The sequence below is a fragment of the Pogonomyrmex barbatus genome, unplaced genomic scaffold (assembly GCF_055798465.1).
Source record: "Pogonomyrmex barbatus isolate J1 unplaced genomic scaffold, ASM5579846v1 scaffold5, whole genome shotgun sequence".
NCBI classification, from domain to species: domain Eukaryota; kingdom Metazoa; phylum Arthropoda; class Insecta; order Hymenoptera; family Formicidae; genus Pogonomyrmex; species Pogonomyrmex barbatus.
Genome location: NW_028297149.1, coordinates 2,522,856 through 2,586,776, shown reverse-complemented (window position 1 = coordinate 2,586,776; position 63,921 = coordinate 2,522,856). Strand labels below are relative to the sequence as shown.

General features: G+C 39.2%; 2 protein-coding genes, 1 non-coding gene and 4 pseudogenes across 3 annotated transcripts; 5 read left to right on the top strand and 2 right to left on the bottom strand.

Moving 5' to 3' along the window:
• Nucleotides 1-11,090: 11,090 nt before the first annotated feature.
• TRNAM-CAU (transfer RNA methionine (anticodon CAU)) lies at nt 11,091-11,164 on the bottom strand. The gene has a single exon. It is a non-coding gene; the product is annotated as a tRNA-Met (tRNA).
• Nucleotides 11,165-17,074: 5,910 nt separating this feature from the next.
• On the top strand, nt 17,075-24,743 carry LOC148935302 (uncharacterized; annotated as a pseudogene).
• A 2,707-nt stretch (nt 24,744-27,450) lies between these two features.
• Nucleotides 27,451-28,989, top strand: LOC148935301 (uncharacterized; annotated as a pseudogene).
• Nucleotides 28,990-29,259: 270 nt separating this feature from the next.
• On the top strand, nt 29,260-30,921 carry LOC105427362 (uncharacterized). The gene has a single exon (XM_089081542.1). The coding sequence runs from the start codon at nt 29,260-29,262 to the stop codon at nt 30,919-30,921; it is 1,662 nt and encodes a 553-aa protein (XP_088937668.1).
• A 171-nt stretch (nt 30,922-31,092) lies between these two features.
• Nucleotides 31,093-38,071, top strand: LOC148935300 (uncharacterized; annotated as a pseudogene).
• A 116-nt stretch (nt 38,072-38,187) lies between these two features.
• Nucleotides 38,188-46,127, bottom strand: LOC148935299 (uncharacterized; annotated as a pseudogene).
• Nucleotides 46,128-61,212: 15,085 nt separating this feature from the next.
• LOC148935298 (uncharacterized) lies at nt 61,213-61,962 on the top strand. The gene has a single exon (XM_089081541.1). The coding sequence runs from the start codon at nt 61,213-61,215 to the stop codon at nt 61,960-61,962; it is 750 nt and encodes a 249-aa protein (XP_088937667.1).
• Nucleotides 61,963-63,921: the final 1,959 nt, after the last annotated feature.

Sequence of the window (63,921 nt, the reverse complement as noted above, 5' to 3'; positions counted from 1 at the left end):
TCATTAATTAGTTTGAGCTATTCAAGGCTCCCGATTGTTTTTCCTTTTTTTCTCTCTCTCATTAATTGGTTTGAACTATTCCCGGTTGCTTTCTTTATTCTCTCTCTCTCTCTCTCTCTCTCTCTCTCTCTCTCTCTATTTAACCGATCTAAACTATACAAGGCTGGTCCTGGTTGATCTTTGCTTCCTCTCTCTCATTCGCATTCACACCTCTCTTCATTTATCAATCCTTTTCTTCCTAGTGAATCAAATGGAAGTGCCAGCTCTTAAAATTCGACAACGCGATACTAAAAAACGTCGTCCTATCGTCGTCATTGTTACGGTTGGAATCGATGGAAATATCAGAGCCAAGAAATTAAAGCAAATATTGAAAGAGCCGATCGAACCGTCAATATCAACTGTTCCTGCTCCTGAATTCTCCCTCAATCAACCTTCACTATCACTTCCTCACCTGTCCATTGAACCATTACCAATTTCATCTAACTCTGTTTCTCCTTTTGCTCCGATACAACGCCAATATCAACTAATCGCATCCAGTTATTCTCTCGTGCATCCATCCGATACAGAATCACTTCTCGACTTCTATGTCCTACCCTTAGGTTCTCTATTTCGAGATGGCGAATCTCTCTTTGAAGATTTAGAAGACGAAGAATCCCATCCTATTGATCTAATAATTCCATCTAAGGAACATCAAGAATATTCTTCTCCTTATTCTTCTCTCATGTATTAATCTTTTGTCATTATACACATATTATATATAATTTCATATTATATATTTTTTTTACATACGAGGGTAGTCTGAAAAGTTTTGAGCCTAACATAGAAACAAGTATTTTTTCGGTCAAATATAGTTTTATTTTTCAACATAATCTCCTTTTAAGTCGATACACTTTTTTCATCGATACTCTAACCTCTTTAACTCCTCCAAATAGTAGTTGGCGTCTTGCTCTGCAAAATCCGTTTACGTACGCGATGACCTCCTCGTTCGATGAAAATCTCTGTCCTCCGAGCGAAACGTTAAGCTTAGGAAACAGGAAAAAGTCGCTGGGGGCCAGATCTGGTGAATACGGTGGGTGGTCAACCAATTCGAAATGCAGTTCGTGAATTTTGGCCATGGCGACCGCCGAAGTGTAAACAGATGCATTGTCTTGATGGAACAGCACTTTCTTCTTCTTCAAATGCGACCGTTTTTTTGCAATTTCTGCTTTCAGCTTATCAAGTAATGATGCATAATACGCTCCCGTTATTGTTTTATCTTTTTCAAGATAGTCGATACACACAATTCCGTAACTATCCCAAAAAACAGTCGCCATTACCTTCCCAACTGATAGAACTGTCTTCACCTTTTTCAGAACAGGTTCACCCTTTGCAGTCCACTGTTTTGACTGTTCTTTTGTCTCTGAAGTGTAGTGGTAAATTCAAGTTTCATCTACAGTTATGAATCGACGCAAAAAAATCTGATTCGTTTCGCTTGAACCGCTCCAACAGGGTCTTGGAAATGTTCATTCGAATTCGTTTTTGGTTCAAAGTGAGCAAGCACGGCACCCAACGCGCGGATAGCTTGCGCATATCCAATTCTTCAGTCAATATATGACAAACGCGTTCTTTTGATATGCCTATAACCTCTGCTATCTCTCTAACCTTGATTCGACGATCGTTCAGTACCATTTGGTGAACATTTTCGATGTTATCAGCAGTGATCGCAATTTTTGGCCGTCCTGAACGCTCATCATCAGCCAAGCTGATACGATCACGTTTAAATTCAACTGCCCATCTTTTTACAGTGGCAAATGATGGGGCAGAGTTCCCGTAAACAGCGTCCAACTCGATTTTAATTTGCGCAGGCGTATTGCCTTTCAAATGTAAGAATTTAATCACGGATATTCAATTTTTTCCATTTTTACAAAAACACTGACATCGACTGACACAAACGACTGTCAAACAACAACTGAGCGTCAAAAATGACTGAAATTTTTACAAAAGTCTTTCAAAGCATATACTATTATAGTATTATAGTATTAGAATGATTTTGACGAGTAACGTCATTTTCATGTTAAGACTCAAAACTTTTTAGACTACCCTTGTATACACACACACACACACACACACACAGACATACACACACACACACACACACACACACACACACACACACACACACACACCAGGATAGCTTAATTATTGCGAAAAGAATCATATTATATCCAACACACTGTTGTGGATAGCATTGACGGAGGAGCAAGCGTGGCTCTACTCCACGGCATATAAACAGGAAATTAGCATTAAATGCGAAAACTAAATAAAAGAAAAAGTTATATTAGAAAAAAACCGGAAAAATAAAACTAAAAGATAATTCTCAGTTAACCACAATCAAATGTAATATTGAAAGCGCGAAAAATTGAAGAATTGAATAAAATATATCCAAAACTACTTTCCCGATTACAATATAACACTAGAAATAAAAAATAGAGACACCGATAAGAATAAGATAGCGAAAACCGATACATTACGACAAAAAATCCTGTAGATTTAACCAATTAAGCGTAAGCCTAGAAGAAATAAGAGAACTCTAGAGAAACTCTAAGAGATAGCGATAATGACTTATAAAATAAATACGGTGTATACCCTATGGGAAACAGGCACCTGCGTAATAATAATAACTATAATAGGATTAATAGCATGGCGCACAAACAAAAACAAAAATAAAAAGCAAAAGGAAAGCGAAATAACCGCACAGAGACGCTGCGACGATGTTATGTTATATTAGTCATAAGCACACGATTATATTACAATTACGCGACAGCATACGTAAACTAGCAGATAAGACTATCTTCCATCGAAGAGGGAGGAATGTCGCGAGCGCCAAGTAGGAACACACGGAATGTGTTCGAAATCCTTTGTGATTTCCTTCCATCAAAGGGAGAGGGATGTCGCGAACGCCAAGAACGCAATCGCACCGCTGACGAAGCGGACTGCGGCAAGCGATACTTTATCCGACTATTATTATTTTGTCAAGCGATAGTGATTGTTAAACTGCATTGCTAATCGTGCACTTATTTTGTAACCGCTCCACGTGAAGTAATTGCTAACCGGGTTGCGCGGCCCTTACGCGGAAAGTTGCCGGTCGACCCAGAAATATATCGCGGACGCTGACGAACATTTCGATTATGCTGCAAGGACCGGCCGCCTGGAATAGGATAAAAACGGGAGACCGGTACTAGGAGGGGAACTCGTTGAGATTTGGTCTTGCCGTCACGTCTATCACAGTCCGAATTAATAAGGACAACCTGTATTATTTTTAATAAAATTTATTAATTTATATACACAAGTGAAACGTGTGTGCTTCTGTAAAGCCGACTCCCTGGCCGACCCCCCCCCCCCCCGAAACGACCCGCACAATAATATCCAAATAAATTTCAAATAAAAACGAAGGTATGTGAATGTTGAAAAATAAAGAAATATTCCTTTCTTCATAAAACCAGTTTTTTTCTTCAGAAGAAGAATTATTGAACAGAATTTTATGGTAAACCGTTTTATTTTTTAATATTATAAAAAATAACACTTTCCCTAATAAAATTTAAAAAATAATTGTCTAAATCGAACTACTTTTTATTAATGGAATTACTTTTTATTAATGGATTATAATTATGTTGCACTAATAGTAATAATAATTCTAAATTGTTATTATATTCCGACATAATTTTAATTCGTTTAAGAATATAGTCAGATAAGAATCATAATTTCTTTTCGACAATTATCTTTTAAGAATTTGATGTAAGAAAATGTTTTTTATCTTTTATTAAAAGTATCTTTTTGAAAAATTAAAACAACTTACTATTCAAAATTCTGTTCAATATTATGAAACAAATATAAACTTTTTTTATAAGGAAAGGAAAGTTTCTCTGCTTTTTAATGCTTTACATATGCATTTTTCTTTAACTCGAACATGGACTTATTTGGATACTAATTTGGGTAATTTTTATAATAAATTCTTTTAAAAAATTATTATTTTATGGAGTGTAATATTTGGAAAAGACCACTCGCAAAAAGATTCTTAATATCCATTTAATATCACCTAGAGATGACGCTAGAGAGTCTCAATCCGCAATCTCCTATTCGCGGGGAGTGGCGTGGAGGGGGACATGGTCTCCCACGAGATCGTATAAATAAGATGAGATGATCGATACTTCGCTCCTTCGATTATTTCCTTCGATTATTAGAAGAATATCCTTATCAAGATGACATGGGAATTTACGAATGAAAAATGTTACGATATGCTGATGGTATTTGGTGAGTGACATGGGCAATATCACGCTGCTACAAGACGATACGCCGAATTGTACACAAAGCAGTTGTACTCAAGCAAGATATCCATCGGCTATTATACTTCGAGCTGCTCAAAGGCTATACGAAACTGGCAGTGTCCTCTCAAACAAACACGACACTGAGAGATATCAGGCAAGAAATTTGCGGAATATGGAGACAGTTGTACGTGAAAATCCGAAAACGAGTATTCGGATCGTTGCTCGAGAACACGATTTATCATATGCAACAAAGGATATTGCAAGAAGAAAAATTGCATTTTACTACACATGCATGCAACATTTCCCTGAGGATTATTATCTAAGAAGAACATTCTGCGAAAATTTTCTGAGAAACGTCAAACGAAATCCCAGATTCGCTTTTCGTGTGATATTCAATGATGAATCGCTATTCACACGAGAAGGAATTTTACATACAACATAACTTGCTACAATCTATGGACTGCTTATTGTTTTCAAACAAAACTTCTCATCGAGTAACATGTGTCGCATCGCATATGTAACGCATCTTTATCAAATGATTTCAAAACCAGCCGATTAATCGGAAATAATTAAATATAATTTATTACTTTGAAATTTATTATTCGTGAATTTTTCGATTTATTGATCACGTGCGTAAATCCGTAAAAGTGTTGATATATGTTTATAAATATTGATTATGCATTATGTGTTTTTTTTCATCAAGTATTCTCATTAGCCGAATGATTAACTGATAGTGATTATTACTATGATTAGAGAAAGTGTTATTTTTTATAATATTAAAAAATAAAACGGTTTACCATAAAATTCTGTTCAATAGTCTTCTTCTGAAGAAGACATAACTGGTTTTATGAAGAAAGGAATATTTCTTTATTTTTCAACATTCACATACCTTCGTTTTTATTTGAAATTTATTTGAATATTGTTGTGCGGGTCGTTTCGGGGGGTCGGCCAGGGAATCGGCTTTACGGAAGCACACACGTTTCACTTGTCAATTAACTTTATTAAAAATGATACAGGTTGTCCTTATTAATTCGGACTGTGATAGACGTGACGGCAAGACCAAATCTCAACGAGTTCTCCTCCTAGTACCGATCTTCCGTTTTTATCCTATTCCAGGCGGCCGGTCCTTGCAGTGTAATCGAAATGTTCGTCAGCGTTCGTCAGCGTTCGCGATATATTTCTGGGTCGCGCGGCGACTTTCCGCGTAAGGGCCGCGCAACCCGGTTAGCAATTACTTCACGTGGAGCGGTTACAAAATAAGTGCACGATTAGCAATGCAGTTTAACAATCACTATCGCTTGACAAAATAATAATAGTCGGATAAAGTATCGCTTGCCGCAATCCGCTTCGTCAGCGGTGGGCGCGATTGCGTTCTTGGCGCTCGCGATATCCCTCCCCCTTTGATGGAAGGAAACCACAAAGGATTTCGAACATATTCCGTGTGTTCCTACTTAGCGCTCGCGACATTCCTCCCTCTTCGATGGAAGGTAGTCTTATCTGTTAGTTTACATGTGCTGTCGCGTAATTGTAATATAATCGTGTGCTTATGACTAATATAACATAACATCGTCGCAGCGTCTCTGTGCGGTTATTTCGCTTTCCTTTTGCTTTTTATTTTTGTTTTTGTTTGTGCGCCATGCTATTAATCCTATTATAGTTATTATCATTACGCAGGTGCCTGTTTCCCATAGGGTATACAACGTATTTATTTTATAAGTCATTATCGCTATCTCTTAGAGTTTCTTTAGAGTTCTCTTATTTCTTCTAGGCTTACGCTTAATTTGGTTAAATCTACGGGATTTTTTGTCGTAATGTATCGATTTTCGCTATCTTATTCTTATCGGTGTCTCTATTTTTTTATTTCTAGTGTTATATTGTAATCGGGAAAGTAGTTTTGGATATATTTTATTCAATCCTTCAATTTTTCGCGCTTTCAATATTACATTTGATTGTGGTTAACTTACAATTATCTTTTAGTTTTATTTTTCCGGTTTTTTTCTAATATAACTTTTTCTTCTATTTGGTTTTCGCACTTAATGCTAATTTCCTGTTTATATGCCGTGGAGTAGAGCCATACTTGCTCCTCCGTCAATGCTATCCACAACGGTGTGTTGAATATAATATGATTCTTTTCGCAATAAGCTATCCTGGTGTGTGTGTGTGTGTGTGTGTGTGTATATATATACGAGGGTAGTCTAAAAAGTTTTGACCCTTAACATGAAAATGACATTACTCGTCAAAATCTTTCTAGTATTAAAATAGTATATGCTTTGAAAGACTTTTGTACAAATTTCAGCCATTTTTCACGCTCAGTTGTTGTTTGACAGTCGTTTGTGTCAGTCGATGTCAGTGTTTTTGTAAAAATGGAAAAAATTGAATATCCGTGATTAAATTCTTACATTTGAAAGGCAATACGCCTGCGCAAATTAAAATCGAGTTGGACGCTGTTTACGGGAACTCTGCCCCATCATTTGCCACTGTAAAAAGATGGGCAGTTGAATTTAAACGTGATCATACCAGCTTGGCTGATGATGAGCGTTCGAGACGGCCAAAAATTGCGATCACTACTGATAACATCGAAAATGTTCACCAGATGATACTGGACGATCGTCGAATCAAGGTTAGAGAGATAGCAGAGGCTATAGGCATATCGAAAGAACGCGTTTGTCATATATTGACTGAAGAATTGGATATGCGCAAGCTATCTGCGCGTTGGGTGCCGTGCTTGCTCACTTTGAACCAAAAACGAATTCGAATGAACATTTCCAAGGCCCTATTGGAGCGGTTCAAGCGAAACGAGTCAGATTTTTTGCGTCAATTCATAACTGTAGATGAAACTTGAATTTACTACTACATTCCAGAGACAAAAGAACAGTCAAAACAGTGGACTGCAAAGGATGAACCTGCTCCGAAAGAGATGAAGACGGTTCCATCAGTTGGGAAGGTAATGGCAACTGTTTTTTGGGATAGTTATGGAATTGTGTATATCGACTATCTTGAGAAAACAATAACGGGAGCATATTATGCATTATTACTTGATAAGCTGAAGGCAGGAATTGCAAAAAAACGGCCGCATTTAAAGAAGAAGAAAGTGCTGTTCCATCAAGACAACGCACCTGTTCACACTTCGGCGGTCGCCATGGCCAAAATTCATGAACTACATTTCGAATTGATTGACCACCCACCGTATTCACCAGATCTGGCCCCCAGCGACTTTTTTCTGTTTCCTAAGCTTAACGTTTCGCTCGGAGGACAGAGATTTTCATCGAACGAGGAGGTCATCGCATACGTAAACGGATTTTGCGAAGCAAGACTCCAACTACTATTTGGAGGAGTTAAAGAGGTTAGAGTATCGATGAAAAAAGTGTATCGACTTAAAAGGAGATTATGTTGAAAAATAAAACTATATTTGACCGAAAAAATACTTGTTTCTATGTTAGGCTCAAAACTTTTCAGATTATCCTCGTATTTGCACCTCGCATGGTGCTGTTGTTTCCGCATAATATGTCGCGAAGTTCTGTTCGCATGTGTATGTGTTTGTTTCTCATATGCAGCGTTCTAACTCTACTTCCTCTAGTAATTTGTAGTGGTGATTCTCTTTATCTATAGCTACACAAAGATTTATTTTTATATAGGCGAATACATTCGCATGATCATGTACCGGTAACGGTGTTGCCTTAATTAATTTAAATGTAGGGTATGCTAGCTATCGGAAATCGCAAGATCGTGTGTGTGTGTGTGTGTGTGTGTGTGTGTGTGTGTGTGTGTGTGTGTGTGTGTGTGTGTGTGTGTGTGTGTGTGTGTGTGTGTGTGTGTGTGTGTGTGTGTGTGTGTGTGTGTATATATATATGATCCATCCGAATACGCGCTAAAAGTAATGTATGTATGTATTGTCTGCCAGTCAGTTTGGATTTAAAGGAAAAGTGTAGTTCCGTGGTTAATTGTGTAGCCGCTTCTCTGAGAGCTGTTATTATGTGTTCGATAGGTAATAATCGTGTCGATATTATTCCGTTTTTCCCGTTTAGGTCAGATAATCTATTACATTTTCCGTGTCTTTCGTTAAATCATTTATTATTATTGTCAGGATTAATAAATGTCTACGTCTGCCTGTAGTGTGGACCTGGCCATCTGTTGCTCTAGTCGTTTTGTCGCATTCATTATCAGATTTTCGTTATAGTTTAGCGTATTTTCTAATTCGTCCAAGTGCGCTATTATGGCGTTGATTACTCTTATTTGATTTGTTACTGCGTGCTGCAGTATCTTGCCGTTTGTTCATAAGGTTTGTAGTTGCTCGTCTACTAGTTTCCGATCGGCGTCCATCATTCCGAATAATATTTTGCTGATCAATCTGACCGCATCCAACAGTCCTTATCGTCTATCAATCGTTTTGTATAGTGTTTCTATTTGCGTCAACAGCGTGATCAATTTGGTATTGTCTTTTTCTATTAACCTCATAATATTTCTGCAAACTAACTGGGCATTGCCTATTATTTTTCCGCTGCAGTATGGTTTCCTCAATATAGTCTTGTAATTGCTGATGTTTGATCTCTAATTCTTTTGCGCCCAGTTTTATCACTAGTTTCCATGCCGATTCAGCTTGTCTCAGCTGGTCAATTTTTTTGTAGTAGATTCCCAACTGGTGCGAAAACAATTCCCAGTCAAAAGTATGCCAAAAATCAGGTGTCGCTTGTACTACTTCTCTCCACACAAGGAGCATCCTGCAAGATTAGGACTCAGGTTATTTTTCTGCGAATCCTAATCGTGCATTCTTTGTGTGGTACGTTTAATAAATTTTATTCAGTCTACCGTCGACCGTGGCCTATTGCGCGTCGTTTTAGTGCGAAAGAAAAAGAAAAGTTTTTTTGAATTATGCGGTGCACTAGTTGTGATAGGGAGTATATCCCTCTGATGTGTGGTGAATGTATGCGGCGGTCGTACCGCCTGGCGGTACAACGTCTGGCGGTCAGGATGTCGTCCATGGCCGTCCACGGTCGTGTGGACCGAGGAATACCGTCCCCGTGCTCTTTCACGGCCATTGTCCAGGAGATGTATTCAGGAGAGGTCTCCGGCGCTCCTCCGTCCATCTGCGAGGAGCGCTATCCCCGCGACCCTCTGCCGGTGCAAATCTGCGTCGCTACCGGGCAACGTTTCGTCGTCGTGACTGATAAATCCTGTACTTTTTTTTTATTAACTCTAATTTATATTGTCTTTATTATTAATGCTTCCGCTTTTTGCTTTTCGCGGGTAAATATTCGTATGCGGTTGTTTCCTAATTTTCGACGAATAGTTTGAGTTGGTTCGCATGCACCGTCGTAATTTTTTGTTTCTGTTTAATTTTGTAATTAACATCGGAGGTTTTCTCGATTATGGATCTATCCATGGTGCTTCTAATTTCCTCTGCGCACTGCTTCGTCATGCAGAAGGACTTTATCTTCTACTTTGAAGGTCTTCGTGTTCGTATTTTTATCCACATAGTTTTTTACCTTTTGTTTTGCTTCGCGGATATGTTCTTTTGTTACTTTCTGTGTGGCTCTGAGTTGTTCTCTTAATTCTTGCACGTAGTTATCATATGTGTATGATTTCGGCGGCGCTGTCAGGGCCGTAGGTAGTGTTGCTCAGTGCCCGTACATCAATCCGAATGGTGTATGGTGTAATGGTGTAATGGTGTACAGCCCGTTGCTGCGGTGTCGTATTGTATGTGAACATCACGTATAGGATCCATTCATCCCAGTTAATTTTGGTTTGTATAATCCCTTAAATATTCGGTCAGAGTCCTGTATGATCTCTTCAGGGCTCCGCTTTCAGGATGATACGCAATTGTTTGGATTTTTGTTATTTTTAGGAGGGTGCATACATCTTTGAACATTTCAGGCGAAGTTCCTTGATCTATCAGTATTTTCTCCAGTATTCCGAATTCGCATATTATTTTTGTAGTGAACTGCTTGGCAATCGTGCTTGCTTCCTGGTCTGATATCGGTATTGCTTTACTAAATTTTGTTAAGTCGTTTTGGAATGTTAGTAGGTATTTATTTCCTTTCATGACCGTGAGTGGTCTTACGATGTCTAGGGCACTTTTGAAACGGTCTTTCCGCCGTATCGGTCAATATTAGAGGCATTTTGGTTTTCCTGCTCAGTTTGTTTTTCTTAATATTCGCATTTGGTGATGTATTCTTCTACATCTCGTATTAGTCCGTGCCAGTTGTGCGTTAGTCGTATTCGATCTACAGTATGTGTTACGCCTTGATGTCCTCCGAGGGGGGCATTATGATATTCATACATTATTTGCTCCTTTTCTTCTTATATTCGCGCTCTTCCTTGTCGTGTTCGATGCTGTTTATCTGTGTGTCGAGCGTGATCGAATTTCTGCTGAGCGCGTCAGCATTTGTATTGCCTTTGCCGGCCTTGTGTACCACCTCATAGTCGTACTCTTTTAATTTGAGCCTCTATCTGATTAATCATGAATCAGAGTCTGTTATACTAAATAGCCAGATCAATGGCTTGTGATCTGTAACTATTTGGAATTTTGTTCCATACAGGTACGATCGAAAGTGTTTGACGGCCCATACTATGGCTAGTAATTCTTTCTCTGTTGTATTATAGTTCTGTTCCGCTTTATTCAGAATTCTGCTCGCATATGCAATTGGTCGATCTTGGCCTACTGGCCCTTGCGACAATATCGCTCCGATGGCGTAACCGGATGCATCTGTCGTTACTATTTTGGTGGCGGTTGGTGATGGAGGAGCGTTGTCCACGATATGATGAATTTTGATGACGGAAAAAAGATGTTGGCCGCGGTGGGATTCGAACCTAGGTCCTCAAGTGTATGAGACTTGGCGCGCTACCACTGCGCCATGCGGGCCATGCTTTTCGTGGATGTTTTGCTAGGTATTAGTTGTGTGAGACCGCCACACTATAAATTGTTTAGTGAAGTCAGGATAGGCTAGAACTGATGTGGTCGTTAGCTTTTCCTTTAATGTTTCGTGTTTCGAATGTGTCTTGTTGTTCCACTATCCAAACGAATTTTTCGTCCTTTTTTGTTAATTTTGTCAGTGGCTTCGCTATCTTTGAAAAATTCTCGATGAATCTTCTAATATCTTTCTAATAATAACAGGCTAATCCTATTAGAAGGATTGCACGTCTTTTACCTTTTTTGATATTGGAAAATTTGTTACGGCCATTATTTTCGCTGGATTCGGGATTTGCCGTTTACCGTTTATACCGGAGATAATGTGACCTAGGTATGTCACCTCCTTTCTTAAAAAACTCTCATTTATTCGGTTGTAGTAGGTCTGTAGTTTTAGATTGTAGTCTCTTAGTTTTTTGAATACTTCAATTAGTCTTTTGTTATGTTCTTTTAAATTTGGTCCGTATATTACGATGTCATCTATTATAGATAGACTAGGCATTTGAGTCCGGTTAGCACGGAATTTCATAAGTATCTGGAATGTTGTAGACGCATTTTTTCCAAAGGGCATTCTATTAAATTCGTAATGTCCGTAGGGTGAGGAAACGCTGTTTTGTATATTCCTCATGCATGAGGATTTGATGGTATCCTGATGCTAAATCCAACTTTGTAAAATATTTTGCGTTTCCTAGTTAGTCTAATATGTCAGTGATATTCGGGAGCGGGAAAGAATCGCCAATTGTTAAGTCGTTTCAATTTCCGAAAATCCACAACTATTCGTAGTTTTTGTTCTCCAGATACGTCTAATTTCTTCGGTACTACTAGTAAGGGCGCGTTCCACTGACTCGTGCTGGGCTGGATTATCTCGTCATCCAGCATTTTTGCTATCTGTTTATTTACTTCTGCCTTGTGCTTCTCCGGTAATCTATACGGTCGGACATTCACCGACGCGCTATCTGTTCGTGTATTAATTTCATGTGCTACGGCATTAGTGTGCGATAAGCAGTCGTTTTCTAGGTGGAAGATATCATGGAAATCTTTACAATCTGTAAGGTCTTCTTTTCCTCCTCATTTAAATGCTCGGTTCGTATTTGTCTGTGCAATTTTTCTTTACGAGCCCGAATGGGCTCGTCGCTCGTGTTGTTACTTGACACCTCCACGGTGCATGTGTGCGGCGTCTCTTGTCTTTATCTCGTCCACCGTGACGAGAGACGTTGTTATCTCTATGGATTCTCCCGTGATATTTATCACACTTACTGGGCACATGTTTTCTTCTGGTACGACCAATTTCCTATGAAAACTTCGGGTTTAGTTTCGACTGCGTTTACTATTCCAATGCTATTTCGATCGGTTACTGTTTGGATTATGATTTCGCTACAAGGCATTAACACGATTTTCTTGTACGGATAGAGTTTGAAAGTTGCATTGCCAATACGGACTTGTTTTTTCCTGTAGTCGCATTTTGCTTGCTGCTTATTTTAAAAATCTAGTCCCAGTTCCCTCATAATTTATTGGAAAGTCATCTCTCACCACATACATAGTATGTCTCGGTCTCCTAGCGTTATCGTTGCTCTTATCTTTCCGAGTGTGTGTAACTCCAGTTAGAGTTAAACGCTCTTCGCGCATTAGTGTATTTCCTTTTAGATTTCCTACTTTTATTAATGTCAGGGTGGCGCCTGTATCTAGGAGGAAGCTTGTTTTTCTCTTTTTTGTCTCTCGCATCGGCAGGGTAATCAAGTCTAACGTGGCGTTTTTGTATGGCGTATTCACCTTGATGCTCGTCACTTGATGCTCGTATACCGCTCGCGTTATCTTTGTTCTCGGTTTCTTTTCTTCTTCGTCGTCGCTATTGCTTGTGAACGATAGGTCATCGCTCCCCCTTTACTGTTTATTCTTTTTCATTATTACAGCGGTATTTATTTGTCGCCTTTTTCCGTTATCCTGTCTCGTGCATTTCGGCTCAGTTCTTTTCTCGGGCGGCCGTTCAGTGACCAGCACTCATCGCGCTTATGGCCTGTCTTTTTGCAATACGAGCAGTATTTTTCGATGTTGTTTACGTTCGCTGGTCTTTCGCTGGGCTTTTGCTCGCGGTAGCGAATATCTGTTCGTGTATCGGCTTGAACGACAATCACGCGCCAGATCCTAGTCTACTGCATTTGTGGCACTCCAATTTTTGGTTGCGGTTTCTATTCTGTTCTTAATTGCCTCTTGCTTTCTCGTTATTGTAAATTTTGGTAGGTTGGCTACCTTTTAATTTTTCTTCGGCTGTCGCGCCTAGCATCGCGGCTGTTAAATTCGTATAATTCCTGGAACGTATTATTGTTTGTATTTCGTCACGTAATCCTGGTTGGAAATTTTCTAGGGCTAATTCCTAAATCGTATCTAGGATTGTCTTTCGTTGCTCAGCGGTGTGCTCGCGCCCTTCTTCGCACCATAAATTGATAGAGTTCCATTGCTAGTTTGTCAACGCGGAGTCCGTATTCTCGCGCGCTTTCTCCGGGTTTTTGGCGGGTTATGTTAAACTCTCGCTGAATGTGCGTGGTGCTACGCTTTGCCAAATAACACATCTCGATCTCTCGCTTCAATTGTGCGAACGTCTATATGTCCCTCGTTTGGAAATTGTGCATGGCTTTTTCCGTTAGCTTCGAGCATAGGATCGCTTTTAATAATGATTTTTCGTCGGCAGGATTTATTTCGCTCATCGCGTAACTACTTGCGTTTAAAAATTGTTGGACTTGGTTCCGCGATGATCCATCTATCTCCGGGATCATATCGCGCGCTTCTTTTAGCTTCATAAACATATTCGCGGAGTCTCGCGAATTTCGGACGTCCATTGTATGCCCGTATGTCATTTCTATCCGTTCGTCATTTTCTGCACTCCGATCGTAATTAACGACTTCTAGTTGGCTTATGCGGCCCTGTAGTGCTTAGCATGCCTTCTAGTAACTCGGCCAACATTGCATCTCGCGCATTGTGCGAAGCTTCTGCCGGATCGGATTTCCAGTGTGCTTGGCTTAGTGGTTCTCATTCTTTTTACTTCGTTTTCCAATTCTCTGCTTATTGCTTGTTGTTCTTTCGCGATCGGTTTTAACGGTGTGCCTGAGAGCAGATTTACCATTTCCGCTGGATTTATGTTTCGTGAGGCGGTGTAAAATTCGATTAGATCGAACACGCTACTATTGTAAGACGTCAACGAAAATTCTTCGCGACTAGGGTTACTTGTGTTCGTGCCGTTCACTATTGTCAGATCTCGCGTCTGTTGGTTGTAGTAGAGCGTCGTCACGTCTCTCACTACTCGGTAGTGGGCTATTGTCTACGTCGCTGAGCGAAAACACGCAAACTACAATGTTCGGATTCCAGGATTCGTAATTCCAGTTGACTCGCCAGATTATCGTCGGAATAATAATTACTTAAATCGCGGCATACATTATCGCGCGGATCACGTAAAGTTTCCGTCTGCTCGAGGTTCGGGGAGCTCGGGCTGAGCGCTCGGCTGGCTGACTCGCTGTGTAGCCACGATGTGTTTCTTTGGGCGGAAGTTCAGTTAATTCCCTCATTCGACCTAGTTTTTTCTCTCGATATCTAAAGCGCTTTAATTTTCTATAACTTACATTACGATCGCAATTCGCATGGTGACGTAGCGCTGATTGTTGCGGTAGGTCGCTGCTTCTCCGGTATCACTGATATGCTCGGCGTTGTCGCTCTACCGGCTCTCTCTCTCACCGCAGTGACGTCAGCTCCCTTTTCGGCCTTCTCCTTGAATTTTGGTCATTGGTCTTTTCCAGATGACTGGATGCTGCTGCTGCAAAACGATTTCACCGCTGTCCCAGGTTGTGCGGGTCGTTTCGGGGGGTCGGCCAGGGAGTCGGCATTACGGAAGCACACGTTTGTTCAATAAACTTTATTAAAAATGATACAGGTTGTCCTTATTAATTCGGACCGCGACAGACGTGACGGCAAGATCCAAATCTCAACGGGTCCCCCTCCTAGTACCGGTCTCCCGTTTTTATCCTGTTCCAGGCGACCGGTCCTTGCAGCATAATCGAAATGTTCGTCAGTGTTCGCGGTATATTTCTGGGTCGCGCGGCGGCTTCTCGCGTAAGAGCCGCGCAACCCGGTTAGCAATAACCGCTCTACTTCACGTGAATGAATTTTGTAACTGCTCTACTTCACGTGGAGCGGTTGCAAAATAAGTGCATGATTAGCAATGCAGTTTAGCAATCACTATCGCTTGACAAAATAATAGTCGGATAAAGTATCGCTTGCCGCAATCCGCTTCGTCAGCGATAGGCGCGATTGCGTTCTTTGCGCTCGCGACAATATATAATTGAGGCAAAAAATATAGTTTTCGATGCAAAATAAAATTTTTAGCATTATTACAATGCGTAGAATATTGCACGCTAGCAGCAATACGAAGTTGCGAAGGCACAGCGACGTAGCGGCGAATACTCATGTCAGGCGCGTAGCTCATTGATGTATGCTTGTCTAAAGAACGGCTGGATTGGATCAGTTTCACTTACTAATAACTGTTTCATTAAGCAAAATAGAAAAAAATGATTCGGGACATTTCAACTCAGATTTTACAAGGAATAACATTATATAATTCACAGGCGCTTTTTATGTTACACCTGTATACATATATATAAATATTAATATAAAATAAAATAATATATAATTATTAAATATTAGGTGTACAAAAAAGTTCTGAGCTTTAGATTTCATACAACCGAAATAACAATTTAAATTTTATATCTTCCCGCCCTTTTGCGGTTTTAAAGCGTTGACATTTGGCCTTCTAAAATGTCATACAATTTAGCATTTGATGCACATAATCTCAAAAATCAGTAGTGTTCACAATGACAACAACAAAAGAGCATATTCGATTTTCCATCCACTTCGCGTTTCATCTGAAGAAAAATGCTGCTGAAGCCACTGCAATAATTTGTGCTGCATATGAAGAGAACGCTGTAAGTCATACTACATGTAAAAGATGGTATCAAAAATTTCGTCAAGGAGATTTCAGTCTTGAAGATGAACCGCGTGCTGGATATCTTCAAAAGATTGAAACGGACGAATTGCAAGCACTGCTGGATATAAACTCTGCGCAAACTGAAAAGGATCTTGCAGAACAGCTTGCCGTTACGCAGCAAACCATTTCCGTGCGTTTACATACGATGGGAAAGGTTCAGAAGGAAGGCAGATGGGTTCCGCATGAATTGTCCGAAGACAACAAAAATCGTCGGCGTGACACTGCACTCACTTTGCTTTCAAAATTCCGGAAAAAAGATTTTCTGCACAAAATCATTACAGGCGATGAAAAGTGGATTCTTTATGATAACCCTAAACGTAGAAAATCATGGGTTGACTTTGGTCAACCTTCGATATCGACGCCAAAGCCCAATATCCACGCCAAGAAGGTTTTGCTTTGTATCTGGTGGGATTGGAAAGGTTGTATTACGAGTTGTTACAACCGGGTGAAACAATCACAGCAAACCGCTACCAACAACAATTGACCAATTTGAGCGATGCATTAGAAGAAAAGAGGCCATTTACTGGCCAAGGACGTTGTAAAGTGATCTTCATGACAATGCTCGACCACATGTTGCGAAAGCGACTCAGGACCATATCTTTGCGTTAGGCTGGGAACTTCTCCCGCACGCGGCGTATAGCCCAGATATGGCGCCTTTCGATTACTACTTATTCCGATTGCTGCAGCATCATTTGGCTGATACACATTTCGTGAGATTTGAAGAGATACGAAAATGCATTGATGACTTTATCGCTTCGAAGTCGGTGAGCTTTTATCGTCAAGGAATTCGCAAGCTATCCGAAAGATGGCAAAAGGTTGTTGATGCAAACGGGGAATATTTCGCTGATTAATATTTTTTTGTTTGTTTTTGAATAAAGATTGAATTTTATAAAAAAAAGTTCAGAACTTTTTTGTACACCTAATATAATATAAAATATTATAATATAATTATTATAAAATAAATAATATTAACAAAATATTTTCTTTCATTTGCTCTTTCCCTCTTTCGCTATCTCGCTCGGTCTTTCACTCTTTTTTTCATCCTTTCGTTCGCTCTTCCATTTTGTCACTCACTTTTTTGTTGTCTCGCTCGTTCCTTCATTCTCTCGTTCATTCCTTGATTCTTTCGCTCGCTCCTTCATTCTCTCATTTACTCACTCTCAATGTGCATACTTCAAAGGCTTGACCATCAGAGCCGCTGTCTTGTAGTGGCGAAAAATGCAATCGTACTCTACTCGGAGGGCGACGATGACGTTTCTTAAAAGTAAATTTTGAAATTTAAACTGTGTATCATAATATCTCTTTTCATAGGGCACGTAGAGAAAACATAAGAATACTATTATTATATATAATCCAAACTATCGATTGCACCTATTCAGAAGTTGATCGATTCAGCTGTTATTGTGATAATTTCGGTTGTTAGCAACTCGCCGACTCGTGTAAAATAGACACGATCAATCTCGCGCTCATGAAACGCTAGTGCGTACACTTGGCGACGAGTCACGACCGTGTTTCTTGATTATACCTATTTACATTCATTTAAAACTGGTCGGTTTCCGCGTCCATTTTTGTGTGTTAATCTTAAAAAACAATTTATTAAATTATCGTTTAGCTTACAAAATGTTGATAGCACAAATGTTCAATGTTGATAATACAGTGTACTCGATGTTCGACTCGATAATGCGTTTTATGTACAGTTCTTTAATTGATTTGACTACGTACGTAATTAGCGCGAAATTTGCGAGTCGCTTGTTGTGGATAGGTTGATTGCAGTCGAGAACGATAGGTTGCGGTAGTTATTGGGTTTCGGAGAGAAAATTATGGCCACGGCGTGTTTTGGATTTCTCGTGCTTAACGACGCACGATGTTATTTTTTCTATAATGATAACGTGAATCTAATTCGCGACGAGGTGAAAAAGTACTTCGTTTGCCTCTTCTGAATTAATTGCGGTTCTCGCGGCTCGTAGCGTATTAATGGCCGATAGAATCAAATTGTTGGATTTGGGATTTTGCACAAAGGCGCAGCCGGTTGGTAATTTCCAGACGAAGGCGAGTTGCCAACACCTCAACTGTATTTCTACAATGGATGGTCTTGGTAACAGAACTTGATGGTGGATTCTGTAAGGCTAGATGCGTAAAATGTGCCGGACATCACGCTACAAGTAATTGCCAGAGAAAGGACAGATCTGAAAATGTCAAGTGTGTAGTTTGCGGTTGTAATCATCCAGTCAATTACAAAGGCTATTCTGTCTATAAAGATCTTCAAAAAGCAAAGTACTGTCACGTCCGCAGTCAGTACGAAAGAAATTTTTCCTTCGATCCCTACTTATGTCAATCAGCACGCTCTATAATGCCACCAGGCGTCGAGGATCAGGCACTTCGGAACTCCCCCCCTCTTCGTACGAGGACATCATCCCTCCCAGTGTTAGTCGCGTCGAACCGAACGGACCTAAAACTCGATCCCTAGTCATAGTTCAAATTCTTTTTTCTTAAATGTCTCAATCTAGTTTCGATCTCAAATTAGTAATTCGAATTCCTCCAAGTGTCTTTATCTAGCTTTAAATTCAACCTCAGATAGAATAAATTAGAAAATCACTAGTGTTAGTTTTCATTAAGCTTTGTGTAACGACTATTAAATTTTGAACATTAAAGATTATTAGAGTGTAATAAACTGTTGATTCTTTGACCTTCCCTAAACATTCGAAAATTCCGCGTTCGCGTGTGCGCGCTAAGATTTAAACTGCGTTCCACGCCGCGCTTCGTAGCAACGGAGTCACAACCGCGGGCCAATCACAGAATCATGTCTTCTCACGCCGAGCTCGACCAATCCGGGAGGAGGATCTCAACAAAAAGCTGAAGAAAAATCAAGGTAGGAAATTCTCTTAAACTCTAAAATCACGTTCTGATGTCGCCGCGATCCGCGATGTGTACCCTCCACTCAGGTTCAAAACTACATCATTTAACAATGCAACTATCAAATCGCTTTTGTCTCATGTTGAAGCAAAAGGCCCAGGTCTTGCAAAGAAATTCAAATTGCGACTCTTACTCTCATTCCGACCGAAACTCTAACGCCCATCCCCAGAACAAATCCAAGAGAGTCAGAGAGCTATTGATATAATGAGATAAACGAAAGCCATCACCGACATGGCGAATTTAATGACTAAAATAGTTAAAAATTCGCTAAAATAGTTAAAAATTGCTATATGAAATGCCAATGAGTTGTCACACCATGTCGAGGAACTCAAAGTTTTCTTCAACATTCATAACATTGACATAATATTATTATCTGAAACACACTTCACTAGAAGTTATATCAAGATTCTAAATATGTTTATCTCATGACACACTCTGAACACAATACCCTGAATGGAACAGCACACGGTGGCACAACTAAACTAATCAAAAGCAATATAATGCACTATCAGACCTCTCTCTACCGCAAGGAGTATATATATATAATCCACCAACATAGCTGCGGAAGATTGGCCGTATCACTGTGACGGTTGTTTATTGTCCTCCGAAGCATAAGATCAAGGAGAAACACTTTAATTATTTTCTAAAGACCCTAGGGAACTGATTCATAGCTGGAGATGACTTTAACGCAAAGCATATCCATTGGGGATTCCGCCTTACCCTTCGCAGAGGATGGGAATTACTTAAGGCTGTCGAGACTTCACGTTTGAAAATTATATCCTCGGGAAGTCTTACATATTGGCCAACGGATAAGAGCAAAATCCTTGACCTAATTGACTTCTGCGTAGTAAAAGGCCTCTCGGAAAACTAATGCTCTGAAGCTGTCTTGAGCTATCCTCGGACCACATCCCGATTTTGGTAACACTGGTTACCAAAAGTGAGATTCTCATCAAATCCGATAATGCACCCTCCACAATGTCAGGACTAGTCTTATTTCCTCTCTTCTTCTCTCAATACTAAGATTCCACTGAAGTCCGAGGAGGACATAGGTAAAGCGGTACAGCATTTTAATGCCTCTGTACAGGAAACTGCTTGGGATTCATCACCGCTGCTTGGACTTAGGGACAGTAGGTTATCTACTCGAATATAATTCGGTTAAAAATAGCCGAAAAAAGATATCTGAGGAAATCTTGGCAATTGAATACCTTAAAAGCAAATTGAACCGATCGATAAAAGAACTTAAGAAACTTCTTGATACTGAATGAAACTGCGGCATTCAAAAATATCTCCAACATTTAGATGTCACCAAAACCAGTGGACTACTCTCTGTGGAAAGCCACCAAAAAATTAAAACAATCAAAAGTTGCATCCTCTCCACTGTGCCCTGGGCTCAAAACAATATAGAAAAGGCTGTTGCTTTTGCTGAATATCTACAAAAGGTATTTAAGCCTCATCTTTACAAGGGATTTGCTGAACACTTAACGTATATCACCCATAAATTACTAGCATTCATCCAACCCATGGAACCAATTGCAGATTTTACCATCAGAGATCTTAAATACTATTAGAGACCTGGACTGTAGGCAGGTTTCTGGATATGACTTCATCACCGAACGGATACTAAAGGAACTGTCGAAATCTGGAATCGTCCATCTTGTGCAGCTTTATAACGTTATAATTAGACTAAACATTGTCCCCTCAATAGAAGATTGCTCAGGTCATGATGATTCTCAAGCCGGATAAAACTAATCCTAATGAATTAAAATCTTACAGACCAATTAGTTTGCTACCTGTCAAGATTTCGAAATCTTGTTATTGTCTAGACTGTCATTCGTAATCATTGAAAAAAACTAATCTCTTACCATCAATTTGAGTTTAGAAGACACTATAGCATCATCGAACAAATATTTCGACATGTCAGCAAAAGCCACAGCTCAATGGAAAAGGGGGAATTCTGTTCTATTGCCTTTTTGGACGTCTCGCAGGCGTTTGATAAGGTGTGGCATGATGGGCTCCTCTATAAAATCAAAGAAGGTTTTCTGAACAGTTACCTGATCCTAAGTTCTTACGTCAAAGATAGATTTTTCCAAATAAGTCCCGGTGAGGCAGTAACTAAACTCTATCCAGTTGAGGCTGCAGTTCGTAGGGCAGTGTAATGGGTCTCTTGTTATATCTCCTCTTCACGGCTGATCTTCCTGAAACACTTACGTAACGGTGAGGACATTTGATGTTTACAACTATTTCCGCAATGTTGCAAGATAGATCAAATGAAATATCCTCCTAGATACGGTACTAGAGGATCAAGGCTAACGAATATAAGTCATCAGTTCATGTCACCTTCATAACAAAACATGGGAATTATTCTCCCATCAAAATAAACAAGGTGAAGGTTCCTCAAGTGACGCACATTAGATATCTTGGAATGTAGCTAGATTCATCTGAAAAAAACACATATTCACCAAAAGAAAACAGCTAGGTCTCCAGCCACGCAAAATGTATTGGATGGGACAAAACTCGCAACTACATCTTGAAAATAAATTACTGTTCTATAAAATTATACTAAAACTATACTAAAAAACTCATATGGACCTATGGTGTACAATTACGGGGCACATCTCAATCCAACATTGAAATTTTGCAAAGATTTTAGTCAAAGACATTGAGAATCGTAACCAACGCACCATGGTTTGTCACCAACGAAATCTTCGCGATCTGCACTTCACCTACGGTGAAGGAAGAGATAGCAACTAAGGTCAGAGCACACAAGGACAGAATATTGAAATACCCTAACACATTGGCAAAACAGTTCATGCCTTCCAGACCCACAGTGCGCAGACTAAGAAAGAAACTTCTATTCGACTTATTACCTGTCACATAATGTAGTGAACATTTAGAAGTGCGACAATGGTCTCACTTCGTTCAGGACACCATGATATGTCAAACATAATATTGAATGTCCCCCCTGAGATAGATTGCTGATAGGGATTAAAAAAAAACAAAGACCAGTGTCTGTAACGACTATGCGACGTCGCTTTTGCAAATACGAGTTAAAAGGATGCATAATCATCAAAAAATCACTGCTACGGAAATAAAATAAAATAAAAAGGTTGCAATGAGCTAATGAACATATAAATTGAACAGTAAATTAATGGGATAAAGTATTGTTTTCTGATGAATCGAAGTTTGAAATTTTCGGAGGAAAATTTCAAACTGTAGTACATTCGTCATCAGGTTGGTAAGCGTATGACAGATCAATGTATAGTATCAATAGTAAAGCATAATGGCGAATCTGTCATGATTTAGACTGTTTTGCCGGAAATAAAGTCAGAGATCTCTAAGAATTGAGGGAATTCTGGATAAAACGTGATACCATTATATTTTAGAACATCATGCCTTTCTATGTGGAAGGAGAATAATGAGTCGTGGTTTTGTTTTCCAGTAGGAAAATGATCCTAAACATATGTCAAAATTGTGTAATAAGTACACAAAGAAAAACAAAAAGAATTAAAGTATATAAATTCGGCTCCCTTAGTCTAACTTAAACCCAATCGAAATTACTATGAGATGAGTTGGACAGGAATGTACGAAAAATGCGACAAACCAAAATCAATTGTAAGAGTTTTTTGCAAATGTGTTGGATTCAAATTTTAGCTATCACTTTAAACAAATTATGAAAAGAATGCTCAACGTATGTGTTGCTGTTCTGAAATCTAAATGAGAATACTTTGAAAAATCAAAAATCAACAAAAAAATATAAAATTTGATTTCGATTTTTACTTTATGTAGTATGACATTAATTTTCTCCATGAAATTGTTGAGCTAGAATTGATTATGAAAAACTTGTATTATTTATATATTATACCTCACCGTTCTCGATAAAAAATTAACAATTGTAATAGTACTGCTCGACAAATAATTAAAAAATTCCACGGGATTATGTCAAGCTCCAAGAAAAGGAAGAGATCAAAGTCCCGTTCTCAGGATGAACGAAAAAAGGATCATATAACTCGACAAACAAATGCAAGAAATGTAGAACTAGGTAACTAACCTAACAAACATAGTTAGGCAATAAATTAAGAGCGGGAAAAATATCTATCTCGACAATAAGTCACTTAGATATCGAATCACAGTTTAAGACTGCTAATATAAACTTAATGATAAGTTATAAATGAGAAAAATAAAACTCATCAATTCCACATAAACGATGAGTTGTCAAAGTCCATACGACTTTGACTTTGAGTATACGTGAATTAGTTCAACAAAAACAAAAAGTTCACAGGTTACACAATAAGTGTTACTTAAGTCGTAATGCTCTTTTTTACCCTCTGGGTTAATTTTGAAAAATTAATAAACGAAAGAAAAGCAAAAATCATCTGTTCCACGAACATTGAGTTGTCAAAGTCCATACGACTTCAACTTTGAGTGTATGTGAGATAAGTTTAATAAGAACAAGAAATTTACGAGATTACGTAATAAATGTTACTCAGTTTATTGTGCCCTCTTTAAAGTATTTTTCTCTTATCCCCATTTTTGTTATTTAACTTTCAGAGACAAATGTGTGGAAAAGAAGAACGATTCGTCTAAGTGGCTCTGCTTCGATTGATGAGTAGTCCACAGATTGGATATATCGAGAGAATCCAGTTGCGATTGAAATTAACACCAGAGAAGAAATTCAAAAATTATTGGAAATGGATCCTAACAAAACCAAACAATTGGAGGTTAACTTCCATGAGGAGTTAGTTGGTGATATAATTATTGAATTTATTTCAAATAACAATTTAGCAACCAAGATCCTGCTTGCCATGAATCGCTTTATTCCTATTGTTAATATGAAACCGGCTGGTATCAATTTATTGTTTATTCTTACATATCGAAAATTCTTACACACCGTTCGACGTATTATTTATCTAAGTATTGCGATAAATATTACCATATGCCTCGGTAATCTAATGGATAAGATGCCTGCCCGGAGAACAGGCGATCCAGGTTCGATCCCTGGCTGAGATAATATTTTTCGCAACATAATTCGCGTGGGAGGGACTTTAATCGATATAAAAAATTATTTGATATCGAATTATTATAGAATTACTACGTTAAAAGTTTATTAAACTAAGTGGCACGTAGTTGGTGATATAATTATTGAATTTATTTCAAATAAAAATTTAGCAATCAAGATCCTGCTTGCCAAGATTAGGAAAAGTTTTCTGTTTACTTAAGTTATGTAGGTCAACTTTTGACAGAGATTTTTTACCGACATTCAATCACAAGGAAGTTTATTACTCCTCTGTTAAACAAGTCCCTCAAACTGATGTTAGAAACAACAATCTCAGATGAATACTGAACTATTCAGAAAAATTCAAAGATCTTATGCAGGAAGTACAGACTATTGAAAAAGCTGTAGTTGTCTTAAGCATCAGGAAAAAACTAATTAGACTTAAATAACCCCTAGGAGCCAAGGAAACAGGAAAGGCCCACTTGAGTCTGATCAAGTTCAGGCCCGGAAGCCGGGGAATCAAACAACTTCAACGGAAGTTCTTAGCGAGGATAACGAGCCATTTATCATCAAAGAAGTAAAAGAAGTAAACATCATTTCTGGTCGGCTTCAATTTTTTACTAACGCTTGGATAGAAATTACAAATGATAATTTCATTTTAAATTGTATTAGAGGATATTTAATCCCATTTATGAGGCACAACACATATCGTTAAGTGAGCCCACTTGATCACTTCAAAGCAGAGCGCAGAAGTTAGATCTGCATTAGCACAGTTATTAGTCAAAAATTAATCAAAAATAGAAGAATGTGCAGAATGTGATGATCAGTTTATCTCTCCTTTTTTTCTCGTTCCAAAATCAGATGGCTCTACTAGATTTTTAATCTAAAAGAGTTAAATAGATCCTAAAAGAGTTAAATAGAAATTTATAGATCCAATACATTTTAAAATAAAGGACATTCGATTGGTTAAAAATCTAATGAATAAAGAGAATTACATGTGCACTTTAGATTTGAAAGATATCTATTAATTAGTTCCTGTAAAGGAAGAGCATAAAAAATTTTTAAGATTTTGTTTCGAGAAAAAATTATATTAATTCAAATGTTTACTATTCGGCTTATGTATAAATCCATATATTTTTATAAAAATCATGAAACCTCTTATTAATCATTTGAGAGTCGCGGGTATCTTGTATTATTTACCTTGATTTATTCGTAGAAAACTCGATAGAAAAATGTAGAACTAATGTTATAAAAATAATTAAGTTTTTGGAAAAGTTAGGATTTATTATAAATTACGAAAAGAGTTTTTTGATACTTAGTCGGAAATGCAAATTTTTGGGATTTGTGATTAACTGAATGAAGTTTTGTCTGGAATTAGATAATTCCAAGATGCAGAATTTTCTCCTTATTAGAGAAATTTCAAGAAGGAAAATGGTATAAAATACGTGATTTTGCTCAATTAGTAAGCACCTTAAATGCCACCTGTCCTGCCGTGTTATACGGTTTTATGTATTGTAAAAGACTAGAGAGAAAAAAATTTCTAGCTTTGAAATTTACTGGTAACAACTTTGAAGGGAAAATTCATGTTGACAGATTTACAATGGTAGAAAAGAAACATTTTATGTGGTGCTAATCCCATTAGAACTCAAAGTTACTCTCGTAAGATTTTTCTGCATTCTGAACCGGTTGGAGTGGATTTCGTGACGATAAATGCACTTATGCGACATACAAGGAACAAGGAGAAAAGAAAACATTACATGAATTTTTTGAAATTATTGGCGGTGTTTTTCGCTTAGGAGTTTCGCTTCAGATCTTACGAATACAGAAATTTTGCTACGACTGGACAATACTACAGATATTTGCTACATTAACAAAGCAGGTGGTGTTCCCGCATTTGTCTGAGCTTTCGCGAGAAATTTTGCAAAAACAGAAAATTCGTAGATTCGTGCTACTTATAATACATTGCTTCCAGGGAGAATGTTAAAGCAGACGCAGCTTCTAGAATTACAAATTTTTATATAGAATGGGAATTATCTGATAAATATTTCAATCAAATTATTGAAAAATTTGAAATGCCTTCAGTGGATCTTTTTGCGTCAAGAATAAAAATGTAAAAAAATGTAAAATTTTTTATTTTAGATTCCCAGATGCAATAGCAATAGACGCTTTTACAATCTCCTGGAAGAACAAAAATGTCTATGCTTTTCCCTCGTTTGCGCTGATTTTACTTGATTTTGCACTTTAAGAAAAATTATTCGAGAATATCGAAATAAAAGGAAGGGGATAATTCTAGTGCCTTTTTGGTCAACACAACCTTGGTTCCCCTATTCAAAATTCTTTTTATTTCAGAAACACTGATTTTTAAACCAAATAAACGTCTTCTAATATTCCTTTGCAAGATAAGATACAACCTTTGGCGTCCTATGTTTCCCTGATAGCAGGGAAGTTATTATTTGGCGATGTTAAGAGAAGGTGTGAAAGAAAATGTTGTAAACATGATCAGCTCAATTGCTGATTCAACGTTGAAACAATACCAAATTGCGCTGAAGAACTGGTGGGAGTTCATACATGATAGAGGATTGGATGTTTATAATGCTCTAATTCCAGATATTCTAAGTTTTTTATCAAAAAGGTTTGAAGATGGAGCGAGCTACAGCGTATTAAATACAAATTTGGTGCTCTTCTTCTTAAGGGCTATAGATAGGGCAAAATTTTGAAAAAAATCGATTTTTAAATTTTATAATATTTTGAAAAATATACGTATCGAGAATGCATATACAAAGTTCTAAAGAGATATTCCGAAAATTGGCGGAGATATAGCAATTTTCGTGGAGCAATATTTATACGATGGAGCGCGGTGGAGGGTATAATGCGACGCGCCAACCCGATTTTCTTCAAATTGCACGAGAAGCCCTTTGTCGGTTGCCAGGTCATTTTACTTTACTAGAATATAGTTTAGAATAAGCACAGTTTTTTGTCAGAGTGTAGAAAGGGAGGAAAGTATACTTAATTACATCTCGCCAGCTGTGCACAACTTGATCTCAGATGCGCTTGAATAAAATGTTATACGTAGTCGGTCATGATTTGTGTTATATTAGACATTTTGTAAAGTTCTATTTTTATAAAGTATTATCAGTATTAGTGTCATAGATAAGAAAGGAAAAAGGCACGAAGTTGGGAAACCGACAAAGAGAACTGATAGGAACAGAAAAAGATTTAGTCCTGCAAATCGTTACAAAACAGAGAAGCCAGACTTGAATGTCAGCACTTCGTCGAAAAAATTAAGTAGTTTTGGTAAAACTAATGTGACTGTTAATCCAAGTATCAATTACAGGATTATCAATCTTATTACTGCTTTTTACCATGATAAGTGAACATATGAACATTTAATGTCACTACAATATTATTCAATGATAATCATGTCACACTCCTGGATGTGTAAAAGCTTCTACAAATTCAAATTGGTCAAATGCTATATGATTATTACATCGTACAGATGAAGAACGCGTGCATATCGTTGAGCGACAGGCCTACGTTAAGACATGAAGGTCATTTATGCGCTGCTTCTGACGTCGACAAAGAAGCATTTTTAATGCAGAAGAGAGGACTTCCGGCGGACTAGGCGAAGTGTGAAGACGTGAAGCCTTGCCCGTGGAAGAATATAATTAAGGACATAGAGAGCAGAGAGCAAACAGAGAGAGGAGTGATCAGTGAATGAGGAGAGACGAGAGGAAAAACGGAGAGAATAAGGGAGAAGTAAAAAGACAAGAGCAAAGGAAAACAAAAGGAGAAACAGAAAGTGGACAAAGGAGGTTAGAGTTGCTCAACACTGAATAAACAAGCCTCGCGCGGCGAGCGCTGGACTGAAGCGCGCAAGCGCGAAAGCAGCCAACTCAGCAGCGCGAGCGAGAAAGACTTCAACACTAGGGAATTCCAATAAGAAACGAAAGCGGTGAGAGAAGAGGTGGCAGATGGCACCAGTAGCAGGAACCAGGAGTAAGAATAAGGAAGAAGGGACAATTGACAAGTTTACTATGCCTACGGGAAATGAAGAGGCGCGAAGAAAAGGTTTCGAAGAGAGAATGATCGCAATGATGGAGGAGGTAAAGATGGAGATGAAGGAGATCAAAGAAGGAATGAAGGAAAGATTTAAAAAGCAGATAAGAGAACAAATTATAGAAGAAAGAAAAATAAGAGAAGAGAAAAGAAGAAAAGAAAAAGAAGAATGGACACAGGAAAGAGAGCTGCTAGAGAAGAGAATAGCAGAGTTAGAGGCGAGCAACGAGAGAAGAGAGAGAGAGAGGACAGAAAGAACAATATCATGATCAAGGGAGTCAACTGGAAAGAGGAGAAGTTGGAGAAGGAGGTAGAGAACTTTCTAAAAGATAGCATAAAGGCAGAGATAAAAATAAGAAAGGCGTACAAGATAAAAGGGAGCGAAAATAGAAATATGGTGATAGCGGAGATAGACAACTGGGAACAGAAGAAAGAGGTCATGAGAAAGAGGTCATGAAGAAAAAGAAGGAACTGGAGAGAGGTGTAATCATAGAGAACGATTTAACAAAGAAAGAAAGAAAGATGCAATGGAAACTCAGGGAGATAGCGAGAGAGGAAAGAGAGAAAGGCGAAAGAGCAAGAGTAGGATACAAGAAAATAACAATGAGAGGTAAGGAATATAGATGGAATGAGAGGGAAGAAAAATTAGAAGAAGAAAGAGAAGGAAGAAGAGATTGAGGACAGAAGAAACAGAAAGGAGAAGAAGAGGAGAACAGGGCTCGGAGACCCCGAAAAATTATATAATAAATATTTGTAATAATATAAATAATATAATAAAATAATATAATAAAAATTTGTTTCTGGAACATAGTTGGAATAATGAACAAAGGAGAGGACACATGGGAGTATCTCGAAAAATTCGACGTGATAGGACTAATAGAGACATGGATAGAAGAACAAGCATGGAAGAAAATCACAAAGAAATTACCTAATGAATGATTCCAGTGGTACAGCGTTCCAGCAACAAGGGAAAATAAAAAAAGGAAGAGCTAAGGGAGGAATCATGATGACAACAAGAAAGGATATAAAGTTAATCAACACGAGAAAAATAAGCAAAGGAATGGCGGAAATGGAAATCGTGCATAGCGGCAGCAGATGGAGGATAGTCACAGTATGCAGTCATTGCATCGAGGAAACCATGGAAGTCCTACTGGAAGGAATCCAAGAGGAAAAGGAAAGCCACTTAATAATAGGAGGTAATTTCAACGCAAGGATAGGAAACAGGGGAGGACCGATAGAAACGGGAGAGGGGAAGGGGGAAGAAATAAGAAAATCAAAGGATAAGGTGATAAACAGAGAGGGAATTATAATGCTAAACGGACTGAGAGAGAGAGGATGGACGATATTAAATGGAAGCAGCGAGGAGGTAGGAGGTTGGACCTACATAGAAGAAAGCGGAGCGTCAGTAATAGATTACGTCATAACGAGCGTAAAAGCATTGGAGGAGATAAAGAACATGAAAGAAGGTGACAGAATAGAATCAGACCACGTTCCGCTGGAGGTGGAGCTGGAAGGCGCCGACAGAAAGAAGGAGAGAAGAAGCAACACTATTGAAAAGGTAACAAGTGTATGGACAGAAGAAGGGATACAGCAATACCATGAGAAGTGTATAGGATGGAAATGTGAGCAGACGGAAAGTGGGAGAATCTGGAAGGAACTAGAAGAAAAAGTAAAGAAATCAATCACAAAAGTCAAGAAGAAGATCGCACTATGGAAGATAGGAAGGAGGACGTGGCATAGCAAAGAATGGAATAAGAAAAAAAGGGAACTGAGGAAAGAACTTGGAAGGCTAAAAAGAGGGAAAATAAGCAGAGAAGAATTCGTACAAAAGAGGAAAGAATACAGAGATTGGTGCAAGAAAGAAAAGCACAAACATGAAAGAGAAGAAGAGGAAAGGATAGAAGCAATAAGGACAGAAGAAGAGGCATGGAGATACATAAACAAATACAGAAAGAAGAAAGAAGGGATAAGCGAAAGTATAGAGATAGAAAGGTGGACCACGCACTTCATGGAATTGTTGGATGGATCAAAAGATAAAATAATAATGAAAGAAGAAGAGGAAGAGAAGAAGACGGAAAAGGCGGAACAGGAGAGAGAGAAGGAAGAGAATGAATTAACAAGGGAAGAAATAATAAAACAACTAATAGAACTGAAGAAGAGAAAAGCCCCGGGAGAGAATGAAATTGAAAACGAAGCATGGAGGCTGATGTCAAAAGAAATAGGAGAAACCTTTGTGATGCTGCTAAACAAGATATGGAAAGGAGGAGGCATACCGCAAGAATGGAACAACGGCCTAATAAGCCCAATATATAAGAGAAGAGAGAAGAATGAGGTAACTAATTATAGAGGAATGACGCTGATGGACACGGCATACAAAATATATGCAAAGGTGCTAAATGAAAGACTGAAAAAGGAAATAGAGAAAAATCTTGAAGAAGGACAATTTGGGTTCAGAGAAGGAAGAGGAACCATTGATGCGGTGTATACACTAAACTATGTGGCGAATAGGGAGTTAGCGAGGAAGAAAGGAAATGCATTCTTTGCGGATCTAAAGGCGGCTTTTGATAAGGTGGATAGAAAAAAGCTAGGAGAAATGATTGAAAAACAAGGTGTTGGAGAGAGATTAAGAAAAAGAATAATGGAAACGTACAGAGAGACGAAGAATATAATGAGGGTAGGAAACAAAAAAAATCAAAGATATTCTGGACAAAGAGAGGATTAAGAGGGATGCCCATTGAGCTCTACGCGGTTTAATATATACTTGGCGGACCTGGAGGTGGAATTGAAAAAGAAACAAACAGGAGGAATAGTAGTGGGAAAGGAAAAATTCTGGTCAATAACTTATGCAGACGACATCGTGCTACTGGCAACAAGTGAACAGGAATTAAAAGGCATGATGAAGAGATTTAGAAAATACATCCAAAAGAAAGATTTACTACTAAGTCCAGGAAAATCTAAAGTACTAGTTTTCGAAAGAGGAAGAGGACGAAGAGGAAAGAGAGAGTGGAGATGGGGAGAGGAGGATATCGAAGAGGTGAAAGAGATGAAATACCTGGGGTACATCATACAAAAAAACGGTAGAGCAGAAAGGCACCTAGAGGAAAGAATGAAAAGAGCGATGATCGCGATGAAGCAAACATGGAGTATTGGAGAGAAACTGTTTAAGAATGATTTCGAGAGAAAAATGAAGATGTTCAATGCGCTATTGGAAAGTATTGCGTTATACGGAGCAGAAGTATGGGGATGGAAAAATGAGGAAAGGCTAGACAGGATCAAAAAGAAATATACAAAATAGATCTTGGAACTAGATAGAAGGACACCAAACCACATATTGCTGGAGGAGACGAAGATTAGGGAAATAAGAATAGAGGTTATAAGAAGAGCAAGCAAGTACGAAGAGACTAACAGGAAAACGAACAAAAAGTTAGTAACAGAATGCATAAGGGAGATAGAAAAAGGAAAAAGAGAAAGCGAAGAAAGCAAGTGGGAAAAGAAGAGAAGGATAATGATGGAGAAGTCGGAAGTAAGCAGAAAGGAACTGAGGGAGAGAAGAGAGAGCGAGGAGCCTAAAAAGATAACGCAACTAATAATGGAGCGAATAGAAAGAAGAGAGAGAGAGGAAAGAAGGAGAAAAATCGAGAAGAGGAAAATCAAGAAGGAGAAAAATCAGTGTATCTGCGAGGAAAAATGAAGAAGAAGGACAGGAACTTAATAGCTGGATATAGATGCGGAAACACAGCGAGAGGAAGCCAATACTGGAGAGCAGAAAAAGAAAGGAAATGCAGAGTATGCAAAAAAGAAACGGAGAGTATATGGCACGTCTTGAAAGAATGTGAAGATACCAAGGTGGAAACGCCAATAGAAGAAATATTGGAACAAGATGGAAAAGGAAAAAATATATTAAAAAGAATAGACAGAATAAGAAGCAGAAAGGGAAGAGAAAGAAAAGATGAAGGAAGGGAGCATAGTAACAGAGAAGGGAGCAGTGAAGAGAGAGAAGGAGACAGGGAGGATGGAGAGAGGGACGCAGGAAAGAAGAGGAACGGGAAACGGAGAGAGAGAGAGATAGGGAGAGAGATGAATAATGAAGATAAACAGTGCAATAGATAAGTAATAAGAAAGGGAGTGGAGATTGTATTAGATTAGGACATTAAACATATGTATAGTAAAATGTTGTAAAGCTGGAAGTCATCCAAAGTCACGGATTATAAATAAATAATAATAATAATAATGCAGAAGAGGTATTATATGTTCCAGGAATTGTCTAATAAAAGTAAGCAACTTAAATTTTGAATTTAATGCGCAGTTAACATATAGTAATCTGAAAATAAAATTTCAAACATTTTTCTCAAAATCATTTGTTTCAACCTGATTGACAGCTAATCAGGAAATCTACTCCACCTATTGACTTGGGGCAAATTGTATTGAGTAGCCGTTTGACCACGTTAATATTGACCATAGTCCCGATTGACCACCGTTCCGATTGCCCACCGTCCCGATTGATCATCGTCTCGATTGACCACCGTTCCAATTGATCTCCGTCCTGATTGACCACAGTCCCGTTTGACCATCGTTCCGATTGACCACCGTCCCGATTGACCATTGTCCCGATTGGCTATTTCGAAATTGATCATATTCAATGTACTGTTGTTATCACTGCGATTAATAATATTTTTTACTTTTTATCAAGTAATATGTATATTTGTTTTCTCTTAATTCTGCCAAATTTTACATATTACAGTAATTAACCTCAAATCTTGGTAATATGTAAAGAAAAATTAGTTTTCCAGAGGTTATGAAATATATTAGATGTACTATATAATTGTTACTATATCTATATTCATCATTTCGTGTAATGGATAATAGTATAAATGTTTTACTTAAAAATAGTTATTCAAAAATCTATGTGGAATAATATAATCGTGGACCTCGTTTCGCTCCTAAGCATCGGGGTAGTGATGTGAAATCTATGTGGAAATGTGTTTTTTTCCCGATAACACACATAGTCGTTGGTTATCAGGATGTGCGCTATCGAAAAGAAACGCGTTTTTTTCTCGACAGCATACATTACCTGATAAGTGTGCTATCGGGAAGAAACGCGTTTTTTTCCCGATAACAGACATGTAAGATTCGGCAAAGTTAGGAAAAAACGAATATCCCGCATACTAGAATAGACTGCACATACTTCATATAAAGTAAAAAATATTATTAGCAATGATAACAACAGTACATTGAATATGATCAATTTCAAAATAGCCAATCTGGACGGTGGTCAAACGGAATTGTGGCCAAACAGGACTGTGGTCAATCAGAACGGTGATCAATTGGAACGGCGGTCAATCGGGACGGTGGTCAATTGGGATTGTGGTTGAACGGGACTGTGGTCAAACGGGACTGTGGTCAATCGGGACGGTGGTCAATCGGGTCCGTAGTCAATCGGGACGATGGTCAAACAGGATTGTGGCCAAAAGAGACGATGGTCAATCGGGACAGTGATCAATTGCAACGTCGTCAATATCAATGTGGTCAATCGCAACGTGGTCAATTGGAACTTTGATCAATATTAATGTGGTCAAACGAGACGCTCTCAATTACATTTTATGCAGAAAACCTACCTCTATCGCTGGACATAACCATTTTTTAATTAATAAAAATTTGACAATTTTATTCATCTTTCTTGTAACAAAAAGAAGGCCAAATTAAAAAAAGATTCACATGTCCACTTTTTGCAATTTTGTAATTTCCGTACGTCCGATTATAGCTATACTTATTATTTTTTATAATCTTTTTTTTTTTTGTTTCAGAGAGCGCATATAGTCGAATTGTTAACAAGGCAAAAATAATGTTTTAAGATTATCCTTTGTACAGCAGCCTTAATTATTAGGGCCCGGATGTTCGTACGATCTCTCGTGCCATGCGCGGAATACCGCTGCGTGCGAGTGAGTCGAGTACTCGCTAAAGTGAGATAGCAATATTACTCGATAGCAATACTACTCTTTATTTTTTTGATATTTTGTAGATATTATATTATTTAGTTTCAATATATTGTTTCAATATATTGTTTCAATATATTTGTTTCATTTAATCTATGTTATATTTTAAGATTTAAAAAGTAATATGATTTTAAAATATTTGTACGTCTAATAAAATTCAAACGTATTATTTGCTATATTTTGTTTACGTTTGTTTAATAGACCGCGCGCTAGCCGAAATCATTAATTCGGATTACGTCGAGTTAAACGTCGAATTTCTTTAAGAAATGTTACTATCTCACTTTAGCATTCGACTCACTCACACAGCGGTGCTCCGTGCGCGAGAAATCGCATGAACATCCAGGGCTTATTAATTATAGTATACAAGTTAAAAAAATTTTTTTTATGTACAATATTAATAGAATAAAAACATCATAAAACAAAATTACCTTTATATAACTTTATATAACTTTATTATATATTTAAAAAAAGTTTTCCGTTAAGGGTTATAGACACTCTATAGCCCTTAACGATATTTCTCAAGATAATCTTATAATGTGGTTTTTGAAAGGGATTTTTAAACGAAAACCAAAACGACTAAACCAAAACATTCCAGTACATGGGACGTAACACTAGTATTAAACTGTATTGAAGATCTTCCTCCAGAGTCTCAATTGAAAATCAAATATACGGCGGAAAAATCCTGTTAGTCTTAATGATAGACCTTAGCGTTAATCATCATTGAAATGTCAAAAAATTCTCAGCTGGGACAATAAAGGTACCAGATCTAATTAAAATATTAAAATCAGGAACTTTTCAACCTGAATTATATTTGCTCTTTTGTCAAAACAAGACCGGATCTATGCGTTGGTCCTGTGTCCTGTGTCCTGGAATATTTAGATTACAAAAAACTTAAGCGATAAAAAACGATTGTTAATTGCGAATAAATCCTTATGGCTCTGTGAGTTCACAAACTATAGGACATTGGATTAAATTTATGTTAAAGCTAACGAAAACGGTTATAGATACAAAACAATTTTCTGCGTATAGTACTAGACGTGCGGCGATTTCAGCTACAGCTATTTAAGAGAGGTGTTGACATTGCAACTGTTAAACGAACTACGGGATGATCTATATAATCTCAAACATGAAATTCTATAATAGACCCATTCAGTCGGCCAATGATCTTTTTGCTCGTTTAGTTTTACTAGTATAAAATATTTTTTTGAGTTATGCATTAAAAATCTACACTTGTTAATTCTTTATCATCGAGAACGAGATGATGAATATAATGGAACGATCAAACGAGCCAAGGACGAGCGAATGTTCGACCGATATTATACTTATCTCGTTCGAAGATGATCCCTTCCTCAGTATTATCTAGAACAACTTTTCCCTAGAATCATCAGTTTAACGATGACTTAAAAAAAAAAGAAAAGACAAGGAAGAAAGAAAGCGACTGATTCCGAAATAATGCTGAATTACAAAAAATAATATGAGAGGAGACACTGACGGAAGGGAAATTAGATATATAGATTGACGTTAGATTTGAATAAAGTACATTCTAAAAAGTTGTGGATTTGAGCACTGCCAAGCAGTGCTACTCCAGTTGTTAATTCTTTATCATCTTCGAACCATTTTCCATCAATCTGAACTTAAACTTTTGACTGGTAGTGTAATTGAGAGGTTTCTGACTCTCACTGACTCTAATAGTTAAAAAGAAGAAAACATTTGGCATCAAGACTTGATCGAAAAAGAATAATTCGTGCGCCATCAAAGGAAGCTTAATATATATAAACGGAGAGTGTAAATATCGTGGGATTCGAGGCATTCGATATGTACTTAATTTTTTAATTTATCTATCAAATGTATCTGTGATGTCTACGTTTAATGTTTGTCAATTGTCACGTAATATTTATCACGTTTGGTTTCGCATTATCAAGAGCTTGAGATTATTATCAAACAATGTATTTGACGGCTTCTTCGTTCTTAAATTTGATATTGCTAATTATTTGAAAATAACAAGACACATAGGTGAACATGTGGCACTATACAATAAATATTTAACATACAAGAATATTTAAATCAATAATATTTAAATCATTCTATACCTTTTTCTATTTCTATCTTTATTCAAAAACAAACAAAAAAATATTAATCAGCGAAATATTCCCCGTTTGCATCAACGACCTTTCGCCATCTTTCGGGTAGCTTGCGAATTCCTTGACGATAGAAGCTCACCGGCTTCGAAGCGATAAAATCATCAATGCATTTTCGTATCTCTTCAAATCTCACGAAATGTGTATCAGCCAAATGATGCTGCAGCGACCGGAATAGGTAGTAATCGAAAGGCGCCATGTCTATACGCCGCGTGCGGGAGAAGTTCCCCGCCTAACGCAAGATATGGTCCTGAGTCGCTTTCGTAACATGTGATCGAGCATTGTCATGAAACACTTTACGACGTCCTTGGCCAGTAAATGGCCTCTTTTCTTCTAATGCATCGCTCAAATTGGTCAATTGTTGTTGGTAGCGGTCTGCCGTGATTGTTTCACCCGATTGTAACAACTCGTAATACAACACACCTTTCCAATCCAGATACAGAGCAAAACCTTCTTGGCGTGGATATTGGGCTTTGGCATCGATGTCGAAGGTTGATCAGGGTCAACCCATTATTTTCTACATTTAGGGTTATCATAAAGAATCCACTTTTCATCGCCTGTAATGATTTTGTGCAGAAAATCTTTTTTCCGGAATTTTGAAAGCAAAGTGAGTGCAGTGTTACCCCGACGATTTTTGTTGTCTTCGGACAATTCATGCGGAACCCATCTGCCTTCCTTCTGAACCTTTCCCATCGTACGGAAATGGTTTGCTGCGTAACGCCAAGCTGTTCTGCAAGCTCCTTTTCAGTTTGCGCAGAGTTTATATCCAGCAGTGCTTGCAATTCGTCCGTTTCAATCTTTTGAGGGCGTCCAGCACGCGGTTCATCTTCAAGACTGAAATCTCCTTGGCGAAATTTTTGATACCATCTTTTACATGTAGTATGACTTATAGCGTTCTCTCCATATGCAGCACAACTCATTGCAGTGGCTTCAGCAGCATTTTTCTTCAGATAAAACGCGAAGTGAATGGAAAATCGAATATGCTCTTTTGTTATTGCCATGAACACTATTGATTTTTGAGATTATGTGCAAACGCCAAACGTATGGCATTTTAGAAGGCCAAGTATCAACGCTTTAAAACTGCAAAAAGGCGGGAAGATATATAAAATTTAAATTGTTATTTCGGTTGTATGAAATCTAAAGCTCAGAACTTTTTTGTACACCTAATATATAATATATATAATTATAGATATAATTATATATACAATTATATCCACTTATTTCTGTTGTTCTGCATAAACATATAATTCTTTATATATGATTACATGTAAAAAAATTTTGGATTTATCATTTAATATTAAATCAATAATGATTAATCCTTAAATACTAAAAAATAATGACACTTATTGAGGTTGATTCTTGGGATATCGATTTAAAAAACGAATAAAAATACAGGAATTTTATAATTTATATTTTATTAATCTTTTGATGCGGGAAGCATATATACATGCTCTCCGCTCTTATTTCATAAATTATTGGTCCTATTTTTATGAAACTTGATATACAAAGATGGTATACAAAAGATTTTTGATGGTGCTTTTTTCGATTCTGAAGTCAAAAATTCAAATTAAGATGACATCATTTTAAGATGCCGGATCTAATATGGCTGTCGTCTAAATGTTGAAAAAATGTGAAATATATTGTTCAAAATTTATGAAATCAAGAAACACGGGTCATATTTCGACGCCAAGTTCGCGCGCAACGAAGTTCGCGTAGAACAGCGGCGTGACGCCCGTGGCTCTACCGAGACCTCGGGATGAACTCGGTCTACATTTTCATATCTCAGCAATGATTGCATCGATTAAGTACTAACTACGCTTAATCGACAGCTAAGTATCAAATTATATGAGAAAAGTGTTTTTATTCTTTTTTTTCGTGTTCTACAAACTGAGATATCGCGACGTAGAGTTCAAATTGATAAATTTTAAAAAATTTATCAAATTTACCAATGTTCTGGTCGTCAACCGTGACTTTCTTTTTTCTTCGCAAGAGGCGCTAGTGAACGCCTCTGTATGACAGCTCTTGCAGCGCTCATTTTTTTTATATGTCTTTGACAGATGTCTTTCATGTGAAGTTGTATGTATTAATAAAAAAGAAGATATGTCACATAACGTGTGTCACATAGAATAGTAAGTAATACTGTAATATATAATTAAATATTACTTTTTTGGGATGGTATCATTCTCATGACCTATGTAAAAATTGTACACACACACGGAAAGATACAATATTTAAAAATGAATTAACATTGATATGAGAAATACTTATCATTCATTTACAATTATTTTCAGAACAAAATGGTAAATTAATAAAAATAGATCAATTTAATTTGCGTGCAGTACTGACAACTACAATATCAGTAGAGAGACAATTTTATAAGATAATGAAATTGCCATTTTTCATCATGTATCATCTATTGAAGATGATCATTATACAAGTATATGTAAAAATGAAATCTAATGGATAGATAGATATTGATGATGCGCAAATTAAGAAAACATGACTTAGAGGAGCAAAAGGAGGAGCAAAAAGTGTGTATATATTTCTTTTTCAAAAAGCTATTAAAAAATAATTATTGATTGTATGTTCTTTCTAGTATATGTAAAGTATAAAAATGTTTCAAATATGCTAAATAATAGATATTATTAGTTATCAAAAAAATGAGTGATATCCTAACAAAATTATTTTAAAAAAGGTAAAAACTAACACCAAGTTCACGCATTCCTTTTCTTATTTATGTAAAAGAAAGAATTTTATACAAAAATTTTCATCTATAAAAGGTTTTTTTAGTAATTTTATTTTGATACAAAAGATGTGATACCAAGAACAAACGCCAACTTTTAATTTAATAAAATAAAAAGAACTTTAGTGAAATATATTTTATTTTGTAGTTCATTTTTATTTGAAAAATCCAGGATTCACATTACTAGGGTTTTGATGATTCTCTTTTTAAATTTAGAAATTTGATTGTAGAAGTTTGATTGATGATACATTGGTGAAGCACGAAGCATGGCTCGAGAACTTCCAGTTTCAAGCTCTTCTTGGAGTTATTGGCGCCATGTAAACTTATGTTAGCGGCAGACTGGAACGAAAGATATTTACAATATATATCCTATCGATATTATGTACAACAAAAAATATTTACAATATATTCACAACGTATTCATTTATTTGTGAATAAATTTTGCGATTCTTAATATCATGTTCTTGTATGGTTGTATTATTATATTTTGAAACATTCTCGTTTTGAAACATATAAAGCTACGTTACAGATTGTGCATAGAAATCATATCATACTTCGAATCTGATTGTGATTTACATTTTTGCCTTCAAGACACAGAATGTTGCTTAGCACCGATTGAGCAGTTCTATTTTTTGCAGATCCAGTGTGATTGAATAGTTCTTCTAGCACTGCAAGTTTGAAGGAAGAAAGTTCACATTTGGACTGGGATTTGTTTTTGTACATAACGTATGCGTTGTACATCATCAAATCTAAAACATGGAAGAAGATCCATGACATCTTGTATTATTTGATGATCTTTCGTACACATTCAGTACTGCTCAGCATCATGTCGGACTTGTCTACAAGATCCATATTAGAATTATAATCAATGACCATTGTTGGCTTCCATGGAATTAATTGGCCAGTTATATGGTCAATCTTGTTTGTCTCCATGATCGTATATCATCTCTATATTTTCTTGAACAGTACTGAGCATTGTCACTTCCCGCTTGTTCTGCCATGAAAAGCAGGGTCTCTATATACTGCCATTGCACTGTACCTTTTGATATCTTCTTGCCTTTCTGTGATTTATCTTTTTCTTTAACCTGTGACAAACACAATTCGTTCTTACTGTGCCACATGCACTAGTTTTATTCTGATGGAGAAAATCAAGAAGATTAGGTGAAATGTATCAGTCGATGACCCTGATCTAAAGATTTATCCAACAATGTAGATACTATTGAGCCAGACAATCCAATATCTTTATTGAATTCAATTTTTTTGTCTTGTCCAGTATAAATAATAATGTTCAGTATGAATTATGTCAAGCAATAATAATGTTCAGTATCAATCATGTCAAGCAATCGCACAACATGAAGAGTTTCACATCTGTGTCTTTTGTTTGGAATAAACTGTTTGAATGACAGACGACCTTTCCATAACATCAACGATATCATCGAGCATGCAGAGCTTTTGGAACGACTTTTTCATCAGAGCAAACTTGTTTAAAATGTGCTAGAATGGAAGCAATCTTAAATAGTTTATGTTCTTTTTACTGATTTTCATTATTGAAATAAAGAAACTAATAAGTAAAATTTCTAAAAATCTACCTCTAGCATTTTTGAAAAGAATGGAATGGCAATTATTTCATTGGTTACTTCAATGATCTCTTATATTGTTTTTCCACATACTGGACATGAGTAAACATAATCCCAAAAACAAAAACGTTTCATTTTCAACAGTATCTTTCCAAGAACGTCCATATAGGTATTTCTCTTATTTTAAGAGTAATATCTATTTATTTCTGTTACAATCATAGGTAGCATGTCTTTTACGAAGAGTTCAAAACAATTGAAAGGTAAGATATTCGTATCAATTGTTCCAAATTCACTTTGACTTGCTGTCGAAAATAAATAAGGAGGGTTTAAAGTCATCGTTTGTCTAAGATCGTCCGTGAAATTTCTTTTTCTTTCTTCTAAGTTGACGATTTACTTCCACAGCAAAATCGTCGTCTTCATTTTTGGAAATATACTCGGACAATTCAGATGCTGAATCCACATCAGAATCTATATCGGATTCAGGATTTGCATACACTTCTTCTATTGTATCAGACATTTTTGAGAAGTAAAGAAGCACAAAGGTAACGAAAGAATGTAACAAAAAGTTAACGTAAAGTAGTTAGTACAACTGAGTGATGAATAAGTGAATATAATAGTGTATCTACACAACAAAATAAAGTGCAATAACACAAAGTCAGTATGTCTGAGTGATGCATGAGTGAATATACATGAATGATAGTGAACTTCCATAAAAATACAATGCTACAACCCAAAGTCAACCCCCAGTTGCCTGAATGATAAATGAGCGAATATGTGAATTATGAGTAAACAAATATGCTTAAATGATGAAGTGAACATCTACAACAAAAGTACCATCAAATAAAGTCAATATATCCGAATAATGATGACAGTGAACATCTACGACCTATATGCAAGAAAAAAATGCCAGTGCACATAAGTAATAATTGATAGAAAACCATAATTTTCAATGATATCGTGTTTGTCATCTGTCATCACGGTAGTAGACAAACTTGTAGAATAGACTTTGAATATATTGTGGATATTTTTTGTTGCATACTATGTCAATAAGATGTAAATATATTCTGAATATTCTTTATTCCAAGCTGTCAGTAACAAAAGTTTACGTGATATTGATGAGCTGCAAAGAAAACATCAAAAACCCCTAATATGAATTCCATAGATTTCAAGCAATATTTGAATTTTTTGACTCCTTCAACGTCAGACATATTAGATTCGCCATCTTGAATTTTGAGTTTTTGCCTTCAGAATCGAAAAGAGCGCCATCGAATACCCTTATAATAGGAATTTTATGGATATTAAATAATATTTGTATTTTCGACCACTTCTACGGCGATAATATTAAATCCGCCATCTTAGATTACAGGATTTTGAAATACTAAGGATATACTCAGATTCGGATTTAGCAACCCAAAATTACCCTTAAACATTAACTTTTTCATAATTCATTTATGAGCAACCTCCGTTCTGAAAGAATTAATCAAATCGTTATAAATCAATTTTTATGAAAGTACTTTAACAAAAACATCTTTTATTTGGCTTTAAGGAACTTTTTTGTCCACATTCAGTAAATAATGACACTTAATATGGAATATTTATGAATTATAAACAAAAATTTAAATAACCTTAAAAATAACATTTTTTTCAAAAACTATGAAGCGAAAAAATAAACATAAAATCATATTTCAATAAAGAAATTGACACTTATAGACTATTATTTAAAAATACTCGCGATACATTTTACAAACTGTTTTCGAGCACTGTAAACAAATTGGTTTTTTACACCCAACAAATGCACACTGTTTTTCTGTATTTTTTAGAGGAACACACATACACAGTTTAAGTGTGTGAAGATGTACATTCAATAATCTGTTTTGTAAATGAGGTGTTAGTAAATGAGGTGTTTTGTAAATGAACTAATTTTGCAATCATTCCTGTAAATTCCATGCATAGTTGATACTTTGAAACAAAAGAAAAGCGTTCGCGCAAGCAATATCTATTAGCCTGAAAAATATAATACTGGGCCATCGTTTCGTTCTAGGACTGCAAGTAGCTTTTGTGCATTTCTCATCTAGAGAATCTACATTATTATTGGAATTGTAAAATACTATAATTTCAGGCAAGCCGTTGGTTATGTCAGTTCCTTTAGAATGGTACATGAATGATATAAATATTACAGCCTTCTTTTGCTTTGAAATAGATGATAATAGCGTCACGTCTTTGGTAAATCTATAAATACTGCTTTGTACAGTGCGAGTTTTATGAGGTTAAAAAGGGATTTCCCGTTTATTCTTTTTCAAAGTACTTGTAAATATTAGATTTCTTTTCTTCAATTCCCATACAAATTCGATTGATGAAAATCAGTTGTCAGCGATTCTTACGGTGATATTATTGATAATTTTTGAAAACCTCAGAACAGATTGGGTTGATTTAAAAATTTTTTTTGTCATGTGTAGGACCTATGCTATCAGAATCTTTAACATGACATCTGTAAGTATTGAAAAGATCCATTTTTAAAATCAGTCAAACACATGATATTGATGCCGTATTTTGCCAGATTCTTTATGTATATTTTATGTTTATATCTTCCATGAAATGGAATCAATATTTTGTCAAAGCAAGCACCTCCATTGTATTATTTTTTTACAATTAGAGATAAATTTGTCAAATATTTCAGAAATAGCACTTATAATGTTTTCTTTTGTTTCGGGTACGTACGTTTGTCAAAACGTAAACATTGTAAAATTATTGCAAAGCACTCCTTTGATATTATAGCACGAAATACATTTTGTCTAGTTTTTGCAAATAGACATAGATCTAGTTAGTTGCAAATATGAGACATAGATCTTCAAGGTGAATTTGAAGGCGACATAAAATAAAAGTAAACCAAGGAAAGTTCTAAATTTGATTATATCTATGATTTTCAATTCAGTGTGATTGGAATCCTTATATTTCTGCCTCATTTCTGATAATTTATCGTTAGTCTACAACAAAATAATATTTTATATTTCTTTATTAAAAAACAGTTCAAATAATTCACTGAAGTTGGACAGAACTGTAATCTTCCTGTAATATGTAATATATTGTGATCTGTAATATATAATATTTGTGTAATATTTGTGATATGTAATATATTGTCTGTATTCGTACATTATGATTTGGAGAGTTCTTAAAGCATTTGAATTGATCCTTCCCATAATTAAAATTTGACGAGTAAGTGACTCATCATCATCATCAAAAGACGTGGACTCCGCAACAATAGAATCCGATGGCGTCTTTACATTCCTCTCTTCTTCATTAACAGAAAGCTCTGATTTACTGTCATGTTTGCTGTATTCGACGTAATTAGAGTCTATATCAGAATCACTAAAATCTTAACCTTTGTCGTTTTTCAATTTTGTACAATATTCGTAACGTTGATTACATGTCTGTGGCCTTTACTTGAACTTGATTGACCAGAATTCATTTTTATAAAAAAAGGAAAATTATCACATGAAGAGGTTGATTCGGAGGACCATGTAAAGAAAAAGAAATCCTTGTATTTAGTGTAATCTACGCAAGTGCCATACTTCCAATACCACGGCTCACGAGTCATTGGTTGAACGAAAACTGCATGTGACGACAAATAAAGCACTTGAAAGCGAAAATGAGACAGATTTAGCATTTTGTTTTTTTTTTCGCAAGATCCCCTGAACCAACCCTAATACTTAAGGGTTAATTACTATTAATCTTAAAATTCCATTGAGAGACTAAGACCACTCTCTGATCGAAGTACTGATCATGAGGATTCGAGAATATATATACATATATGTATATTGTAATGCATGTACTCGTATATATGTGTGTGTGTGTGTGTGTGTGTGTGTGTGTGTGTGTGTGTGTGTGTGTGTGTGTGTATATATATATATGACATTGTATTGTTTAACGTGTTGTTCTAAACACATTATTGTGATGAATATCATCATATACCTCAGTAATCGAAAGGATAAGCTATCTGCCCGGGAAGCAGGGGCTCCAGGTTCGATTCTGAGATAATATTTTTTGCAAAAATAATAATTATGAATTTTTACGACTGATTCGTAGACAGGTCTCACTGTGACGCACATCCTCCTTTCTTACTTGGAGTCCGGTTCAGTTGAATTGTTTTCTTCTTGTTCGGATATAGCTTGTCGGAATTCGCAGGAGGGAAAAAAATAACATGAGAGTTTATGTAACAAATAGATGTAACAATTTATTTCGCGTAAGATGATTGTTTACAAAATGCGCCAATGCTTTTACAAAATGATGATATATCTCGCTTACAACTTTGTGTGTCAAATGCGTTTGATATAAAATTTTATAATTTTTATAATTCACAGATCTAGTTACAGCACGCGATGAAATGTGTCGGTAGATTGTAGTATTGATCGGGTCGCGCTGATCGCGGATAACTGTTTTATCTCGGCGTGGTTTTCTGGCGGCAGGCGTAAACACGGTATTAAATTTATTTTGATCGATAATCGCGATTGCTTGCAGTGAACAGATCTAGTGCGGTGCGTTGATAACGATTGCAATAGCGTGGCCCTTTAGGAATGGGATCGTTCGTGCGCGGATCGATGCGCGAATGATAGTATTATTTTCATGGCATATGATGATTTATGTGTATTATTACAGCGCATAATGATGATCGATCTTTAACGCAGAAAATCCGGTTATCTCTAGAATGCACCTAGTACTCTGAGTGCATCAGAGTTTTGCCAGACGGAGGCAATCGGCCAGATAATCTGGATAGAGGCGGATTTTCCTCGCTTCGATGCAATTAGTCATATAAGCGGTAATTCTATTAAAAATCGCGCGGAAGCTGTCAGATATTGTTATGCCTAATGGAGATGAGGAACAACTTTATCTCAAATTTTTCACCCCAACAATAGAATTTTGGAATAAGCGAATGTTAAAAGATTTGGCTGTCCGGATATTTTTGGCGTTGCCCTCACCTCGTTTGTGTGCGAAATCTATTCGGGGTCGGAAGCCGAATTATATTCGTACATACAAACGTATCGAAAAAAAAAACTTTTGTTTAGAGCGAAGATGGGTTTTTTATATCGCTGCAATCAAACATTCGAGCAGATTCAGATTTTGCGATTTTATCTCCGGATGCACTGGATGATGTTCGGCCGAATTCGGCGACATGACATGTGGCGCGATCTCACGAAACATATGCAAGTATGCAAGTTTTTGCCTATTTTCCTAATATTGGAAAGAATAAGTAAATGCATTGCGCCTTACGTTCGACAAATGATTGGTCGGGCATAATTGTCCGGATTAATGTCTGGAAAAACGGTATATGTTTGGCACCATTACAGTCTTTTGAAGGAAGCGTCCCATTCGACCGTCGTGAGACAGGTTAGTTTTACCCTACTGATGACTAGTCATTGCGATAGTAATCCTGCTCAGTACGAGAGGAACCGCAAGTTCGGACATTTGGTTCACGCACTCGGTCGAGCGGCCGGTGATGCGAAACTACCATCCGTGGGATTATGCCTGAACGCCTCTAAGGCCGTATCCTCTCTAATCAAAGGTGGCAATGATATCTCTAGGAGTCTCGTGAGTCGAAAGGCTCAAAACAATGTAACACTACTAGGCGGCCAGTCCACGGGCCGGTCGTCACACGAGCCCGGTTTGCCGTATGGCGCCATTGCCCGTCGTCGGGATCCCACCGATACGACGGCACGGCATCTAACGGTCGAACATGAGTTTCGCAAGTTCGATGTCGAGACTCGGAACCGTCTGTAAACGACTTAGGTATCGATTGAAAGATATCTATTAGATTCGGAAAAAATTAACGGAGACCGACTGGATTTGAATTCGAGATCTCTCGTCTACCAATCCGACACTTCTGCACGACCACGACGATTCCTCTCTGTTAGCTGTTTATATTTCGAATCTCTTTTATGACCGCTTACGGTCATCTAATTCTTACAGCTCGGCCATTCTGGCATTACATTCGTCCCGAATGTAATGAGTCTTCATCTACCGGAATTTTATCTGAAACTTGGAGCTTCTGCTCCCGAATTCGTTCACTTTTTTTTTTTGAACGATCGACATTGGAGTACTTTTACTCCGTGACTTTTTCGTCCACTTTTTGAACGATCGACACGACATTGGAGTACTTTTAACTCCACGACTTTTTCCGTTCACTTTTGAACGATCGACACGACATTGGAGTATTTTAACTCCCCGACTTGGTTCATTTCGAACAACACACAAACGACACTCACAAAATCGACTGAATTTTCCCTGTCAGGTAACATAGGCTGTATCCTCTCTGAGGTAACATGGGCTGAATCCCACTTCTGAGATTGAAAGTTAATATTGATTACAGTCCCAATTGACCACGTTGCGATTAACTACATTGATATTGATCACGTTGCAATTGACCATCTTGTGGTTCTTGTGGCCAAACGGAATTGTGTCCAATCGAGACGGTGGTCAATCGGACAGTGGTCAATTGCAACGTGGTCAATTGGTACTGTGTGTCAATATTAACATAGTCAAACGGGTGCCACTTTTTTGAACATCGTTAGATTCACTTAAATTGTGCAACAATTAGCACATACTACGTGGCACGGATTAGTGCAGAAAATACATAGAAAATTGCATGAGTGAAGTGATGATGGTGAAAAAGATAAACACACACACACACACACACACACACACACACACACACACACACACACACACACATCATATGTATACTTTTATATATATATATAAAAGTTATATATATATATATATATATATATATATACATGTATATCTTTTATATACATATATATAAATGATCGAGAATTATTTTTATTTACCTATTTTTTTACCATTTCATATAATTTTTTCAATGCATACGTATACAGAGAATAAATATACAACAGAACAATGATTTTCTGTTGAATATGTTGAATACGTTGCGCAATTATATTTTTTTAAATAAACGGCCAAAAAAAAAGAATAAGAGAAAAAAAGATACGAATCTGTAATATAAAATGCTATCATAATGGTTGATTTCGATTACAATTCTTAGCTCGTAATCATGTGTTTACAAATCAGCATATAATAAGCATCAAAATTTTAAATTAATTTTCCTTGCGAATTGTTGTTACATTAAGGCTTTATCTTAAATCAGTTGAAAAGTAATAATATAACATATATCAAATTCGTCAAAATTAGAAGAAATAAGCCTGGTAGTCCTCTCTTACAAGTATTCTCTTTAGATAGAGAATTCCCATTTAATGATTTAGAAATGTTTTATTTTGACATTCATTACATCAATTTCATTATTCTGGATTTCCTAGACTGATAGACTATTAATATCATTATGACCGAGCAGTGATCCACTCGTTACTTCCCGTATTGATTTTCGAATATTGATTTACGAGAAGAAGATCGTTTCCGCCGACGCGGTTGTTGTTTGATGAACTTCGATGATTCACGAGAGAGCTGCAACGCAGGTGCTTACGATACGCATTTTCCTTATTCTTACTGTTCACTATGCTTTATTAATAAAGCCTGTTTCATTTATTAAAGAAACAATCTCGTTATTTCTGCAAGTAAGTAGGAGCGCAAAAGAATTGTGCGAGTATCCACCGCGAGCGTGACATTTTGAGAAAAATTCTCTTCTCCTCCAGAATTGGTTTTACTAAAAAGTGAATAGAAGATTTTATTTTGTCCTACTTCTAACAAGAAAATCCATCCCTTGCATTTATCTTTTATATCTGTTACAAATATTGGAAACTAAAGAAAATTTTCCTAATTTTATTTCTACACAAATCTTAAAGACAATGGAATTTCTTCCCCAGTGAGATATTTTAATTTCTTATTTCCAAATTTATTAGTCAACAAATAAATCTACGATTTAATTAATCTTCTATTAAGAAACGTCAGTAGGATAACAAAGGGGGTCCGATGTCCTCCAGAGATATGGGGGGGGCGAGGGGAGAGAGGGGGATCGTAGAATCCCCAAGGGCCATCGGATCTTTGTCGGTAAGATGATTTTCTTTCCTCAGAGGGTTCGTATCCGGGGGGAGAAGGTGGATCCCTCTGGCGGTCGTCGAGACAGGTTTATCCCTCTCGGTCGGTAAGGCGGTCGCGAAGTTTCCCCGGGTCGGTTCCCCTGTTCTCGACGCCGCCCTAGCGTTTTTTTCGGGCGCGTCCTAGCGTTTCCCGCTAGGTAACCCCGGGCGCGTCATCGATGCCGCCTTAGTGTGTTTTTTTCGGGATCGCCTTGGGCGCGTTACGCCGCCTTAGCGTTTTCCGCGCGGTCTAGCGCTTTTTGCATAGCCTTGGGCGCGAACGTCGCGATTAGTCGCGTCGTCGAGGCGATTCGCGTTGTTTACAGGATGTTTGCGGTTTGTCGCGTCGCCTTAGTCGTGTCTGTTTTTCATAACGTGATTAGGCTCGCGTGGCCTAGCGCGTCCTGTTTCGCGGGATGTCGCGGTTTGTTACATCGCCTTAGGCGTGTTTCATATTTAGATGACTATGAGGATATATAGCGCATGCCGCTTGTCCTGTTTTATAGAACGTTGTGGTTTGACGCGTCGTCGAGGCGATTTTTGAGCGATACTTGTCGTCGTGTGTTTACGATGACGAGAACCGTTAAAGTGACGAATCGGTGCCAGATATGTGAGACACGAATGATCGACGACGATGAGATGTGTTGGTGCCATTCGCTGGATGATCTAACATCCTCTCCATTGCGAAATGTGACGGTTTATCCATTGGTCAATGTGACGGAATACGTCGTGAGAGGACAATACGCATCGATTTCCAATCAATTAAAGAGGCGCGGTTGTCGAGTTCCGCCTCAGCGTGAGATTTCTAAAAAGATAATAGAGGCGTGCGTATCATCATTATCGAGAGAAGGCATATAATCTTTTATTGGAGGTACTCTATGAAAAGAAGAAGCCGATCGAGATTAGCAGGCGACAGGAGTACATGGTGAATTTTAGCGAAAGCGGTTATTACGATGTGTTTAATGATAACGATAACGACGAGATGTTTTTTTTTTGCGCTCATCGTAAGTATTGGAGGAAAAGCGGTGTCGTTTCGTCAGCCGCGTACGAGGAGGAGAGAAAAAGAAGAGAGCACGTTGGCAACAATTGGCGCAACTAAGTGTGTGCGCATGTAAGTATGTATTATAATCGTAATATAACTATGGATTGTATATATGAATATGTATGAGAGAATAAGATTAACCGCGAGAGAGAAACGGAATTTTTCCTCGTTCGTTTGCGGCGTATCACGGGGACGAGAGGCGGATCGACGATGCGTCGGGAATCTTCAATTAGTGATACCGAGGATGACGTTATATTATTGGGAACGTATGAGTAACGAGAGGTGGAGACCGTGCGAGTGGGAAATCGAGTATTAATAATGAGAGATTTAATGTGCAATATCAAGGATAACGGTATTGGGAATGTATGAGAGATGGAGGTCGTGCGAGGAGGGGGAATTGTCGTAGGAGTATTAATAATGAGAGAATATTTTATTACTCTATTATTATTATTTTATTACTCTATTGTTATTATTTTATTACTCTATTGTTGTATTATTTTATCAGGCATATAAAAACAGGAAAGAGCTATTTGTAGGATGTTGCGATTAGGCGCGTTCTGTGTCTAGACGGTTTCCGCGGGGATCTAGCGCATGCTGTTTTCGTTGCAACAGGAAGACGCGCGTTTTGATTATGTAAGATGTCACGTGTTTTGTCATTTCGGAATATCGCGATTGTCGCGTTTTCGACGCTGTCTCGGGGGGGTATATATCTAGTCGTGAGAGGCCTTTTCTCTCATTGTTAGGAACGTATATGGAAACAGTCGCGCCTAACGGTGGTTCGTCTTCGAGCGAGAGCGACGAATTGTTTTTACGCGCGTTCGATCGTAACGTGACGTATTGCGATCTCGATGACGATCGTTGCGAGTTGCTTATTGAGAGAGACAATAGTTTAGAGTGTCACGAGACTATTGCGCCCGGTAACGACAAGGAGTGGATCGTGACGAGAGAAAATGTTCGCTGGAATGTGGCCACGTATCACTTGCGACGGGGGATCGGTACGGAGAGTCCGCGAGAGAAACTCTGGATCGAAACGTTGCTCGCTCTGAGTGATAGAGCGATAATCTACGAGAGAACAGCGAGAGAGAAAAAAGTTCGAGACGTTAAATTCGTCGTTCCTACGGACAATTGAGATAACACAGTGTGGGAAGTTGCGACATGGAGAAGAGTCGCGATCTTCTCGAACGCGCGGCGGAAGTTGAAAGGGTGTGCGCCTATTGTATTTGGGAACAGGAGTGTATCGAGTGTCTCGAGGTCTTGAGAGAAAGATGTGAGAATAGAGTCGATCCTACGGTTACCGGAACGATAAATTCTTTAATCTCTCGAATAGCGCAGTTGGAGGGTGCGAGATTCGCTTTGAGTCGATGTTTTAGTTACTTGGGTGCAGGATACGACGGTTCGAAGGGATTCGAATGGGTGGATATCGAAACGGCTTTCGCGAATCGCGTACGAACGGGTGCTGTGGTAAATATCGAGTACATCGAACCTCGACGGTTTCTTGAGGACGCGAGGGCCACGGTGCTCGAGCGAGTGCGAGTCGATCTTGTTATGCACGCGTGTTTAAAGGTCAACACCGTGTTTCACGGGGAGTTCGTCGCGAATGATAAAAGCGCTGTTAAGAGCATTCGCACGAAGAATTGTCAGTTATTCGATATGTCCGATCTACGAGAATGGTACGACGGGAACGTTATGAATGTTGTTCTGACGTTGCTGGAGGAATTTCAGGAACGCGATAGCGGTTGGGCGTTATTTCGGATATTAAATTTAATGATTAATATAAATAAGTGTAATCTTATGCACGTTGGATGTTGGATGTTACTTCCTCCAAAGATAAGATATAAGAGAGCCGTGATTAACGTACGTTCACACGACAATGCGTGTTTCGCGTGGGCGGTGATGGCCGCTCTATATCCCGTTGATATACACTCGGATAGATCGTCGTCGTATCCTCACTATTCGTTGGTGCTGAATTTCGATGGTATTGATTTTCCTATGACACTACGAAACATCGCTAAATTCGAACGTCTCAATGATTTGCATATTAACGTATTTGCTATTCGAGAGAAAACAGGGAAAAACGATATCATGATCGTTCCTTTGTCGCTTACGGGAAACAAAAAGTCTACGCACGTAAATTTGCTCTATCTGTCGAACGAACGGCGCGGCGATAATGTCGGTCATTTCGTATGGATAAAGCACTTGTCTCGACTGTTAACGTCGCAAATAAATAAGCATAAGGAAAAAAAATACATATGCGATCGGTAAGCGTAAGAGAGATTATTCTCGTTGCGAGATAAATTTTGTATTAATTATATATTGTATTTTTCAGATGTCTACATTATTTTTATTCAAATGAGAAATTGGTCGCGCATAGCGTCGAGTGCGGAAGAGCGAACGACTGTGCTGTTATTCTTCCGAGCGAGGACGACAAGTTGCTCTCTTTTCACAATCACGACAGAAAGGAGAGACTACGATTCGTATATGCAGATCTGGAATGTGTTTTAGAAAAGAGAAATCAACGATTCAGTGGGAGTCTCGACAATAGATTCGCCTATCAACACCATAAGGCGTTTAGCGTAGGATATTATTTGCATAGCACGTACGACGGAATCGTTTCCGCGTATAGATTTCGCCGAGGCGACGACTTCGTCTCGTGGTTCGTCGAGGAGCTGCACGCTCTCGCGTGTCGCGTGAAGAAGATTCTGTGCGCGAGCGTACCGATGTCGGAGCTCACGCCGAACGAGTGGAACGATTTTCAAAAGACGACAAATTGTCACGTGTGCGGAAAGAGCTTTGAGTCGTACGATATTCGTGTGCGTGATCACTGTCATCTTACCGGACGATATAGAGGACCCGCGCACGCGAGTTGCAATTTGAATTATCAGAACGCGTTCGTTATTCCTGTTTTTTTTTCACAATCTATCCGGTTATGATGCACATTTCATTATTAAGGATATAGCGAACGCTTTCGAGGGTAGAGTCGATTTGTTACCGTTGACTAAGGAAAATTACATCGCGTTTTCGAAAATCGTCAACGATTCGACGTACGGAAAATGGAAAACTTGTGTTAAGCTACGTTTCGTGGATTCGTTTAAGTTTCTTAATACTAGTTTAGAAAAAGTAGTTTCGTATCTAGATCGAGAAAAGTTGAGGATCTCGCGATTCAAATTTTCTTATCTCATTGCGGAGGATTTCGAGTTGCTCACGCGCAAGGGCGTATTTCCTTATGAGTATATTGATAGCGTTGATAAACTGTTAGTAACCGAATTACCGCCGATCGAAGCTTTTTACAGTTCTTTAACTGGTGAAACTGTGAGTGTTAGTGATTACGAACACGCGCGAAGGATATGGGAACGTTTTCACGTGAAAACTCTCGGCGAATACAGCGATCTATATTTGAAAACGAATGTACTTCTCTTGGCGGATGTCTTTGAAAATATTCGAGATACTTGTGGAAAGTTACAATTTGGATCCAGCGCATTATTTCACATTACCAGGATATACGTGGGACGCTATGTTGAAATATACGAACGTTCGATTCGATCTGCTCACCGATATCGATATGGTGATGTTCGTAGAGCGCGATATACGCGGTTTAAGCCAATGCTCGAATAGATACGCGCGAGTTAATAATCAATATGAATCATCATATGACTCGTCTCAGCCGTCGTCGTATGTATTACGATGTGAACAATCTCTACGGCTGGGCTATGTGCGAACCTTTACCGTATGCGGAATTTCGGTGGGTCGAGAATGTCGAGGGTCTCGATATTATGTCCGTGCCATCTGACTCCGATATTGGTTATATTCTAGAAGTCGATCTCGAATATCCGCGACATCTTCACGACGATCACGCGGATCTTCCGTTTTGCCCGACGCGCGAGAGACCGCCGGGAAATCGAAACGAAAAGCTACTCGCCACGCTCTACGACAAGTCGCGTTACGTGACGTATTATCGCAATCTTCAGCAGTGTGTGCGACACAGTTTACGCGTGACAAAGATCTATCGCGTGTTGCGATTCGCGCAGTCTCCTTGATTGCGCGCGTACATTGAGCTCAATACGGAACGGAGAACTCGCGCGAACAACGAGTTCGAGAGAAATCTGTATAAGCTGATGAACAACGCGGTTTTCGGTAAAACAATGGAGAATGTGCGCAATTACGTAGACGTGAGACTCGTGACGCGTTGGGACGGAAGATATGGCGCAGAGGCGCTGATCGCGAAACCGAATTTTCACAGTAGGAGCGTTTTCGACGAGAATCTTATGGCTATCGAGTTACGCAAACTCGAGGTTCAATTTAACAAGCCAATCCACGTCGGCATTCTAGAAATATCTAAGATGCGATTGTACGATTTTCATTACGATTATATGATATCGCTTTATCGCTCTAAATGCAAAATTATGTACACGGATACCGATAGCTTGATATATTTTCTGGAATGTCAAAATGTTTACGAGAATATGAAGCGAGATACCGCGAGATTTGACACTAGCGATTATTCCGACGACAATGCGTACGATATACCGCGCGCGAATAAGAAGATTCTTGGTTTGATGAAAGATGAGAACAACGGAGCGATAATGACGGAGTTCATAGCACTTAGGGCGAAGATGTATGCTCTGAGAGTTTTGGGAAAGAGCGATACGAAGAGAATAAAGGGCGTTAGGAGGAATACCGTCGCGAAAACGATAACGTTCGAGGATTTCGCGTGTTGCTTGAACGAATCGTTGCAGCAATCGAGACGTCAGGCGTGCATACGCTCGATGCTGCACGAGGTTTACACCGTGTCTGAATTAAAGCTAGTTTTGAGTCCTTACGACGACAAACGATAATTAATACCTGACTCCACTAATACGTTACCGTGGGGCCATTATAAGATACCATTATAAGATACCATTATTACATACTAATGTAGTATACAAAATTGTACCAATATAGAATAAGTAAAATTTGTACAATATAGAATAAGTGATACTGTACATTCTTTATTCATTATAATACAGCTGTTTTGTGAATCCAAGAGTTATGTGTATTGTCCATTCCTAGCCATTTGACAAAAACTTTATTGTCCTTTCTACGTAATACTTTCTCAACGAGATAGATATGAGGATTGGAAACTCGCAGTAACTCGTGTTCGTAAAACCCTCCGGCTATTGGTTCTTTACGATAGTCTTTTAGCAGATACGTCACGGGATTCGTGTGTTGCACCTTAGCGATTCGAAAAATCTTAGTCGTCCAGTTAGGCGTATATCCCTTTTCGAAAATCGTTTTGAACTTGCTGACGCGTACCGGATCGTTCACCTTGAATCTTGCGGGGGCTGCGATCATCAAGTGACTGTATACCGTGGAGAGGAGTCTCTTGGCAATGGCTGGAGTTACGTCCGCCGGTATCGCATTCCGAACGTTCGATGCGTGCGATTGTTATACTCCGAGATTAAACGCGGTAGAGCGTCGAGCCATCTGTACGATCCGTTTAGCGTGAAAAATTTCCACATGTTGTTCTTGAGCGTACGATTAAATCGCTCCACAACCGCCGCCTTCATCGCCGAGTACGTCGAGTAGTGGCGTATATCGTACCTGTCAGTAATCGCTTTTACGGAGGTGTTGTAGAACTCCTTGCCCTTGTCCGTTTGTAGATTTCGCGGATGTCGAGCGTCATCGCGAAATATCTTGGATAATGCCGCGGCTACCTCACTTCCGCTCTTGCTCTTCAGCGGCACAGCCCACGCGTATTTGCTCAACACATCGATAACCGTCATCACGTAATTGTAGCCTTTGTTTTGTCGCGCGTACGGACGCATCTCAACGACATCGGCCTGCCACAGGTCGTAATCGCGCACTACGACTCGACGACGCGGAAAATTTCTTCGCGCGGGCTTGTGAAGCTCCTCGACGAGTCTCCTCTTCTCGACGCTCATCGTTGATTTTACGAGGAGGCGCGATTCGCGTTGGTTTTATTCGTGCGTGTTCGCTCCTGTTCCTCGTTCCAAACGTTAATCGTGTGTTTCATGATATTTGAAATATCCGTTTTTAGTGCGATTAGTAATTCGTTTATTGTTTCTCTAGTCACTATTTTATCCACGTTCAACGAGGCCAACGTCTTGTCCAGTGTCTCTCTCGTTACCGCTTTATTTGTTAGCTCTCTCGTGATTCTCGTCAGATCTGTCAGGCTACGCGCGAGATTCTCCACGTTCGTCGATATTTTCTCGCGGCTCGTCGACGATGCATCGAGCTCATTTCGCGCGGATTTCTCTAGATTATGCAATGATTCCTCTAGGATCTGTGTTCGTTTCTCCTGAGCGTCGTTGATCGTCTCGACGGTCTTTCGAATCTCGCTCGAGTCTCTAGTTCGCACTTTGTCTTGTTTTTCCTCCATTCGTCCTAACTCACGTTGAAACATGAGCAGATCTTTAATTCGTTGATTGTTCCGTTTATCGAGTGCTTGTTTCGTTTCTCTTATTCGTTTATCGAGTTCGACGAACAAGGCTTCCCTCCTTTCCTCGATCTGTCGCAGCGATTCCTTTAGATTTCGTGTTCGTTTCTCCTGAGTGTTACCGAGCGTCTCGATGACTCCTCGGATCTCGCTAAGATCTCTCTCTCGCGATTCGTCCCGTTTTTCGAGCTCTTGTTCCACCGTGTCTCTCGTCTCCTCTATTCGTTTGTCATGATCGACGAGCGAGGCTTCGCTCTTCTTCTCGAGATGCCGCAGAACGTCCACCTCGGTTTTTACGTCGTAATACTGCAGGAGAATATTCCGAATTCGCTTGTTCATATCTTCTAGCTGTTTTCGTAGCTCGTTCGTTAGAACTTTCGATTCCTCGCTCCTTACGCGAAACGCTTCGTCGACATAACCTTTGGTTGTCGCATCGGTATCATCGATCGGTGTATCCAAATGGCGTATCTTACGTCTGTTGACGTCGTAGTCGTCCGGATTAAGACAGAGCGCGCTGCGACGCACGTACGCCCGCAGGGATGCGATCGTCGAACGATCGTCAATGCCGCGTTGCTTCTCCCAAATTTATTCACGGACATCATGCCCTCGCGGGTGACGAATCTACCGCGCGCGATAATCTGCTCGTAATCTCGGCGATCTGTATATCGTATTTGAGAAACAATCTGGCTACGCGCGTCATAGATTCCTCCAATTCGCCGATCGATCTAATCGTACTCTCGTTCATCTTCGACAATAAAGTTCGAGTGCTTGTCGAGAATTTGCTCGTCTCGGAGATTTTCACTTCCGCGTCTCGAAACGCGCTGTCCACGTAACTTTTACTCACGGCGTCGGTATCGGTTCTAGGTGTGGCTAAACGCCGTATAATTTTGTCTCTAGCGTCGTAATAATCGTCACTTAGACAGAGAGCGTTATTACGCATATAGCGACGTAAGGAATCGATCGACGGTCGCGAGCGTGCCCTATCGCCTCCGTCGAACGACTCCAGCGGTCTTCCGAACTTGTTCACCAACATAACGGGAATACCGGTCGCCACCAGCGCGCGCCACGTTTTACTCGATCGCGTCGATCTCGCGAAGTTCCTCGAGTAGAATCTCGATAGAATCTCGTTGTCGTGAGCGTCGTTGCCAGCTCGTCTAGAGGCATCGAGCAATCGAAGACGATCGATTAGTTCGTTGGAATCGTCCCAATGGACGTACTCGATTTCTTTGTTTCTCACCCGCATAGCGGATGGAATAGAGTCGATCCCTTTTTTTCTCGCTTTACTAATACCAGCGCCACTTTTGTCCTTATCGAGCAATAGCGGCGCGATGATATGTTTGTACTTGAAACCTTTGTTTCCTAGAATAGGCATAAGCGCATTGTGGCCACGTCGATGGGCGTTTGTAGTTAACAGTATACTCTTGTACGTTTACTTGTCGTTCTCCGTGTACACAGCATCGTCGGGAAGTTTCTTGAAGATCAACTCTTATAAGCCCGGGGTACCCGGATATTGCGTGTCGCGGCCAAGTATCGAGTCGTCTAAATCGAAGTACACTCCGTAAATTCCGTGATCGATCTCGCTCTGTTTGTTCCCGCTTAGAAGCGCGCCCATATATTTGCGACCTAACGGTCCCCATTGCGCGTTCGAGATTGATTCTTCCGATTCGTTTCTAGTCGCGGGACTCACCGTCGCGATCAAGGGCGATCTCGTCGAGAGGCGTCTTCTCATCGATCTAGACGATGGCTCATCGTCGTTATCGGTTTCGCGTTTTCTCTTAGCACCAACGAACGCGATCGGGTCGATTCCCTCGTCTCGCGTAGTATTCTCGGCAATTCGTTTCAACGGCTGAACGATCGGTTTGAGTCGTCTCTCCAGCGCGATCTCCTCTTCTATCTCACCGGTCTTTAATTCTCTGTACTTTTTACGTATAGAGTTCTGAGTCTTCGCGATCTCTCGCGCCGTTTTTTCCAGCCGAGCGACATTCGTACCAGCCGCAGCGTCAACGTTCATACTCGCAGCAGCGTCAACGTCCATTCTCGTAGCACAACTGATCATTTTACACTACGGCGAAATCGTTAAATCCTCGTCTGTATCTACCATTTCTTAACGCGCTGTCTTTATCGATGACTACGAAACCATATTTGCGTTTCCAACACGCGCGACATAAGGCGTAAAAATTCTCATACGACATATCCGTGTTCACGTGCTCGTTGTAAACGTGCTTTAGGTTAGTGCCATCTTGTTTAAACAGAATCAAGAGATTCGCGTATCAGGTGTTTTGGAATTTTAGCGTATGTCTGACAAAGATAGAAACAATCGATGTTCGAGTGTCGACCCATGGCAAAATATTCCCTGATCGCGTTCTGCTTGTCACAGGCCACGTCGTCGAACACGAATATCGAATCGGGAAGCGCCTCGCTCGGTGGCACGACGTCGCTATTGTTTGAGAACGCACGATAGCCGATCTTGTCCATCGACTCGAGCAGTTCCGCCAGATATCGATATTTTGGTTGTTGCAGAGATTTCGAGTAGACGTACACATTCTCAAAGCGTGCGCCATGCGGACTTTCGAGCATGCTTATCAACACGTTCGTTTTACCGCAATTGGAGGGGCCGCAAATGATGCAACGTATCATGTTCGGTAGTAGAGGGCCGTGTCTGCGCGCCCTCCCGACCACGTCGCCCGAAATTCGTCGAGCCTTACGATCGAGATTGAGCACTCCTATAGCTGGCGACCATCGAACGAATCGCATTTACGCGCGCTCGCTTCGAGAAGACGTGACCGATAATTGTTCCACTTATACTTGACGGCGATTCGATCGCGCACAGTGATCGGTATGTTTCCCCTATTAACGGACAAACGCGATATTCTCAATCTATCCACTCAACAGTTGCAACTTATTCCGAAGTTCGTTCTCGTGCGTGATTTCGACAGATACGTGGAGCTACTGTGGGACAGATTACCCGATCATCTGAGAGCGGATCCCGAGGTACAACGTTGTCGCGTGTGTCTGGAACATTATAATCGTCCGTGGCAACAATCGCATATAGACGGTCCTGCGCCTCTTATCAAAAATTGTAACGAATGTTTAGCGGCGTGGGACTATTCAATACGGCGATAAACGCGCTTCCCTTCGAACTACATATTCCCGGGTATTAATTTTGTGGGCCCGGCACCCATCTCGCGAAACGATTGGCGCGCGGCGATCGAGGCGTAAATCCGTTGGATGCGGCGTGCCGCGAGTACGACATCGCCTATTCGCGAAATAAGAAACTCGGCGATCGCCACGACGCCGACCGAGCTCTCGCCGAGAAAGCGCGCGAACGTATAACAGCCGGAGATTCCACCTTCGGCGAGAGAGCTACCGCGACCGCCGTATGGGCTGCTATGAAAACAAAGACAAAGCTAGGCATGGGTTTGAGAAAGAAGAGGAAGAAGACGACAACGAGGAGAAGGATACTTCCAACAGTGAAACGTGGAGGCTTGTTACCCATTTTTCCGATATTAGGCGCGCTCGGTTTTTTAATCGGTGGCGCGGCGGGTGTCGCGAAAGCGGTAAACGCCAGTAAAACTGCACGGCGTCAACTGGAGGAGTTGCAACGTCACAATCGAGCGATGGAGGGTCACGGATTGCATCTAGCGCCTTACAAACGTGGCAGCGATGTGACGAGAAGAACGAAAAAAAAAATCATGGAAAGAAACGTTAGGATCACTCAGGTTACCGCTCTCCGGCATCACGACGAACGAACAATTGAACCGTTCGGCGCGTCGTCTACGAGTACCCTTCTTCAGAGGAGTGTTTATGCGTGACGCATTACCATTAAAGGCGCGACGTAACGAGAGTGGCATCATGAATCTCGACGACTCGATGGGTTCGGGTACTCACTGGGTCGCCTATGCGAAGAGGGGAAACGACGCGATTTACTTCGACGGTTTCGGCAATCTTCGACCGCCGAGGGAATTCGAGAGATATCTCAGCTGCGTAAATATAACGTACAATCGCGGATCGTATCAGACGTACGATCAGAACATTTGCGGTTGTGCCTGCAATTTCTTTCGAAAATCGGTCGCGATGTCGCTGAGTCTTTCGTTCACCGGTAGGAGTACGTTCTCACGGCGTGCTATTTTCCCGCTTTAGATCTGAGCGACGACGATTACGAGTTAGGTCTCACGAATTTCGAGACGTACAACACTATACCGAATGTCGATTCCACGCATAACAAGTTCTATTACGACGACAAAACGATCGTGATTCCCGAAGGTTCGTACGAATTAAGTGCGATAGACAGATATCTAAACGCCGCTATCTCTAAAAAGCGAAAGATCGACGAAAGCAAGAGGACGAGCGACGATGACGAGAGCGACGACATCGTCTATGACGAGAGCGACGAGGGCGAGAGAGGTGCGCGGTCTCTGATCATTCGAGTCAATGAGAACACTATGAGAAGTGAAATTAGATGCGAGCATCAAATCGATTTCGCGAAATCGAACAATATCGGTTCGCTCCTGAGATTCTCATCGTCGCGTGTGCTACGACCGAACAAATGGCATACATCCGACGGACCCGTGAATATCATGGGCGTAAATATCATTCGGGTGGAGTGCAATATCACCGCAGGTGCGTACAGCAATAACGAGCCGGTTCACACGATACACGAGTTTTCGTCGAATGTTCCTCCGGGATATAAACTGTCGAACGCTCCAACATCGATCATTTACTTTCCGATCATCGCGCGAAACGTTACCGATATCACGCTTCGAATCGTGGATCAAGACGGGCGACCAATCGATTTTCGCGGAGAAGAGATAACGGCGCGACTTCACGTGCGACGACGAAGGCATTAGAGAGAAATGCGCGAGAGCAAAAGATGCTCGTTCTAAATGAGTGGTACTCGAAAGGAAGAGAAGACGCAAACGCTACATCCGCGATCCCACCGCAAAACGACGCGACGAGGAAGGCATACGAGGGAAGAGCGAACGAGCTGAACGCCGCGAACGTTGCATTCTTAAGATCTTTAGGTTTCGTCGTGAAGAATCGACATGGCGAGCGACATTTTAAGTATCGGAAGTGCCCCGATCTTTGACGATTGTATCGTGAAAATAGAAACTCACACTTACAATCTATATGCTAACACTACGTTCGGATACAGCGACGAGATACGAATATCTATTCAGCAACAGGATCTATATACGTTGCCGTGTGAAAGTTTTCTATACATCGAGGGAAAATTCGCGACGAGAGAGAGCGCGAAGGAAGGCACGGCGAAAGAAGTTACGAGAACAAAGCTAGTCAATAACTGCGTCGCGTTTATGTTCGACGAAATTCGATACGAGCTTAATGGCGTGGAGATCGATAAGAGCAGAAACGTCGGCATAACGACCTTGATGAAAAACTATGCATCGTTGAGCTACGAGAGAGATAGAGTTTTACAGAACACCGGAAGGGAAATACCGCCTATAGCGTTGGACGATTTCAACTTTTGTGTGCCTCTCAACGTACTCCTTGGTTTCTGCGAGGATTACAAACACATAGTGATAAACGCGCGACACGAACTCATTCTGATACGCGCTCGCAACGATAATAATTGCGTCGTAGCGTATTCAGATCAGAGACCGAAGATCACCTTGTTAAGAACACAGTGGCGAATGCCACACGTGATACTTAATGACGTTAAACTATCGCTTCTGCAAACATTGGACAGTGGACGATATCTGAGCATGGGCTTTCGTTCGTGGGATCTATACGAATTTCCGCTGTTGCAAAGTACGACCAAGCATTCCTGCACCTAAAAGCGGCAACGCAATTGGAGAAACCGCGATACGTGATCTTTGCGCTACAAACCGGAAAAAAAAACGTATCGTCAGAAGACATTTCTAAATTCGACAATTGTAAGCTGACTAATGTAAAACTCTATTTGAATTCCGAGTTCTATCCCTACGACGATATGAATCTAGATTTCGAGCGAAACAAGTTCGCAGTACTGTACGATATGTATCTAAAATTTCGAAAAACGTATTACGGGTGTGAGACTTGCGAACCGTTCATGTCTGTCACTAGATTTCTGCAATACGGTCCGCTAGTGGTCATCGATTGCTCCCACCAGAACGAATCGATCAAGAGCGCCACCGTCGACGTTCGCGTAGAATTCGAATGCAAAGAGAACGTTCCGGCTAACACAACGGCTTATTGTCTTATCATTCACGATAGAGTTGTAGAGTATAACCCACTGACGAACGTCGTACGTAAACTCACGTAATCGCGGTTTTCCTACGAGAACGATGCCGAACATACCAATCTTCGTCGATCTGCAAGGTTTTACCGTTCGAGAAAAATTTACAGTTAAAGAGGTGGCAATATTAAAAAATGGAAAAGAGCTGACCCATCGAATATTTCGAGAAGCGATACCCTGGAATCTTCTTACAAAAACGGAAAAATCTAAAGCGTGTTAGATAACCTCCAATCATCACGGCCTGCAGTGGAGCGACGGCGACGTCGCGTACAGACTCTCGAAGCACGTGATTCGAAACAGCATGTGCGATCAATCGCGAGACGCGCCTAAACGAGTGTACGTCAAAGGCTTGGAAAAAAAGAAGTGGTTAGAGGAAATTCTCGGCTGCGACGTCATCGCGGATCACGACGTGATCGTCGAGACTATTGACGCGGATTTCGAGGATATAGGACGCCTAAGCACTCTGGATGACGTTCGAGCATTTCACTGCGAGCGTCACGCGAAGCATTGCGCAATGGAGAACGTGTGCAAATTGTATGACTGGTGGTCAAAACGACGGGAATATATCGACGAATTGTAATATCGCATTAACGACTTATATCATATGTCAAATTAATTTTTAATCATTATATTAGATTCAGTGTTTATATATTATAATTAGATTCATTGCTTATACTATAATCGAATTGTTTTATGTCAAATTAATTTTTAATCATTATATTAGATTCAGTGCTTATATATTATAATTAGATTCATTGCTTATACTATAATCAAATTGTTTTGTCGCTCGCTATATTTATTGTTGCGGCCGTGCGGTATTTCGTTCGGCGCTGCTAAAAGATAATCAATATCAATCGATAAGAGTTTGAATAGAGGATCGGCCCTTGGCAACGCGTCGTTCTCTGACTGTTTTATAGATTTGACGGCCAGATTTCGCGGTGGCCGGACGCGTTTCTGTACCGTTGGTTTAATAAAGAACGAGTCTTTCCTAAAACAGAGTTCTTCCTTTCCGAGAGCGCTCCGCCGAGTATCGCGATCACGGGAAGTAATGCCGCGAACGCGACAATTTTGGGGGCTCGTCCGGGATCGAATTTTTCGATTCGTGTGTGTGTGTGAGAGAGAGATAATGGCGGAGCGACAAACAGAAGAGACGGGAACTGAACAGGAAGAGGCGAAAAGTCGGAGAGTAATCTCTGCGAGAAAAAGGGCCTCGAGCGGAAGGGCCGGAGGCGTCTCCGAACTTGGAGGAGATTCTTCGTTTAACGCTGGAAGAGCTTCGTTCTCTGAGGGAGGAGCGCGCTCGTCGAGAGACAGAAACATTTTCAATGCCCGGTCTGCAGGAAGAGATTTCGCAACGTCCGATATCAGGCCAGTCATTTCCTTTTTCAAATTTTAATTCCGACTTGAAACTTAAGCCCGATATTTACGACGGTAGTGTTCCGTTGCGCGAATATCTTACGCAGTTTAATTTAATTGCGCGGGCGAATAATTTGGGAAACGCGGAAAAGGCTGTCGTATT

What these genes read in the sequence shown, in the direction of transcription:
- LOC105427362 (XM_089081542.1), top strand. Translation starts at nt 29,260, where the DNA reads ATGGCGGAAATGGAAATCGTGCATAGCGGCAGCAGATGGAGGATAGTC.
- LOC148935298 (XM_089081541.1), top strand. Translation starts at nt 61,213, where the DNA reads ATGGCGAGCGACATTTTAAGTATCGGAAGTGCCCCGATCTTTGACGAT.